The sequence below is a fragment of the Neofelis nebulosa genome, chromosome 13 (assembly GCF_028018385.1).
Source record: "Neofelis nebulosa isolate mNeoNeb1 chromosome 13, mNeoNeb1.pri, whole genome shotgun sequence".
In the NCBI taxonomy this organism is placed as follows: domain Eukaryota; kingdom Metazoa; phylum Chordata; class Mammalia; order Carnivora; family Felidae; genus Neofelis; species Neofelis nebulosa.
The window spans coordinates 24,205,222-24,259,268 of NC_080794.1; the positions used below are offsets into that span (position 1 = coordinate 24,205,222).

Genomic DNA, 54,047 nt, shown 5'->3' on the forward strand with positions numbered 1-54,047 from the left:
TCTGCGTTATTTGGAAAGACAAAATAAGGATAATGAAGGAAATAAAAATCCTGACATTCAAGGACAATCACAGCCTACACTATTTTTCTACATATAAGCATTATTTTCAGAGAGTGGAATCACAATGTGAGTTTGGCTTTTTTGTTGGGCAAACTGTTTTGTTTCTGTTTTTATTCTTGTTTTCATTTCAACTGGGTAAACCTTACTTCATATCTTTAAATATCCATTTACATTGGTTTTCAATTAAAAAAATTTTTTTTAATGTTTATTCATTTTTGAGACAAAGAGAGACAGGGCATGAATGGGGGAAGGTCAGAGAGAGATGGAGACACAGAATCTGAAACAGGCTCCAGGCTCTGAGCTGTCAGCACAGAGCCCGACACGGGGTTCAAACTCACGGACCACGAGATCATGACCTGACTGAAGTTGGCTGCTTAACCAACTGAGCCACCCAGGCGCCCCAGGTTTTCAATTTTTTTTACCCTACTCCTCCTAAGGAAAAATCTTCACCTGCTGTCAATGCCCTTAATAGTACACATAAATGAGAAAAAGTAGCCATAGAAGGAGGAGTGCTTGCTAAAGTTGCTTCTTTAAAAAGTCATAACAGAGTGGCTGCACCAGTTTGTATTGTGACCAGCAATGCAAGAGTGTTCCCCTTTCTCCAAATCTCACCAATTGTTTTTTCTTGTGTGGTTAATTGTAGCCATTCTAACAGGTGTGAGGTGGTCTCCCATCATGGTTTTGCTTTGCATTCCTTAATGCAGAGTGATGTTGAGCATCTTTCCATATGTCTGTTAACCATCAGGAAGTCTTCTTTGTGAAAGGGTCTATTCATGTCTTCTGCCCATTTCATAACTGGGTTTTTGGGGGGGGGTGCTGAGTTTGATAAGTTGCTTCTAGATTTTGGATCTTAACCCTTTATCAGATAAGTGTCTTGCAAATATCTTCCCCCATGCTGGGTGCTGCTTTTTTGTTCATTGTTTCCTTCACTGTGCAGGTTTTATATTGATGAGAATATTACTCAGCCATCAACTGAGAGTGCATAGCCATTTGCAACTATGTGGATGGAACTAGAATGTATTATGCTAAACTAAATGAGTTCAACTGAGAAAGACAAATATCACAATTTCACTAGCATGTGTAATTTAACATATGAGAAGGTGAGGAAGAGAAGAGAGGTAGACAAAAAATTTTTTTAATGTTTATTGCTGAGACAGAGAGAGACAGAGCATGAGCCAGGGAAGGGCGGAGGTGGGGGGGGACACAGAATTAGAAGCATGCTCCAGGCTCTGAGCTGTCAGCACACAGTGCGATGAAATATATATTTTTTAATGCTTATGTATTTTTGACAGAGAGAGAGAGAGAGAGAGAGAGAGCTTGAACAGGGAGAGGCAGAGAGAGAGGGAGACACAGAATCCAAAGCCAACTCCAGGCTCTGAGCTGTCAGCACAGAGCCTGACGCAGGGCTCGAACTCACAGACTGTGAGATCATGACCTGATCCGGAGTCAGACACTCAACCGACTGAGCCACACATGCACCTAGAAGAGAGGTAGACTTTTAATGCTAAAGAACAAACTGAGAGTTTATGGAGGGATGTGGGTGAGAGATGGGCTAGATGGGTGGTGGGCCCTAAGGAGGACACTCGTGATGAGCACTGAGTGTTGTAAGTGATGACTCACTGATTTCGACTTCTGAAACCAATATGTTAACTAAAATTTAAATTAAAATAAGAAACAGAAATCTAAACAGCCCACTCACTTGGTCATGGTCCATTAAATGGTTTTGACAACAGTGTGTGACATTCTGACACCATCATTCTAAATGCTGTATCATGGTCGTGTTGCCAGAGGAATCGGATCCTCTCTGAGAAGGTGTCCCATTCAGGGCTCTTAGAGAAAAAATAGAGATGACATATGCCTACATGAAAGTCTTTGTGCAAATCCCTAATCCCTGGCTTTGGTCTCCAGAAGCAGACCCTTCCCTTCCGGAATCAACGGTGATGGCAGCTGAAATCATGGCAACAATAACTCTCCAGTAACAGAGTTGAGGCCCCTCTCGCTACTGAAAAATGAGTGTCCTAATCTCAAATGCACAACAAGGGTCCTAATTTCAGGAGTGTGTGCACAACAAGGTGTCTAGTTTCAGGAGTGTGATGAGTTATTTTTCTAGTTTTGTGGATGAGATTTACACCAAACTCATCGTCCTATGTTCACTTTTCTAATGATGAGGCTGGAAGTTTATCACTTACTGCCATTTCCAAAATGTAGCCACTGTTCTCAGTTCTGGGTGAACATGATGAACACACTCTCCTGGACATCCCCCAGGGACACACACAGTGATCTGTTTCCAATCAGGAAACTTCACCCCTTGTGAAACCACTAAGCTGTTAGTGATGGGAGGTCAGTTTCAAGATTTCAGGACAGAAATTCTGTCACTTCTTGCTTTGTCCCGTGTTTGTTCCATCTCTATGTCTGTCTACTCCTCTTTCTCTCTCTTTCTTTGTCTCTCTTTCTTTTTTGTCTCTCTCTCTCTCTCTCTCTCTCTCTCTCTCTCTCTCTCTCTCTCTCCTCTCTGTCCTCATTTGCTCCCTATGCCTCTCTGCTAACCCTGGAAATGGGGAATCAAGCCTTGCATTAGGGGCTACCATATGAGAACATGATATAGGAGAGTAAGAAGCAAGTTTCCAAGTCAAAAGATTGAAATAGGCTCTCAGTTGCAACTGAGTTCTGACACTGTGTGAGTGAGCTTGGAAAGAAAGTATCACCCTTTTGAGTCTCCGTTCAGACCACAAACCTGGCTTCATAGAGACTTTGAGGCAGGGTCACACAGCTATGCTGTGACTGGATTCCTCTCCTACAAAAATTGTGATCTATTAAATATTTGTAGCTTTAAGGTTCAAAGTACCTAGGTAATGCTGTCAGAGAGGAATGGAAACCTAATAGTCTACCAGGTCCCAGCATCTGGTCTATGCTCTGGCTCCTCCCTGCCTCTCCTCTCCCAGGATCCCACAGCCACAGTTTCCACCTTTCTAATGTTTCTGGACAAACTCGATTTTGTCTCCTATTCTTGACCACAGCAATATCTTCTCCTGACACATTGCAGACATGGGCAGGGTGGTTCTGTCTTGTCATTCTGGCCCCAGCAAATGTCACTTCAGTGACATACTCTCCAGTGACTCCCCAGGCTGTCCTTAGAGCACACTTTTTTTTTCTCTACTACAGTCCTTGAACCCCTTCCCTTTTATTGGGACATCTTGTCTTTCATACCTTCGTTCATCTCCCCACCAGACTGTGAAGACCTGGCAGGCGGGGACTGCTTTGTCATTGTCAGCCTTTAAGTTAGGCCCACAAGATCCCCTAGCACAAAGTACATCCTTGGAGCAGTTACTGAATGAAGAAATTGAAGGACCGTGGAGCCCTCTCTCTAGATTTAATGGGCTTACTTTGTGAAGATAACTGCTGTAATGGGAATTCCTGTTTTATCAGAGGCTGGGGGATTCCAGAATGACCTCTACATGAACTTTCCCTTGTTCCGTTCCTCCAACAAGTCTCAGTGTGTACCCCTGACACAGGAGGCTGCCTGTACCCTTGTGTCAGGCGCTAGCACTGCAGCCACAGGCATGAAGACCACCAGACAGAATCAGCACTCTAACCCTAACTTAACCTAACCTAACCTAAACCTAAGCTAACGTAGCCCTTGAAGGTCCCTGAGTAAAGCTCATAACCTACACGCCCAAGAGCTGTGCTATGGATCTCAGATTTGTACCGTTCCCCTTTGTCCATCCCCAGTGTATACTTGTGACTAATGAGGCATCCTCCAGTCAGCCAGCAAAATAAATCCCCTGTTTCCAAATGAAGAGCCTGGGGACCCTGGCCTGTTATTGGACTTGGGCTCTGGACTCAGTGTACAGTGCTCTGACATGTCCTTCCTTATCCCAGCTCTCACCTCCCCAAGTCCCCAAAGCTCTCTAGTCTCTAAAGGCTTCAGCAAGTATCAAGTCCTTCTCTAGTATCTCAGAACACAGCGAAGCATTGATCGAGAACCAAAGCCAGTTGACACTTTATGATTTTACGGAACTCAGGAGAAACCCGCTGGTAACACAAATGATTATGGGAGAACACTGAAGACTTTTCTTCTTTAGTTATTGTCAAACTAACTGAAGTTAGTTCATCATAATTCCAGGTGTCCAGAGAGGTGGACTGTAGGACCCTAGTCCTTTCCTCTGGAGGCTGGGTCAAAGGTCGCCCTGGGTGTAGCAGAGATCTACGAACATCAAGAATTTCTTGCCCATGTTTGGGCCTTTGTGCATGCAGCTGTGAAAATGGATGCTGCTGCCCCATGGCAGAGCTCTCTCTAACCTGTTTCTTCTTTCTGTTTTGTCAATGCCCAGTGTCCAGCCTCTCTTGAACATATCATCAGTGTGTGTGTCCCAGTTCATATATGGAATTTGGATAGCAAGATGACCCTAAATGCACAGCAAGTGTTGGCATGATTTCTTCTATAATATTCATCTCTCATTTTTAAAACAAACATGATGGGAGAGGTTTAAGCTATTGCCAATTGCACCAAAATACTTTATGAGTTACATAGAAATTACCTTAATAGAGAGGTACAAAATCTGTACTCTGAAATCTTATGAAAGAAATGCAAGAGGACACAAAGAAAAGGGAAACCTCTCCATGCCCATGGTTTGGACTAAAAAATGGTTAAAAACTACGCCAAACAATCTACATGTTAATGCAATCCTTATCAAAATACCACCACCATCTTTCACAGAAAAAGGATCCTAAAATTTGTATGGAATTCCACGAGTCCCCAAATAAAGCAATCCTACAAACCAAAGAAAAACTGGAGGCATCATTGTGGACATATTACAAAGAGGACTGAAAACAAAAACAAACAAACAAAAAAAACCCAAAAGCCTAAAACAAAAAGCCTAAAAACAAAAAGATTTATTGTGACTGACTCACTTATTCCAGAAATATTTCTATTTAGTTTCTCTTTATTCTTATACCTCAGCAGGAATCGAATAAAATCTAATGTTTGCCACTCAGATATTTAGAATAAATGAAGGAAAATAAGACAGAAGAATGTGCTATAATGAACATTCAATGTTTATGACACTTTCTACTCACAAGTGTTTCTAAATATGCAAAATCCTCATTTCTAGATGATAGTAGAACGTGACCAAATGCAGGAACCACAACTGACAAAGACTGTCTTTCAAGGGAATTTAGATATTTCTATATTTCTGTCAGATATCAGTTTCCTGTTGGCAATCACAGAATTACAGCTAAACCATTGGGAGATTTCGCACTTTAGCAACATAGGTTGTTGTAAAGTCTATGTAGCCAGAGACATAAAAACGAACAGTGATGTGTCCCTGTGGGTTGAAAGCACTCCACAGACAGGTGTCATGCTGCAAAGCAATCAAGTTAGATGTTAAATAGAATAGAGAATATAATATGCTAAAGCAATTCAAAGCAGGTGGTGCTGGATAGAGCACACCTCTTCAAGGTCAAGAAGAGACTGGGATCAGGGGTCAGATTCAGGAGCAACTGTCTGTCCTCAGGCAAGAAGCTCTAGGGGAGCTCCCACTCGGTGGTGTGGTACCCTACAGCAATTCGTTTTTCATGTTGGTTTGGGAGGATACGATCTCATTTCTGGATCAAAGGCCTAGTCCCATGTTGAGGAGCTAGTCACTCAGTGCCCAGTCCTTCCTGGGGAGCCTGCACTCACACCATGTGTCATCACATAGCACTTAATTTCTGATATCGAAAAGGAAAGGTTGACCTCCTGCCAGTAAGAGCTCTGTGTTTGGCTGGTTTCCGTTGCCATGGGACCATTGCCCTGTTCTCTACCTACCCTTTTCAGGAAATCCTGAGCTACCTACCCCCTGAGACAAGGTTCGTGCGTGTAAAGTTCATTCACTGAGAAGGTTGGGGCACAATACGCCAAGACTAAAATACCTGAACCTGAAGATTGGCCAGGAGCAAGAGCCTACCTGTGAGTCACAAGGGCCTTTATATCCACAGATGGGAATGGCTTGAAACGTGGCCAGAGCTTGACACTTTGCTGACCATATTGACATTGGGGTGCATGACGTTGCTCACGGAACTCCCTGGTATAGCTAGTGGGTGTTCCATTTCTCTTCATGCCAACAAGTCTTTTTCACTCCTTGGAACCCAAACTTGCCCAGGGAGTTGTGCTAGTAACATTAGCTCCAGCTTCTTTCTGTTTTCATCTTAGATGAAGAGCCTTAGCCCTCAGTGTATCTTTCAATTTCCTTTCACTTATCCTGTGTGTTCATTGGGAGACATTCTGTGCTGGAGTCGGGCAGCCTTTGTCTCCAGTTTTATTGGTGGAGTCTTGCCATGTTCCCATCAATTTGGAATCGCTTGAGGAACTGGTGTTCTGGTGTCTTCCAGATGTACCTTGGGAAAAGGAGGTACTGGGGACATGAATGTGTGAAGCATAAGAGGCTTGCCTGTGGGTAAGAGCAGGTGATATTGGGAGACAGTTGGCCTCACTGCTGTGGCAAAACTGATAGAGATGGGGCATTTAAGGCCACATTCAGAAGTAAAGAAAAAAAATCACATAGGGCTGAAAAAAAATTATTCTTTTTTTCATAGTTTATTGATAAATTGGCTTCTTAAAACACCCAGTACTTATTCCAACTGCCCTTTTCAATGCCCATCATCCATTTTCTCTCCCCCCACCACCCATCAACACTCCATTTGTTGTCTCTATTTAAGAGTCTCTTATGGTTTGCCTCCAACCCTCTCTGTAACTATTTTTCCCCTTCCCTTCCCCCACATTCTTCTCTTAAGCTTCTCAAGAAGCACATGTGAGTGAAAACATATACCTATCCTTCTCTGACAGACTTATGTCGCTCAGCATACAACCTTCCCGTTCCATCTACATTGCTGCCAATGACTTGATTTCATTCTTTCTCATTACAGATAGGGCAGATTAACTCCCAGTGAGCACACATGAAGGTTGTTTTCAACCCTCCGAACAACTAATTTCCGATATCAATGAAAACATGTCCTCCTCAAAAAGTGGGGTGTTGAAGTCTCTTGTTGTGCAGGGACTATTTACTGTGTTATTTGCCCTGCCATAGACTGCCTCAACATGCTGCCTTCGGAGACTCTCAGGGATCATGCATGCCCAGTTGTTTCGCCAGCAGGTGAACATCAAAGAAATGACTCAAAAAACTAAGTAGAAACAAACCCAGTCCTACAGACTGGGGTATCAACTCCTATTGTGACTCTGCCCTCCAGATCACCACTGCTTTTACCCAAGGATAGGAAAAGCTGCAAAGCTGGCAAGTGCCCAACCCCTTACACTGATGTCAGATGTAGGGTTTCTTTTGCTACATTCAGGCTCCCAAGTGTAGCTAAAATATGTTCTTTGGTCTATACCCCCACAGGTTTTCCATAGTCATAGGACCCCAAGCTTCCCTGGGGAATCGTGCCAGTCACTTCATTCACAGATTTATTCCATTATCTGGGACAGGGTTTGGACCCAACTGCATCCCTTCTGACTCCCTTGATCCCTTTCTAAACAAGTATTCCAGTGAATGATTGAGATTCTTAGCCTGGAAATATGTCTCTACGATTTTAATTGTGGAGTCCTGCAACGTTGCCCTAGATACAGGGGAGCGCGGACAATGGGTTCTGCATGGGCTCACCTGTGACACCTCTCTTGGCAAGAGAAGGCAAAAATCTTCTGAAATGGGGCAAGTGTTACTGGGAGGGAGCCATCTTCACTCCTGTGAATGGGAAGTTGGAGATCAGAGGTCAGAGTCAGGAATCATGTGACTGTTACTCAGAGAGTGCCCAGCATTCACAAGCAGCTAACACATGGCGATTCCCAAGGAAACATTGCCCTCCCTAACTGAGACCTGTGTGCTTGTTAGCCTGCGGGCTGTTGTGACCCTGTCCCACAGGTTGCTGTGAGGTAACCACATGGTGAGAAGTCCAGTGTTGGAGCATGAGCATTGTTTACCCCAGGTGGTATGGCAGACCGTCCATTCAAGGACACGGGGACCAGAACCCAATTCCACAGACATGGCTGCCAGCCAGCACAAAGAAGCCAACATTGAGATAGGTCGCGAGTGCCTCTGCCCACTGGTTGTAAGTGGATGGCCAGAGCCAGAAGACTTCCTGCCCTACTTAGCTCAGGATGCAGTGCTCTTGTGACTAGTGCTTCCTTACATCCCAACCCCACAGATTTTCCTTCTTACTCTCAGGACAAATAGCTTGCCTGAGAAATGGTGCTCATGTTTGCAGTCCCAGCTTCATTCCATTCTCATCTGAGGTGAAAAACGTAGGCACTTAGTGTTTTTATTCTCACTTGTTATTATTGTGGTTATGATTATCATCATAATCATCATTTTTATTTATTGGCAAGTTCTTCCCTGTGGTGTTTGGTAGCAGGAGTCTGGAAGCCACCCTTCTGATTTTTAATTGTCAACTTTTTTATATCAGGTTCCCTGGATGTGGGAAAGCTTGGAAAATTAGTGCTTCATGGGCTTCCCTGGAAAACTTACACCGGCAACAGGAAGCAGGTACCCCAGTGCGTTGGAAAGCATTGAGCACAAGAGGTTTGCCTGCAGACAGAAGGCTGGGTGAAAAGCAGCCTGCCTTCCTTCTAGGGCAAAATGAATATATCAGCAGGAAGGAGTCAGGAGCAATGCAGCTGCCACCCAGACAGCAATATCCCAGCAGTTGGCAGCAAGCTCCCACACCTTTGTCCCACCTGGACAAATCTCTTTCTGATATCACTGAGGGAGCATTATCATCTTACTGAGAACCTGGTGCTTGGTAGGCTGTGGTAGGCATGCCAATGGTCACCTTGCTGACACCTTCCCCCTGCTGCCTGAAATGCCTGCACTCCTAATAGCTGAAGTGTTGCCTTTGCACATTGCAATCTCAGAGCTGGTCAGCCAAGAAAAGGATCAAAGTGGACAAGACCAGAGCCCGGTTCCACTCATGTAAGTGTTAGCTCAGAGCCAACACCATCACCTAATTACCCCTGCCTTTATACATTGAAGGAAAGAGCTGGAAGACAGGTGAAGGCCAAAAGACTCCTTGACCTGAGGTAAGAATGTACAGAGCTTGCAGAAAGGATCTCAGGTATAGCGTGATAAAATTTTGCGGGGTGATGGTGTGGTTTGTGTGGTTAAGAGCTGACGTCCCGGAAAGCATTCTTGAAGACTTCTTTGGTGCACAGAGGTGATTTTATTAAAGCAGTGGAATAGGACCTGTGGGCAGGAAGAGCTGCCTGCACTGGGCTTATGAAGTCTGGTTATATCCTAGGGGTTTGGGGAAGGTAAAGTCTAAAGGCAAGTTTCCAAGGAGACATTCATCAGCTAAAGACTCACAGATCAATGGAAGCCGAGCTTTTGTCAAACTAAGGTAATTTCTCCCTCTAGGAAAGCAATTAAGATAGGAAGATCTTGGAGAACAATTTTCCTCTGCCAGCTTCAAATAATTGTCAATTACTACAGATTACAAAAAAATTCAAATTTAATGTTTTGAATGTTTATTTCTTTTTTGAGAGAGAGACAGAGAGAGAGAGGAGGAGAGAATGAGTCTGGGAGGGACAGAGAGAGAGAGAGAGAGGGACAGCATCCGAAGCAGTCTTCAGGCTCTGAGGTGTTAGTACAGAACCCGACATGGGGCTGGAACTCAGGAACCCTGAGATCATGAGCTGGGCCAAAGTCAGAAGTTTAACCCACTGAGCCACCAAGGCACCCTAGGTAATCCTATTTGATCTGACATTTCCTTCTTGCCTTTATTCCCCCCCATCACTATGGAGAGGTGAGTGATACAGGCCCATCAGGAAATTGAGTAGTTTTCTGGAGATTAGACTGTTAACATTGCCTTTGTCTTGTAATTTCCTAAGATATTGATCAAGGTTGGGGCAGAAAGAGGGTGAGAGGATCCAAAGCAGGCTTCATGCCATGAGTTCAAAGCCAGATGCAGGGCTTCAATTCATGACCTTGAGATCATGACCTGACCTGAAATCAAGAGTCAGCTGCTTAACCCACTGAGCTACCCAGGCACCCCAAAACTTGCTGATTTTCTGTCTTTATTGGTTCCCACCAGGCACATTGGGCTTGTCCATAACTCAGTGTAAACCCAGGGAATGGTGGAGAGCTCCCATTCTGCTACCATGCTACCTGAAAGCAACCATTTGCTGATTTACAAAAAGATCCATTGACCCCCTTTCACTTATCACTTGGTGCTTAAAAGGCGGCAATTGACAGGGTAAGAGTTATGGAGCATGAGCCAGACTGAGAGTAAACCGCAAGTTAGCCGCCCCCTGCCAGCCCATGGGGGATCTGAGGAATATCCCTTGGACACCCCTGCTACCCAAGAACAGGGGCTTAAGCCCTTGCTGTACTAATGTCGGAAACAAAGGCACGGGAAAAATTAAATTCCTTAATGCCTTTAGGCCTTTGACAACACCTTGAAACCAGCACAGGGTCTTATGGGAACACTTTTGTGGGGATTGCTCTGGCTGCAATCCTCTAGGCTGTGGCGACTCTACGGGGAGGAGAAAGCCTGCCTTCTGGTTGGAAGTTAAGACCTTGGCCAGAATGGCAGTGAGATGCAGAAACTTGATGCCCTCTCTTTATTCCTTTCCATGTCTAAAGTTGTCTGTCTTGGGCAGTGGACAGCCACCTAAGTGACACCATGTCTGCCAATCTTAAGACTCCCGTGTGTGAGGATTCCTCCTCATTGATCGAATGTGACCCCCCTCCATATCTCTGGGGTAGCCTCTTCTGCATGCCAGATCTCCACTGAGAACTGACTGAAACCAGTACCTGACTGAATTAAAACCCAACAGGGCGCCATTTCCTAGGGAGGTTCACTATGAAGACTATGTGGGTTGGAATGTCACTTATATCATGATGGATTTCTCTTCTGTTTTCCCTCAATGTCCTCTACTAACTACTAAAAATTGGGTCATATCCCCTTGTCAAACTCTTCTAGTATTTCCATGGGTTGAAAATGGCAGTTCCTTCTCTGCCTTCTCAGCAAAGGAGACGCGGGTCTGTAAGTCAGGCACCCATCTGTTGTCTAGAATGCAATGGGGAAGCCGGTGGGGGTGGGGAGGCTAGCATCCCTCCTTCAGGAACCCTTCGCCACCTGGTTGGCAGTCATAGTGATTTTGTTCAAGGGATGTCTCGGGTCGCTTTGACACTTCGGGAACCCCTGACATATCCTGTGTGGGGGATGCTACTGGGGAGTCGGGATGGATTCTAGGGGTAATGGACCTTCTCTCTCCCCTTTTCTCTTGAGGTGGAACATGGGAGTTCCTCTTTGGTCCGCAAGGATTCTCCCTTAGGATGCCTTTTGAACCCACTGGAAACAGTTGGGTTTGCAAAATGTGGAAAGGACTGATCCTGTAACACTACATGGCTTTACTAAACAGGGCAAATGGATGGCTGTTGCCCTAGGTCCAGCCCTTGGTGGCTAATGGGACACAGGGGCTTCTTGCAGAATGTGTTTGGTCAGTAGCTAGGCAAGTGAGCTCCCCCTTGATATGTTGGATGAAAATTGTCTAAATAGGCCTCCTCCTGAGAGAACTCAGAACTCAGTCACTGAAGGTAAGAGAGGCAATCCTTGAAAGGGTAACACGGACGCTTCCTCTCTGCATGATAGATATGAGGGCCTCTCCCTCATTCCTTTCGTGGGTTAGGGGCTATAACTGGAGACAACTGTGCTTAGGTTACCTCAAGATGGAGACTTTTAAGGAAATTTCCCAGGCAGCTGCTGAAAATCCACTTATTTCGGGGAAATTCCCTGTCTTTTCCGGCCTGACTTGAACTGCCTTATTCCACTTTGGTGGAACAAAAGACATGGTGTCAGCTCTTCTGTCCCAGCTGACAAGATTAGACCCGGGAAATTTTCCTTCTCTGCCTTCTGCTGGCACCACAACTCTTCTGCCTTCCCCTCCCCTTCCTCCTGTTTCTGCACCAGCTTGTGTGGGGCCTATAGAACTGGTTCCCTTACCACCCTCAGTGCCTTAGGCACCATCGGCCCCTCTTCCCATGCTAAATATCAAGGGAAAAAGAGCATTCCCTTGCACCACACACTTCAGGTTCTTGGAGCCCACTGACATCTCTGGTAAAAACTGATAACAGTGGAACAAATGAGTGTAGGTCTTTTCTGTGGGTGTAGGTGAACCAATTCCGTGTTTCAGCTAAATGAAGTTTGCCGGTTTCATTAAGATAGACCTGTCTTTAGAGTTATCAGCATTCAGTGTGAAAATTTATTCTATCAATCTTTATGAAAGGTCAAATATGCTCAATGGATCTCGATTGCAATTTGTCACCAAATGAGGACTTGAAATAATGGTTAATTTCAACTGTCTTAAATGGTTAATTACTTGGGTAATTCTGAAGATAGCTTTCAAAGTCTTTGGAAACCTGAGACTTTAGACTTGTGCTTTTAAGTTTAAACGGTGAATGACAAGACGTTCATGGGACATCTATGTCCTTTCCAAAGAGATTGCAGGGGAAATCTTTCATCATTGGACATACAAGTGGTCTTTTAACTTCTTTCTTTTCTACTTTTTATGTTTATCCTTTTTGAAGAGAGAAAAGACAGAGAAACAGAGTGTGAGTGGGGAGGTGCAGAGTGAGAAGGAGACATAAAACCGAAGCAGTCTCCAGGCTCTGAGCAGTCGACACAGAGCCCGACGTAGGGCTTGAACCCATGAACGGCTAGATCGTGACCGAGCCGCAGTCGGACACTTAACGACTGAGTCACCCAGTCGCCTCTGTGATTTTAATGCACAGGAACTTATGCAGAGGAACTCCTTAATGCATAGGAACTAAGGCTATTTGGACCTATTTGAAAACATGCTTTGTGCTTAACTGACTCATGAATTAGCCATCTAAAGAATTCTGGTGCAAAGAGTTCTCAACTGCTTATTAAGTTTTCATTGGAGACTAAGGTTCTAAAAGTTAAAATTCTGCTAAGTGTTCTTAAGACTGATGGAAATAAGGAAAGCAGTTTTGTTGGAAAATAGGAGGTTGTAAGAAAGATACAAAGAATGGCAATACATTTTTTGTTGAGGGGAAAAGAAAGTAAATTTGTGTTAAATGGGTTGTTTGGAGAGAAATGACTTGGGACAAAACCTGAAGGCAAAGGAAAGTTGTACCAGGTTCATGAAGGGAAATCTTTGGAAAGGAATTTTATGGGTGGTAAATATGGACTAAGTTTGCCGTCTACGGATTTTACTACACTGATATAAGTTTAAAATCCTGTTTTCTTATGTTTTGGAAAGACAAAGTTTTCTTGGATTGTTGATCTGCTCTTCATAAGAAAATGTAAACAAAGTTTTGTTTTGTTTTTTTCTTTGTCTTTTGTATGCCAGGAAAACCAAAGCTTTGGATATGTTCTTTGTCAAGTCTGATGACTTAAACTGAAAACTTCTCAATGGTAAAGGAGTTAGGTTTTGCTAACAACTATAAAATGTTCCCTATTTGCCTTTGGAATCTCGTCTTGCCATCTCGGTTAAATATCAACTTAAATTTTATTTTTTATCATTTATTTTTGAAATACAGAGAGATAGAACATGAGCAGGGGAGGGGCAGATAGGGAGTCACAGAATCTGAAGCAGGCTCCAGGCTCCAAACTGTCAGCACAGAGTGTGACGTGGGCCTGGAGTTCACAAACCACGAGATTATGACCCGAGCTGCAGTCAGATGTCTAACCAACAGAGCCACCCCAATGCCCCAATAATTTAAAGTTTCACATCGGAAATGATCTGTAATTCTATCTAGGATGTGCTCTATCACTTCCTAAGGCTTGAACGAACTTTCCCAAGAATTCAATTGTAAATGAAGTCTTTTTGACCAATTAGGCTTTTTATGTGGCATGTATGCTAAGTTGCTTGAAGAAGCGTTGTCAATGGTAAACCTTAGGTTCTCTTGCTTGGGTTAATGCTGTAACTGCTCAAAGACAGGCAATGCTCAAGTTTTAATTGGTTCTGCTCTAAGGTCTTCACTTGATATTCTTTGTATCACAGTGTTATGTGCCACAGAAAGAACCGAATGCCCTTGTCAGTTGCGTCATCCTGAAGTCTCATCAGATCTTTAACACTATTTCTGAGACTTTAACACTTGGTATTGTTCTTCTCTCACAAAACCTTTTTGGTCTTGTAGGAAACTCACAAAAAAACACTTTTAGGAGAAATACAAGAATTTGAAAACTTTCTGGCCTGGATAGGCTACAAAAATTCAGTCTGGAGATACCTTAGAAGGGTTTCCAGCAAAATACACTTTCAAAGATCCTTAGGATCAATGAGTCTTCTTGCAGAGTTTATGGAAATAAATGAGGCCAAGTTTTTCAAGTGGTGTTTTGCAAATGAATTAGTCTGGATGGCTACTTTTGGGCAATGAGGGTTTTTAGAGAGAAAATCTACATTTCAGCAATGCACATTTACAGATGTTAAATCCTAGGTGTCTTTAAATGTTTGCCTAAACTACACGTGAAGTAACCTTGAGAGATCCTGTCACAATACCACAGGTATGGACAACCTTGTTGTTCTGTGGGCATAGTAATAAGACCCACCCTGGGTATAATCTTTAAACAGCTTGAAAATGGGATGGGTTTCCTCAACAACTGTATGCAAAGTCTTTTCTCACTGTATACCTATCAAGGGACAGTGCTCTAGTATTCACTTGTAGCTGAGTTAATTTGTAAATCTCTAAGTATGCAAACGATGTCCTCCCTACACCTGATCTGGCAGTTACTCGAAACTCACCCCATATAAACCCCCAAGACCTGGTTTTTTCAAAGGATGGAATCTCATGCAACGGGGGATTTAACTCTGAAATAAAAAGCCCTTAATGCATCATATTATGTCTTCCTACTGCAATCATTTAGAGGGGCAATCTTCATGGGCTCCCGTATAGAAACAAAACCTCTACCCACTTTACAGGAAGTCAGTGGGCAAACGAATGTGCCTTCTTATTCCGAGGAACCTGAACGAGACCTCAAACCTCTCTTAGGATGGTCCCACCTTTCTTTTTCACTTTCCTTTCTCAATTCATACTAACATTTCCTTCTTACAGATGGGCCATTCGAAGGATCACTGCAGACATTTGAGTTCCCAACTGGAAAGACCAATCGGATTCCTGCTGCCTGTTCCCACTTCCATCTGAGGATGCTTCAAACCTCACATCTAAAAACCTCACTGGCAGCACTGGTAAACACGGGGTTTGGAATCTGATCTGACAAAATATTGTGTATACATTCTAGATTACCACCAAGAGAATTCTGGATTTCTGACTGACATGAATACTTAAATTGATGATTTAAACAATGCCTCTCTTTCCTTTAGTGACTGGCTACACTCCTGGACTTGAGCATGTCTGTCAACTACCAAAGGACTTTGGGCTTCTCTCTTGTTTTTCTAACTACACTTTGCAGGGTTCTCCCATGGTTATCTGCCTGGTGCCGACTCCATCACTACAATTACTTGCCAAACGATGAGACTTTCTACTCAAGAAAGCCCACTTTGAATTCAGCTGCCGCTGCCTTTTGTAACTCTTTTACATGTTACTTAAGAAACCAATAAGGATCCATATAGGTTAGGACGACTTACGCCTCTACCCAGTACAACGAAGCTACAGAAGATGAAACCTTCTACCTTCATCAATCTTCAAGGTTTCAGGGTTGACGTTATTCAGTGAGGATATGATGAGGGAGCATAAGGCAGACTGAGGGATAAAGCACAAGCTAGCCCCTCTTCCCACCCTGGGGGGGATATTATTGTTTTTCTGTGGACACTCTTCACAACCCAAGTAGAGGGAAAAGGGGCTTAAGCACTTGCCATGGTAATGTGTGATACAGCAAATGCAAATGAAATTCCCTTACTGCCTATAGCCCACTGACAAGTCCCTGAAATGGACAGAGTGAGCTCCTTCTAGAAGCTCAGCTGCTCAATGATGGTGATGACACTTTGCTAGGGTCAAAAGACAACCTTAGCGTAACATTATCCCAACAACGAGGGCCCTGCAGGTCAACTTCTATTAATTCAAATGGCCCAAGATATAAGCTGGCAGTCTTACTCCAAGCTTAAGCACCCCCGATATATATTCAATGCATCTCATGACTTGGGTTTTATTAAGTGGCATTTCCCTAGCCACACTTAGCCCCTCAAGGTGCTGAAAACTTGCTTCCAACACTGCTTAGCGACTTACCCTATCCCTGATGCCCTGCCATCCTGATGGTGTGTAATAATGAGTTATCCTTCAGGACCCCAGTGCAGTTCTTCCTGCATGTGGGTTCTGTCCCCATCATTTAATAAAATCACCTTCTTTTTATGAAAGGTGTCTTAAGGAAATCTTTCTTGGTCTTGGGCTATGGACCACCTCCACCATCACTGCCATTCTTCATCAGTTTGACAACAGAACACCAACCATTGGTGGCTACAGATGCCTTCACCATGCAGAGCAGACACTTCATCCATTGGCAATATTCTTCAGGATGTGCCACATGCCAGACACCGCCCACTAAAGCACTGCTACAGCAGAGCCACTCTCCAAATACCTGAGGGCTAACCACAAGCCAGAAGCTGGTAACTAGGTGTCACAACTGGCTTCAAAGGACAGGGCAACAAAAGCCAGTGCCAGAAAATTTCCACCCCTGTCTGAAGAAACAGTGCAGGAAGTCTCCCTTGGTACTAGCCCATACATGGTTCTTACTCCTGAGGCAACCATTCTGTCAGGATACTGTTCTCGTTCGTTGCTTCATTGCTCTATCGCATTCTCTCGTGTTAAGAAAGAACTTTGGTCTTCTCTGTATCCTCCATCCTTTTGCTCTTTTCCAAAAAAGTTCTCCCTGGTGTCCACTCAAGACAGTGTCTCAGAACCATTTTTTCTACTTTTAACTGGAGTGTCAGGCTATATTCTTGTCACTGCGGGATCCCTTCGGCCACAGGATCCCTCAACAATTGACTTTCTGCACTGTGTGGACAAAGTTAAGCCCAGGGCATTTCAAATTGCCCAGGAGGAATGCCTATGTGGAGTCAGGGTCACCGATATTAGGAGGGAGCTATCCTCTCTTCTGGGATAAGAAGCATGTGGAGGTAGATATTTCCGTCTCAGCTTGATTCCATAATGTGGTGAACTGAAACACTTTTGCTCTGTTTCTAGCCATTCTGCTTATCCTGACCATAGGGATAACCCTGTATTGGGTCTCAGGCAAGGACAATGAGGCTGTCCCCCACATAGTGTGTGCTGGCCACTCCTAACCAGCTCTGAATCTGGTCTGTGCTAAACAAGAGCAATCAGTTTCTGAGATCCCAAAGGAAGGATTGCCTTCCTGAGAGTACATGGTGTTTAGTTGGCTGGTATAAGAAATAATGGCTAGCCAACTTGTTTCCCTCCCTGGCCATTAAAGATAATTTCATTCTGAAGACCAGTTGGTTCACCATGGGCAGGATTCTCGAGGACTTGCTTAGCACAGAAAGAGACCTTTCAAGAATTACAGCACCTCAGCCCTGTTCCAAACATTTGAGCATTCGCCTGCAACACAAGCCTGTTACCTTGGAATCACTGTCATCTCTATCCACTGACAGGATGGCAAGGGAAAACAGTGAACTCCAGAAGCTTTCCCTCTCTTTCTGAAGTAAGAACTCGGGCATCTTGCTATTGGGTTCCCACTGTAGACGACAGAAGCTTTCCTTTGCCCCACTCTTTTTTGTTTCTTATCTATCTGTATCTTATTCCTGGGATGATCATCTTTCCAGGGAGTTGTCCTAGTCATTTTACCTCATTTTCTGGACCACATTCTTCCCTGGGGAACACCACCAGATAGCTAAAGCAGAGTTAATACCTATCCTACTCAATGTGTTCTAAAGAATAGAAATGAAAGGAAAACTTCCAGACTCATTCTACGAAGACAGCTTTACCTTGACTCCGAAACCAGAGACCAAGAAAAAAAAGACTACAGGACAATATGCCTGATGAATAAGGATGCAAAAATTCTCAAGAAGATACTGGCAAATCAAACACACAGCATATGAAAATAATTATTCACCATGGTCAAATGGGATTCCTTCCTGGGCTATAGGGCTGGTTCAATATTTGCAAATCAATCAATATGATATATCACATTACTAAAAAAACAAGAACCACATGATTCTGTCAAAACAGGCAGAAAAAGCATTTGACAAAACACAGCAAACTTTCTTAATTAACACCTTCACGAAAGTTGGAATAGAAGGAACATACATAAGTACACATGATAAAAGCCATTTATGATACAAGCCCGCAGCTAGTATCATCCTCCTGGGGAAAAAATGAAAGTTTTCCCCCTGAGATCAGGAACATGACAAAGATGTCCACTCTCACCACTGTTGTTGAACGTAGTTTTGGAATTCCCGAAACCAGAATTCACACAACAAAATGAAATAAATGGCATCAAAATGGCAAAGATGAAGTCGAACTTTCACTCTTCACAGACCACATAATACTCTACATGGAAAACCTCACAGACCACACCAAAAATCTCCTAGAACTGAAACATGAATTCAGCAAAGTCACGGGGTACAAAATCAATGTACAGAAACCCGTTGCATTTTCATACACGAATAATGAAAAACAGAGAGATATCAAGAAATTGATCACATTCACAATTGCGCCAGCACCATAAAATATGTATAATCTAAATAACAAAGACACCTATCCAAAGATATAAAAAAATTATGCTGAAAACTATAGAATGGTTATGAAGGAAATTGAAGAAGACACAAAGAAATGGGAAAATCTTCCATGTTCGTGGATTAGAAGGATAAATATTGTTAAAATGTCAATACTACCCAAAGCAATCGGCATATTCACTGCAATCCACATCAACATTGTGTCAGCATTATTTTAAAGCTAGAACAAACAATCCTAACATTTATATGGAATCACAAAAGACCCCGAATATCCAAAGTATTATTGAAGTCTAAAACCAAAACACGATGCATAACAATCTCAGAATTTAGCTTCTGCTACAAACCTGTAATTAAGACAGTACGGTATGGGCACACAGACACACAGGCCAATGGAATAAAATATAGAACCCAGAATCAGACCCAAATATATATGGCTCACTAATCTTCCACAAAGCAGGAAAGTGTATCCAATGGGAAAAAAACAGATTCTTTAACAAATGTTGTTGGGAGAACTGGTAACAACATGTAGAAAAAAGAAGCTAGACCAATTCCTTAGAGATACCTCAAAATAAACTTAAAAAGGATAAAGACCTGAATGTGAGACAGGAATCTGTAAAAACTCTAGAAGAGAAAAGACAGACCCTCTCTGACCTCATCTGCGGCAATTTCTTACATGACACATCTCCAAAGGTAAGAGAATTAAAAGCAAAAATGAACTATAGGGACCTCATAAAGATAAAAACCTTCTGCACTCCAAAGAAAACAATAAACACAAAAAAGGCAACAGATGAAATGGGTGTATTTGCAAATGACTTATCAGACAAGGGCTACTATCCAAAAACCTATAAAGAACTCACCAAACTCCACATCTGAAAACAATCCAGTCATGAATTGGGCAGAAGATATGAATAAGCACTCTTCTAAAGAAGACCTACAGATCGCCAAGAGACACCTGACAAGAGGCTCCTCATCTTGCTCTCAACACCACTACTCTTCACGGAAATACAAATCAAAACCACACTGAGATTGCACTTCACATCAGACTGGGGGAAATGAAAAAATCAGGATACTATAGATGCTGAAGAGGATGGGGAGAAACAAGAAACCTTTTGCATTGTTGGTGGGAAAGAAAACTGGTGAGGGTGCTCTGGAAAACTGTGGAGATTCCTCACAAAATTAAAAATAGATGTACCCTATGACTCAGCAAAAGCACTGCTAGAATACAGGGGACTCAGGAGTGCTGGTGCATAAGGGACTGGCACACCAATGTTTATAGCAGCATTTTCAACAGTAGACAAATGATGGAAAGAACCTAAATAGCCTTCAACTGATGAATGGATGAAGAAATGGTCGTTTACAAACATAATTGACTAATACGTGGCAATAAAAATAAAATTTGTAGCAAAGTGGATGGAACTGGATGGTGTTCTGCCACGTGAAATAAGACAGAGAAAGATACCATATGTTTTCATTCATATTTGGATGCTGAGAAACTTAGACCAGGGGAAAGGGGAAAGGGGGAACAAATTTACAGAGAGGGAAGGAGTCTTACCGTAAGAGAGTCTTAAATACTGAGAAAAAGCTGAGGCTTGATGGGGGGTGGGGGAGAGGGGAAAGCGGGTGATGGCCATTGAGGAGAGGACGTGTGGGGATGAGAACTGGGTGTTGAATGGAAACCAATTTGACAATAAATTATATTGAATACAAGAAAAAGGAAAAGATGCTCAAAGTCACTCTTCATCAGAGGACTACAATTAAAATCCACACTGAGGTGACCCCTCACATGGGTCAGAGTGTGCCTCTGTGTGGGCAGTCAGCACTGCTGCTTTGCTTGGGACACAGTGTGTCTTCCAAAAACGACAAAGGGCGGGGGGGGAACTCGCACTTTGGGAAACATGGACAGTCAGGAACAATGAGGCTCCACCATAGCCCAGGGTGTCCCGAACCTGGCCCATCAGTAACATCGGGGCTCGTACATGCTCTGGAGCCCCTCTCGGTGGCCAAGAAGGGGGGTGAGGGAGAGGCTTGGAAAGAGCACATATGTGGGTTATGATTGCATGGAAACCCACCCATGCATCTTTTGGGGGGGGTGTTTGGCCTCTTGGCTAGTTTTTTAGACAGTTTTAACAAACGTGAGAGGAAGCTCCAGAGATGTCACACACATTCCTGCCCTCACTGCTGCAAAGTCTCTCCCAGGAGCAGGTATTCGTACAGCCCTCTGAGGCGAGGCCTTTGTTAAAACCCAAAAACTTTGCTGACGTGTGTCCATGCCCAAGGAGCACAGCTGAGATCAGGTTCTCTTCTGACGTTGTACCAGAGTGCGTGCGGGCGGGTGTCTGTTGATGAGTCTCCGTCGTTGCAACTTACCACTGGATGGTCTTCCTGCCCTGAGGCAGCTGATTCTGTGTGTGCTGGCCCCACAGCACATTTGCCAGGCGGAGAGGTGGGCGGGAGGAGAGTGGGCTCCTGAAGGCAGTAGGAAGGCTCGCGAAGGCTCCTGAAGGCTGTAGAAGGCGAGAGAAGTGCTCCCTGAACGTCCCTCTTCTCGCTTGCTAGATAACTTCCAACTACGAGGATGTCACCTTGGGGCCCCTGCTTCTCAGAAGGCGTCCCCATCGAGGCAGGTGAGTTCTGCAGAACACCTCGACACAAGGACTCCCACAGGGGTCACAGTGCCAGCCATGAGAAGCCGGGTGGCTCAGGGCCCCCTGGTTCTACTCATGCTGGGACAGCATTTGGCCACCCTCGGGAGAAAGTACGGACTGTCCATGTGGATGCCCACAGGCTCCCATCAGTTGTGGTGGCCGCTTTCTGGTGGCGGGTTCGGTGTGTGGGGCGCTCGGGGGACCGTAAGGGCCCTTCTCACTGCAAGAGGCTGCTTCTGGGAGGTTCTCCCGGTGCCTGCCTCAGCTGCTACTGTGGTGTGAGAAGTGTGCCGCCTGCCCACACCAAGGCTGTCGGAGACCGTCCCGCCTTGTCTGTTACTTGGCCCCGCACAGGCTGCACATGTCCTGTCCCCCGAGGCGGCTTTCACCAAAAAAAGTCGCCTTAGGCCCTCCAGTCCTGTGGGCCAGGCCTTAGAGAGTTTGGTGAGCTGGGGAAACCCTATAGAAATTGGGAAGTTGACGAGAAGGGGAGAGTGCCCTTTTTTCCCTGGGTCAGTGTTTCTCAGACTCGGTGGTGTCGGGACATTTGGACATCAGGGGATTATTGAGGGCCCCAGAGAGCCTTTGAGTGTGGGGGTTGTGTCTCTTGATCTCTACTGTGGTGAGGTTAAACCGAGAATTGAAGCGGGCACCTGGGTGGCTCTCTGTGTTAAGGGTCCGACTCTGGCTCAGGTGGTGATCTCACAGTTGATGGTTTAGAGCCCCATGTGGGGCTCTGTGCTGCCAGCTGCCAGCCTGGACTTGTCTCAGATTCTCTGTGTCCCTCTCCCTCTGCCCCTCCCCTTCACGTGCCCTGCGTCTCTCTCTCAAAAACAAACATTAAGGAAACCAAACCAAATCCGAGCATCTCAGATGTGATGAATTCACTTAAAGACAATAAATCAGTACTTATTTACGTACTCATACCTTTCATGGAAAAAATATGTACATTTTCAGAACAACACTGTGTAGAAGCGTGGCATTTGCTTAGTGCAAGATCTTTATTCTTCCAGCTGCTTCTGCATTCAGTGTCTTGTGGCCAATTATGTTTAGGAAGGTGATGTGGACTCCCCCAGATGAACAGCTGGAGGCGAGTAGGGTGTGGCGGTAGCTCCTCTGGCGTCTGGATGCTCTTTCCTGATTCCGCACTCAAATGGGTGGGGCTTCCTTGCTTCTCTTGGGGGTTAGCTGCCCCCACAGAGCGGCCTAGTTGTGTGGCACGCGGTGGACGTTTGGAACATCCTAGGCCACTACTTTCAGCTGATCTTCCATATTTTTCACTCAGCGAACACATTCTTGGAACCACCACCTGGATGAAGAAATGGAAACTTACCGTGCTTCCTACCTCCTACTGACTCCCACCGAACGTCCCCCAAAGGTAACCACGGTCTTGACTTTCACCGGCAATTGCTTTGGCTTGTTCTTCGCTTCATGCTGAGCTAACCCTTGAGCGCTGTGTGTGCGCAATGCACCTGCTTTCCTTGTGTGGCTCTGCTCGTCCTCCCTTGCTGTCAAAGTCCTAGTGTGTGAGCACAGAACGGTTTATTCTTTCTCCGGTGGGTGTTCCGGTTTGTGCAGAGGCTGCCTGCAGATCCACATGCATCGTATTGGGTTGCCTTGGAAGAGCAGGTCATGAATGGTGGCACGTGTGTCTTTTCCCCACGAGCAACAGAGTGAGGGAGCTCCCCGGTGGCTCATCCCTGGTATTGCCTTTTCTCTTGTGTTTCCTCTTTGCTGGGGCTCAGGTGTTGGGAGGTGTGGAGTATTCATGCTGCTCCCGTGGGACCCAGGAAGCAAGTGCTTCTAGGCCACTTGCATATTTCTTTTGTCAAATATTTGCCTTTTGCAAGCCACTTTGTGATTGTTTTGTGTGTTTTGTGTTTTGTCAAAAGAGGTCTTTCTATGAGTGTGGAATATATCTGTGAATGGCAGAATTTTTCATATTCTTGTGTATGTCTGCCTTTCATTCTCCCAGTGTTGCCTTTTGTAAGTTTCTTTTGTTTCTTTCCAGTAGTATGACCATTTTCACTTTTCTTGCCTTGAACCAGCTAGGGCCTCCAGTACAGTGTTAAAAGGAAGTGGTGAGAGTAGGTGTCCTTGTCTCCTTCCAGATAGTAGAGAGAAGGTTTTCATTATTTTTGTATATATTTTCTAAAGTTTGTTTATTTATTTATTTATTTAGAGCACATGCATGGGAAGGAGACTGAGGGGGGAAAGAGAGGATTCCCAAGAAGAGTCCACACTCTCACCTGAGAGTCTGATGCAGGGCTCAAACCCATGAACCGTGAGATCATGGCCTGAGCTGAATCAAGAGCTGGAAGCTTCACCAACTATAGGCCACTCAGGAACCCAAAGAGTTCAGTATTTTACCACTACATATGACACCAGTGGCGTTACTGGTAGAGTGGTCTATCAAAATTTGAAAATTCTCTATTTTTAATTTTCTAAGATTTAAAAATCATCAATGAAATAATGACTAAATTTTCTGAGAAGTGTTTTGTGCATCTTTTGCAAAAAGAGATTTTCTTTTTAATGTTTTGGCTTAACGTAAAACAACTCTTGACCTTCTAGAATAAGCAGAACCTGTTGTCTCTTTTCATTGGATTCCATTCTCTTTTCATTGGATTCCATTTGTAACTATTGTGCTTCGGATTCTTGCATCTGTATTTGAGAGTAGTGGGTGTTCACTTGCACCCAATTGTGCTGTCTTTCCTGGGGTTTGAGGTTAAGGTCCTGCTGGCCTCCTAAAATGACGTAGGTAGGAGCACTCCTTGTGCTTTCCCAGAAGAATTTTTTTGTATGTTCTTTATTTTTGGGAAAAAGTGATAGGCAAACCTGCTGGTGTTAGGTTTTCCTTGAGAGAAGGGATTTCATAACAGATTGCTTTTTTAAGTGGAAACAAGATTTTTCCGATTTCCCATATCTTCTTTTTTCTAGATAAGGCATTTTGTTTTCGAAGAATTTGCTCAGACTTCCCAAACTTACCAAGAAATAAGTGCAAACTGGTTTATAATATCCTTCTTATCTGCAGCATATGTTTTGATATTTACTTTAGCAATCCTTGATAGAGGTAAATCGTGCTTTGTCCCTTTCTCAGACAACCAACTTTGACTTTTTTGATTTCTGACATCTACTCTTTGTTTTCTGTTGCATGGATTTCTGCCTTTTATTGTTCCATCTATGTGGTGATTTCTGTCCTTTCTTGTAGTTCTAGAAAGAAATCCTTCATTTGATTTTTAGCCTTTGTTCTTTTCCAGTATGTGTATTGTATTTGCTTATTGGTGTGTTGATTCATTTTAGAATGAGAGCATGAGCAGGGCAGAGGGGCAGAGGGAGAGAGAGACAGAGACAGAGACAGAGAGAGAATCTCAAGCAGGCTCCTCACTCAGTGAGGAACCTTGCTCGGGGCTCGATCTTGTGGCCATGGGATCAGGCCCTGAGCCAAAATCAATAGTTGGTTGCCGAGGGACTGAGCTATCCCTATGAGATATGTATTCTAAAGCTATGAGTCTCCCTTTAAGCACAGCTTTCCTGATCTCACAAGTTTTGATAAGCCAAATGTTTATCTTTTATGTGAAACTATTTTCTAACTTTCATTGTGGCATTTTTTTTCTTAATTCATCACAATGTTTAGTAGCATAACACCTTGATGTTTTGGGATATTTTCTCGTTCTCTTTGTGCGGATTTCTAGCTTAATTCCATGAAGTTATCTGTCTCAGTGTTTTGGTGTGGTTATAACAAAATACCATAGACTGGCTGCCTAATAAGCAGAAGAAGCTTCTTTCTTATAGTTGAGGAGACTGGGAAGTTCTCAAGGTCAAGGCGTCTGCAGATTCAGAGTCAGGTGAGAATCAGCTTCCTGTTCATCAACAGCTTGCTTCTCCATGTCCTCCTGTGGTGGCAAGGGTGACAGTGCTCTCTCAGCCGCCCATGACTGGTCATCACCGGAAGTCTCCCTGTCTTCATACCATCACTTTGGAAGTGATGAATTTTGGGGGGAAAATGAACTCTTCATTGAATGCAAGCCCTAAATATGCCCTGCAGTATTTCAGTCCTTTGAGATGAGATGACTTTCCTAGTGGCCTAGCATATATGAGTTTTCATGAACTGTTCTTTGGTCACGTGAAAAAAATATTTATCAGTAAGATATGCAGTATTTCTATATTTATAGGTTAGATGAAGTTTGTTAATGACAGAATTCAGATTTTAGTAACAACTTTAAATCAAGTAATAGACGAGAATGAGTTTAATACTACTAACAATCATATCACAGTGTTTAGCTACTGTGAGAAAAAACTAATGAAAGATTTTGCATTCTCTTTTATGTTGTCTTTAAAATGTGGTGTGCATTTTATACTTTCTATACATCGCAGTTTGGAGGAGCCTCATTTCAAGTACTTATAATAAAGTACGTGACCGCATTTTGGACAGCCCCATCCCACTCCCTTGATTTTTCTGTTGTTGTCAGTTCTGTCCGATACTGAGAGATGTTATTTCGAGTCTCCCATCGTGCTTATGGATGTGGCCCTTTTCTATATTTGTCAATTTTTCTATAGTTTGACATTGCATTATCAGTTATATGCAAGTTAGTCTTGTTTTCTTGGAAGATGGAATTTTAATCGCAAATTGTTCCTCTTTTTCTCTAGTAGAGCTTTTTGCTATAGAGGTTATTTTATTGGAGGGTCCCAGTGGCCACATCAGTTTTCTGTTCGGTAGGGTTTGCCTGGGGATCTTTTACTTCCACCTGTCTGTGATCTTACGTTTTAAGGTGTACCTTTGTGACCAGCGTAGGCTTAGTTTCCTTTTAATGAATTTGATAGTCAATCTTTTGCTTGGAGTATTTGAGTACGTGTGACTGATATGTTGGTTTACACCTACCATATTACTAGTTTCTTCCTGGTCCCACCTGTTATTTGTTCTTTTGGCCTCTGACCTTCCATTAGAAATATAAGGGATTTTTATCAACTGATGAATGGATAAAGAAATTGTGGTTTATATACACAATGGAATACTACGTGGCAATCAGAAAAAATGAAATATGGCCTTTTTAGCAACGTGGATGGAACTGGAGAGTGTGATGCTAAGTGAAATAAGCCATACAGAGAAAGACAGATACCATATGGTTTCACTCTTATGTGGATCCTGAGAAACGTAACAGAAGCCCATGGGGGAGGGAAAGGAAAAAAAAAAGGTTAGAGTGGGGGAGAAAGCCAAAGCATAAGAGACTGTTAAAAACTGAGAACAAACAGAGGGTTGATGGGGGGTGGGAGGGAGGGGAGGGTGGGTGATGGGTATTGATGAGGGCACCTTTTGGGATGAGCACAGGGTGTTGTATGGAAATCAATTTGACAATAAATTTCATATATTAAAAAAAAGAAATATGAGGGATTTTTGAAATGTACACGTATCTGGTAGGTAATTGGAATATATTTCTAGAGGCAGGTGCATTTTAAACTGACGCCCGCCTGATTCAGGACTTGGACTGCTTCCTTGACACTGCCTTCTCATTTTTCTTTTCTTTGTTTTAATATTTATTGGTTTTTTGAGAGAGACATAATAAAAGTGGGGGAGGGGCTAGAGAAATGGAGACACAGAATCTGAAGCAGGCTCCAGGCTCTGAACCATCAGCACAGAACCTGACACGGGGTTCCAACTCACAAACCGTGAGATCGTGACCTGAGCCAAAGTCGGACATTCAACTGACTGAGTTAACCAGGTGCCCCTGCTGTTTCCTTTGATATTTGAACCACAGTGAACTCTCTTTCACCTTTTTTTCGGTAAAATTTTAAAGTTTTAGATGGATTTTGGCATAGTTGTCATTGTTTTGTGTCTTTAATGATTGTTAAGATTTGTTTTCATAGTTAGCCTTTCTGTTGGGACGCTGTTCTGGAAACCTTGATTTTTCCTATATCTGTCAGAGACTAGGTTTCTTTTCTTTAACGACGTGTTTTAATATTGTTTTTAGTTCGTTTGTGTAGTTGATTCCTAATCTTAGTTTTTTGTTTGTTTTTTCTCTTTTTGCTTTTGTTTTGCCTGGAAAATATCTTTACCTTGTCTTCACTTTGAAGGTTTTTATTAGGTAAAGACTTCCAGGTTGGTGGTTATTTTCATTCAACATTTTCTAGATGACAATCCATCATCTGGCTTCATTTGCTTTCTGGAAACGTGAGCTGGTAGTCTTGTCCCATGGAAGGCGGTATCTTTTACCTCTCATGACTGTTAACATCTTTTTGCCTCAGGCATTCTTTGTGGAGTCATTGTCATGGTTCTTTTATGAGTTTTGGAAAGTTTTCATTCTTTGTAGGGATCTGGTAACCCCCATTCTGTGTTTTCTCTACTTTGAAGGTTCTCATTGGACACTTCAACCATATTTTGTGTGTCTTTTGGGTTTCTCTATTGATTTTTTCTCTGTGTATAGTCTAGATAAATTTTTACATACTTATCTTCCAGTTCACTGTGGCTCTCTTCACTTGTGGTTAGTCTGATATTAAGCCCACATAGTTCTTAACCTTACTAAAAAAATTTTTTACTCTTATTTATGTTGGAGAGACAGAATTTGAGCAAGGGAAGAACAAAGAGCTAGACACAAATACCGAAGCAAGTTCTAGGCTCTGAGCACTCAGCACAGAGCCCAACGCGGGGCTCAAACTCCCGAATCACGAGATCACGACCTGACCTGAAGTCAGATGCTTAACCAAATGAGCCATCCAGGTGCCTAGAGTTCTTAGTTTTAGCTCTGATAATTTTTAGGTTTAGAATCTGTTTTGATTCTCTGAAAATTTCCCATTTGTCAAGTAGGCTTGTTGGACAGTTGACCTTTGCATCCCGTATTTCCAGTCGGTGTGTCTCCCCTTGATCTCTTTCTGTTCTTTCTTCTTTTGGTCTATATGATGTAAAACCTGGCTTTTTAAAATGTTTATTTATTTATTTATTTTTCAGAAAGAGAGAGTACACGTCGGGGTAGAGGATGGGAGGGGAGCGTAGAGACTCTTGAGAGGCTCCATTCTATCAGTAGAGAGACCAACACAGGGCTCACACTCACAAACCTGAGTCGAAACCAAATTTTGGTCACCTAAACGAGTAACCTGAGCTATCCTTGTGCCTTTCCCGGTTTTTTTTTCTTTTTTATTAAAATAATTTTTTTAATATTATTTATTTTGAGAGAGAGGTAGAGACAAATCTTGAGCATGGGAGATGGAGACAAACAGGGAGACACAGAATCCAAAGCAGTCTCCATGCTTTTCAATGTCAGCACAGAGTCCGACACAGGACTCAAACCATAAAACCGTGAAATCATGACCTGAACCAAAGTGGGATGATTAACCGACTGAGCCACCCAGGCATCCCTTTTCTTTTTTTTCTTTCTTTTGTTTCTTTTTTTCATTTCTTTTCATTTATTCTTTTTCTTTTCTTAATTTCTTTTTTAAATTTTGTGTTGGACATTATGGAGAAGCATAGAGGCTCTTCGTGTGCTTGCTTTTCTTCAGCCTTTCATCCCACACACACTGAGTGTGATGGTTATTGAGCTCAGTCAGGCCTGAATGACTTGTCACCGGGCCTCTGTCTTTGTAAGGTTCAGTGTGAGCGGGGCTCAAAATGTTCACCACCCCCGTGTAGTCCTCCAGGATGTCCATCTCGAGGCCTGGAGTGTCTTCCAGGACCCCTCTTTGGGGCTTGGTCCAAAAGCCCAGGTATTTTCTCCGCAGCACAATGAGATTATTGAAGGCTCAGCTTCTCAGGCAGTGTTTGCCGAGTGCCGGGGTAATTTTCTGTGCCTCCCTGTGCTGTACAGTGTTGGTTATCAGTGATTTTCTGCTTGTCTGTTTTGTTTCCTTTCCTGCTCATTGGTATATTGCCTCAAATCCCTGAAGAAATTCAGAATCCTCAAATTCCTTGAGGGAGAGAGAGGACTCTGAACATTAGAGTTGGCTCAGCGGGCTTCCCTTTTGTTGGGGTCTCAATCCTTCCAGTTGTGACTGCCTCAGTGTCTCCTTGATACCCTCAAACATGCTTCAAATTGAAATCATCTTTCCTAGTTCATGATAGGTTGACTAACAGACTATTCACAAGTATAAGAGCAGGCGGGGAAGAAAGAGAAGTCATAGTCAACATTTTGCTCAACAGCATTTGTTGCAGGAGAAAAAGAAACCCTGTAGTCCTTGCCTAGTACCCGTCGTTCTAAAATGGCCAGTTTGCTCATCCTCAGCCAGCGTCCATTGAGTGGTGATGTTGTGTCTCAGGCCCCCCCATGCCACCGCCGCTGCCCTCCTCCCCTTTCATGTGCTTGCCCAGGGCAAGCATTGCAGTGACGGGCTGGATGTGGCAAAGCAGGACAAGGAGGTGGATGGGGTGACACTTATTCTGTGAGTGTTTGATCAGTTTTGGCTTTTTAAAAAATTTTTTTGTAATATTTATTTACTTTTGAGAGAGAGAAAGTACGGACAGAAGGGCAGAGGAAGGGAGACCCAGAAACTGAAGCAGAATCGGGGTGATTTGCCCCTCAACTGTACAGTGCAATCCCGACAACAAGGGTTTCTGGGTTGGTGCACCTGCATCATCTGCACAGACACAACTAGGCACCCTTGTTGAGCCCCTTTGTGACCCTGCACCATTGTGGTAGTTGGGATCTGGCATCTGTGTTCCTCGGAGTCGAAGGTGGAGGCACATCTGAGCTTATCTGAAAGAATGATGCAGTTAGGAGGAATTTCTTGCGCACTGCCGTTCAGGAAAGGCTTTTTCTGGAGAGGTCCATCAGTATCTGAGTCTAACAGAACATTCTCCAAGCAGTCTCACTCTGGGGCCAAAGGCCAGAATCAAGGAGAAACGTGGCTTTGTTTTAAGCTATGGAAGCGGAAGTGGAGTCAAGTGAGGCACCATGCCGTTGGTGTTGGGCAGAAACTTCCCTGTAAGGAATTTGGTATTCAGAGAAGGGCCTTGGGTCATTGTGTCCTCAGGGGAAAGGACTGACATGATGTTAAAAATTTTAAAAGCTGGTGCTGTTACTGTGTGGATAGTGTGTTGGGGGGTGACACGACTGGAAGCAGGGTAGACGCCATTGGGTAGAGTGGCTCCTATTGTGTGGGTTGAGCTATAAGATTTGTGCTTTAGGCAACAGGTACACCCGCCTCATATCACCCATCACATAAAGCACAGGACAGTTTGTGTCTTTATACCCTACACAGAACTACGTAATATTGAAAAGCAGTGTGTGTAATAGTTACCTGGGTGAGTACAAGGTGTACACTAAAGTATTCACCTGTTTATTGAGTGCATGGCAGGTACTGTTCTAAGTGCTGAACACTATGTGCTGCAGGTACCTCACCCAAAGACGTATGTGGTTTTACAGAGAGCAATAGAAGGGCATGGGAGTGTGTGGTTTGGTGGAACAGGGGGAACGTGTGCACAGTGCTGCTGCAGGATGGCTGATTTTGTCACGAGTCTGAGTCACTCAGAATTGGGGAGGAGATTCTTCTTGGGAGGTTCGGCTGCCCTGAATTCTTCTTCATCCACCCCCCTCTGTCTCTTGGACACCTTTCCGACCACCTCATAGTGAAGCTCCATCTGGGTGGGTTGTCGGCTCTTTGAGTTCCACATGGGCCACAAATCTGCAAACATCTCTGCCTCCTCTTGTGAACGTAGCAGCTTGTTACCTGGTCCGGTGGTCAGAAGCCAGGGAGATGGCTTTGCCTCTTTCCTGCTCTTCCCTCTCCCTGCTGGTCCCTGGGTACTGTGTCATGGAGCTTGCATGTCTCAGAGGCCATGTGTGAGGTCCCTGGAGATCTGTACCCTGTCTTCACTTGGGTGGACTCGTGGAGGGACCGAGTCCTGCAGTCCTCCCTGCACCTGCCCCACTCGCCTCTCAGCAGCTTGGCTGTGCTGGGAGCGCCTCCCGCTGTGCAGAGATGCCGACATCTTGCCCCATCCATGTACAATACGCCACGATCTCTGAGAAGACGGCCTTTCTTCTGAAACTGTGTCCTGCCTGTTGGCCCTTTGTGCTGGCTTTTGCTGAGCAACTTAGTAACTAATTCTTTTGGGGAAACAGGTTTGCTTTGTGTACAAGGAACCTCCAAATTACTCCTATTCTGTTCCTGGGTGGCTCAGTCGATAAAACGGCCAACTTCAGCTCGGGTCATGAACTTTGTGTTGGCGAGGTAACCCCCGAGTCTGGCTCTGTGCTAACAACACAGAGTCTGGAGTCTGCTTTGAATTCCTTGTCTCCTTCTCACTCCGCCCCTCCCTTGCTGCTCTTTGTCTCTGTCTCTAAGAAATAAAGAATAACATTTAAAAAATTAAAATAAAAAAATTCTATTTTACTTTTTTCTGTTGACAATGGTAGTGCTTTCTCCATTTTTCCCCACGGATGACTACAACTGATCCTAGAAAAACTTGGTTCTTGGTTTTAAATCCTGCCCACAATTGAAAATCCATGTATAACTTCCTCACCAGAAATCTTAAGTGTTCAAACTCTCCTGTTGTCCAGAAACCTTAGTAGAAACACAAAAATTCCATTAGCACTTGTATGTTTTATGTCATATATACCATATTCTCCGAGTCAAGGAAGCTATGGAAACAGTTACATAGAAAACAGGTTCACAGCTCTGTGCTGTATTCATACCTAAGTTTTTTCTCCATTTTGTTTCTAGGATAAATTTTCTACCAGAACTCGCATCAGTGTTGACTTAGGTTACACACTAAGCTGTTTTTAAGTGTATCTCCAGAACTAGTCATCAGAAATGGAGGAATTAGAAAGATTCCTGTATATTTACATTGTTACATGCGTAACCATGCATTAACATTGAAGAGTGAATACTTCATGATTGCTTAATGTAATCAGTACACTTGCTACCTCATGGCCTAGGAGATACAGGGGTGAATGAATTGTTATAAAGCTTTTCTAGCCTGCATTTTACAGCCATATTCCTAATAGAGTCTGAACACATTGTTGTATTACAAAAAAGGCCTGTGAGAGTAGGCTGAGAGGCATTTTCTCCAGGCAGGTACAGAGACAGGCATGCTACAAGGTAATGTCATTTTTTGAAAGACTACTTATGGAAAACACATTATTCGTTTTATATCAGATCTTATGTCCCTTATGTCCGTGTGTGGGTAGGTTGTCCAAGTGTGCAAAAGTCTCACACATGATGTTCCTGCTGATAAACCCTTAGGTGGTAGTGACACACATGCGTCTCGGGTGGACTGGCTGCATGCTCCCTCGATTTTCACGCACAGACGTGTGCATGGCAGGTGAAGAGATTCACTGAGCTCCTTGGTAAGGATTTGCTGTCTGGAAAGTGAGGGTGGGTCTCACAAATGTCCTGATGTGCAGACCTGCATGGGGTGGGGAGGACCCGCTGGATGGGGCAATTTTGGGTCTCAGGGCCTGGCTGTATGTGGTGGATGCGGGCAATGTCTTTGCAACTTTTCAGGAGGGCCTTCCTGGCTCAAGTCTCCATAGATGGCTGGCTGGCTTTAGTCCCAGCGCCCTTGTCATGGAATTGTCCATGTGGTAGAGTAGCTGAGACTCTGCCGGATCACAACTGGTGGCAGCAGGCTTTCCAGCGATGCCACTTCCATTCAGCTTTCCTCGACATCTGGGGTTTTTCACCAGATCTCCTCTCTGTGCTGTCTTCTGTGACACCCTCTGGGTTTTTCTCTGCACTCTTGACCTTCTTTAGGATACACATTTTGAATCTCTGCATCCCCCAAACCTTTTTCGTATTTTTTTTTTTTACCATAATCAGAGTCTCATTCTTGAGTTTCCAGATAGGCTGTGACATAGGTCCTGTGACCACGTCATTTGGACAGTTTTCTGTAGCAGGGATTTCTTTATTGTGTTGGCCTTGACGTAGTTTATAAAAACATCCCTCGGAATCTTCCTTTCATATATTTCATCTGAGGTTGTTCTCTTTGGTAGCAATGACCGTCCTTCTTGTAAATGGCATTTGTCATGAGCTTCAGATGTCCTCGTGGCCCCTTCTCCGCTGGTTTACTTAGACTTGCTGCCCTCCAGAGCGAGTGAGCTGCCAAGACACGTTTGATGGTGACCCGTGGGGTTCTGGGTGGCCAGGACATTGTCCAGTGTCAGTGGAAATTTAGAGGACAGTCCCTTGTTTTCAGCCTACTTCTTCAGTTGAGGGACAGAGCCAGGATGGAACTGGTCCAGGGAAAGGGCTCTGGATGTGCAGCCAGACCACTGGCCACTGGCACTTGCCTTAAGGACCCTGGGGTGAGCTTCCTACACAGGGCCAGTCGCCCTGATCATACCCAGCCTGTGTCCGCTCAGACGGTAGCTGCTTCACCCCTTCCTACCCAACATCATTGTGCTCACTTGTCTTTTTCGTGAATAAATGTCCTTTGTGGCAATTTCCCCCCGACAGGGCACCTCCTTCTGCATGAAAAACCTGTGCAGTCAGCCATGGTCTCCTCAACTGATTTTCTTGGGTTTTTCACTTTTGTGTTGGAGTGGTTGACATGCGGTGGATTGTAGTTCCTTCTCTGCAGTCATCTCTGGGGCGTCTGGGAAACCGTGTACTTCCTCTTCGTGGTAGAAGCTGCTCTTCCTATCCATCTTGACCATTCTAAAAGCCAAACCCCTTTCTAAAATCACCAAGCTATCCTGTGCCTGCATTGAAATATTCCAGTTTTTGATCATTCCCTTCCTTCTGCCTTAACTTGTGATGTCAGGACTTGTCTTTCCGTTTGAGTCGAGATTGTAGGTGTGCCCGTCTCATAACATTAGTACCTCCATAGAGATACCACATCTTCAACACGAGACAAAAAGATGTCTCACAAAAAGCCCCAGGTTTTTCAGGTGCTGGGATAGCCGCAGCGAGAGCTTCGAGAATTTCCCTTTCTTTCACGCTGGCCGGCTGGCAGCTGCAGCTGTGGGCCTCAGTACATGTCAGGCCATTCAGCCTTTTCTTGTCATAACATGATTCTTCTCTGCATCTCGGGAGCACGTCCAGCATCCTTACGGACACATCAGACGGGTCCCAGGGTGTAATCCATGGTTCATGGTATTACGCTTAACACGGTGACAATTACCCAGGAACCATGAGATATCACGTTTCCTGTGGTGCTTGATTTACTGGAGAAATGAAGGGCTTACCAAGAGCTGATTAGCAGATTCGTCCAACACTTGAGGTGACCTCAATAATAACAGGAGGTGGTGCACACTTTCCCCAGAGGACAGCGTCTGCTACAGCTCATTTTATGCGATTAGGACTTAATCCTGAATTTCCACATTTGTTTGCCTTTCTCTTGACTGCAAATGGCATCTTGTGGGTATTGTCTGTTTCAATGCACAAGTTTTGGTAAGTTTTATCTTGTTAGTTTTTTATATGTTTTCAGGTATGAAATGCTATAATAGCCTAGTATCTGCATATATTTCATGGATTCAGACCTCCCTTTTAGTTACTATTTTTTGTTATTTCGAAGCTGCTCAGCTCATCTGCCACCCTTTCCAAATGTCACACATCTCCAGAAAAGTTTCCAATGAATTTATTGGAACAATATCTCCACATGGAAATGGGTTTGCACAGTTCTACATCAAGGATCAGAAAGGCTTCTGTGGGTTCACCTTGTCAAGTCAGATTTCAAGGAGTGTGTTCAGTTCTGTGGCAAAATTCCCATTGATTTGTAAAGGGTTAATTTATGAAGGACCTTGAAGAACGTCACCTGTTTATACACAGATTTTCTAGAATTGCCGAAGTCAACCACTCTTTATTTGGAATTTCAGTTAAGTGAAACTTTATTCCATTTGTCCTATAGCGAAAAAAACCTCTGGGGCGCCTGGGTGGCTCAGGAAGTTAAGCGTCTGACTCTTGGTTTCAGCTCAGGTCATGATGTCATGGCTCACGGATTGAGCCTTGCATCAGTCTCTGCGCTCGATTGACTGGAGAGTGTGCGTACACCTCCTTGGAGCCCACATGTACGCCATGTCCTGGGTGGGCGCACAGTATTGACGGAAGAAAAACCCCACGCGGTGTTGTAGGCCCTGGCATCTCTCAGAAATCCTTCTGCCAGAAAGTTTCCTGCTTGACTAAGGAAATAAGTCTTAAACTCTTCCTTTCGTCGAGTCGTACCATCATTTTTGAAGAGTCCATTCTGTATGGTTGACTTTGAGCCAGTTATTCAGGCTGTCAGCAGCTTTTGAGTCCCATTGTCTTTCCCCATTGCCGCTCCACAAACCTGCTTGCCAGACGAGGCCAGAGGCTGGGAGTGGGCAACAGCCTTCTCGGCCTGTTCCTGAGTCAGCAGATTTCCTCTGTCATAGACCTGCAAGGCACCTGAAAATATCTCTGTCCCATTGAGTCTCAGTTCCTACAAAAATCCCTGGAACTCCTGTGATTGGTAAGGAAGGGACTTATGTGTGTGTGCTACTTGAAGGTTGTGGGTGATTGGAGTAGGGTGAGTGGACTCTGGAGAACCACGGAAGCCCGGTGCGCTCTGGCTAACGACCCTCTCTGTTTCTCCATTTTTATCCCGTTTCCAACCCCAGGAGTTTGCAGGACTCACTGATGAGCTCACCATCTGCAAGGAGGAGCTCTTACAGAGAGAGGAAACCACAGAAATGAAGGCAGAGAGAAATAAGACCAGGGTCAGTAGGCGCCCTGCCAGTGTATTTACACACAGGACACCATTCTCTCCCCTGGTCCACATGTCCCAGTGGAGTTGGATGGGACCCATTTTTCTCAGACCTTGTTTGATCTGTGAGGAAAAGTAAGGCTATTTTAACATAATTGCTTGGGCAGCTCCCTACCTCGGAATTGAATTTAAGGGATTCAGACTTGGTTTTGCATTTGGTGAACTTGAGGCCCGGAATTGAAGGTGTTCTTGAAACACGGATTCTTTTTGCCTCTCCCGCTAGCTGCTGCTGGAACATTTGGAGTTCCTTGTCTCCAGGCATGAGAGATCTCTCCGGATGACGGTGGTGAGGCAACAGGCGAAGTCTCAGGCTGGCGTGTCCAGTGAGTCGGAGATGCTCATGGCCCTGAATTCTATGTTCAAGAGCCACAAAACGGAGGAAGAAATGGTGTGACTAGCCACAGCGGTTCTTGACTTGTGCACATAATGTGTGTGATCAGGCACACATTGCGTGTTTGTGTAACTGGAGTTTCCTTTTAAGCTTCTTGAATTCTTGTAAGAAGTCAGACCTCTATGGTTAAAAAACAGCGGTTGGTGGAAATGTGTGTATCGATTGGCTGGTACAAATTTCATAGTGTACTTTTTTCTGGGGAAGTTTTCTCTCCAATGTAAAATTGAAAGCTGTTAACAAGCAAATGTGTGAAAAAAAGCAACCGAGAAAGAGCTTACCAGTATTCCCTCATGTTCTATGAGGTGAAGGGGACCTTAGGGTAACTCTACAGTAAAGACTAACGAAAGTCCTCTGAGAACAAACTCAATCCCTTTGTTTCCAAGCGAGAGAGCAGTTACATGTGGTACAGAGGGGTATAGTTTCGTTGAAGATATAAGGGCTACATTCAGAGTTCAGCTCCAGACGTCATCACAGGATTTGATTGGAGGGGTTTCTTTTTTTCCCTTGTTTTTTAAACAAGACTAGCGGTGGGGCCCGTCCCTTGTTTCCCTTTCTGGCTTTCAAAGGTGCAGAGCTAGAGGAAAGAGCGCCTGGCTCTCCTCTCCAGTCTCGTGGTCAAGCTGGAAGAGGACCTAGACACCTCAGGGAAAGACCTCTTCATTTCTGAAGAAAAGAACACCAAGTTGCAGCGAGATGTCCGTGAAGTCAGTGGCATTTGAAATGGCCACGCCGTCGTCGAGCCAAACGTGGGGTGTTTTGTTCGGTCTTTGCCCAGTGTGTCCTTCATTTCCCACGGGTTTGAACTTGTGGAGTTTGATAGAAGTAGCAGCAGAATGGAACGTTACTCCGGGGCCTGGGCGGGCCGTCTCTCTATCTGCGTGGTTGAATCTGTCCTCCCTGGGCTCTCTCTTGCTGAGGTCTGGGGGGCAGGTGGCGGAGTGCCATCGGGTGTGGAGTGTGGGCCATCTGAGCTTGGCCCATGCCGTGCTCTCGGTCCGTGTTGGGAACACACTCGGCACGTAGGAACCAGCGTGTTGGTCTCAACTCGCTTCCGGGGGCACGACCGTGCGAGGGCGGCTCTGCCGATGGGCCATCACGGCCGCCTCTGCCCTCCTGCCCTCTGCCGTCCTGCCCTCCTCCCAGGGGTTCCATGCTCCTGGTCGTGGCGGTCAGAGTGAGCGAGGGGCAGCCCGCTGGTCCTGGTGTAAGGTCATGGAGGAGTGCGGCCGCTTCTGCACGTGTGGTCGTCGATGGGAATCTGATCATTGTCACAGAAACTAGTAAGGGTAGGATGGTTTCTCTGTGCCTCCTCCTGTCCCTGTGAGCTGCCCTTTGTGGACAGTCCCCGCACACCCCACCCCCAGCCCAGCAATGCCAACTCAGGAAGACCGTCTCAGACCCTCGTGTATGTACACATGCAGTCTGTTTAGTACCTTAGTGTAGGTGAGGTCATGTAAGAATTTAAAACAAAAGTATTTGCAGAAATTATATAACCCTTTCAGTAGAGTTGTTTGGCCAAGATGGGTGGAAACCCCGCAGCTGAGTTCAATATGCGGAGAATTCAATCATTTCTTAGGACTCATCACTTTCACTCTTGAGACTGCTGACATAAATTGCTTAGTAAACACAGAGGGCTGGAAGAGGAATCTCTCGGGTGGTGGACAAGAAAGGCAGGGCAGACGGTCTGGTTCCATTTGCAGTGTCAGATACCATGGGATACAATGTTGTTACAGGGTTAGGCTATAGAAGATGACTTCCAGTTATATGCAAGGTGGAGTTTGGCTTCCTTTTGTTAACACTGCTGCTTCATCTTTGTGGTAATTGGGTGAGATTTCATCCACCCTTTTCCCGGAAAAATGATGGTTGTCTTCTGGTGTGTGCCTCCACATGGAAGGCCCTGTACTGTGGAAAGCTCACTTGTGTCCGGAGGCAACCGAGGGAGGAGATTTTATGTCCGGGAGATTTTTTCCGGGAGATTATATTATCCGTTTGTCTTTGAACACATCGGAAAGAATAAGCCTGGGTAACTGAGTGGTCAAAATCCCAAGCAGCTTCCGCATTGTCGGTGCTGAGCCTGACACGGGGCCCCAACTCACAAAGCGTCACCGGCTGAGCCACCCAGGTGCCTCGAGGATGCTACTTTTCTCTTTGGAAATTAAGATTTCACCCTGTTTTTCTGTCTGGAGTATATTAATGTGTCATACACTAATTCTTTCCCTGTTTTTCCTCTGAAATACCTGCTGTAGGCCATGGCCCAGAAGGAAGACATGCAAGAGAGGATCACTACCTTTGAGAAGCACTGTCTCAGGGCACAGCATGAAGCCACCTGCCTGCACGACCTGAAGGATAAACTTGAAAACGAGATCGCAAAGAAACGCTCTCTGCATCATCGTTGGTTGCATTGAACTTCATTCCTCTTTTATTAATTACAAATGAAGTTAAGGACCTAGTCTCAGTGTAAAATTTTCAGGATGTTAAAATCTTGTGTTGAAAAACGGGGTTACTGGGGCACCTGGGTGGCGCAGTCGGTTAAGCGTCTGACTTCAGCCAGGTCACGATCTTGCGGTCCGTGAGTTCGAGCCCCGCGTCAGGCTCTGGCCTGATGGCTCGGAGCCTGGAGCCTGTTTCCGATTCTGTGTCTCCCTCTCTCTCTGCCCCTCCCCCGTTCATGCTATGTCTCTCTCTGTCCCAAAAATAAATAAAAAACGTTGAAAAAAAAATTTAAAAAAAAAAAAAAAAAAAGAAAAACGGGGTTACTTCAACGTCATGGGAATCTTTCAGATGTTATGTAAGCATGTTATGTTGCTACCCTCATTGATTCCTTCTTATGTGTTAACTGCACGTTACACTTTTGCTTGTTAGCACTCTTTCCAAAAGAGTGGTGAGGGGCCAGGAATTTGTAGGCAGCCGACCGTTTTGGTTAGTACTTGAGATCGGGGAGAATATCAGGTGCAGAAGCATAGTCTGGCTTGAGGATGCAAGACCCTGTCTTTTGGGAAGCCGCACGTCTCTTCCTTGGTTGTCTCAGGTCATCTGGCAGTAAAAAGGAAAACCTCATCCAGCTTCTTGGAAACAAAGTTTGCCTGGTGTGTTTATAAAATGTGTCAGTAGACACAAAATGACAATAAAAGTGAAATATTAGGAAGCCATTAAAATGACATTCAGGAATGCTGTTTGAGAGCACGTAAGGTGTTCCAAATCATGACTGTAAAAGGCAGATCGTGAAATACGATGTATACAGCAAGTAATTTATTTATTTGAGGGTTTTAAGGCATGATATCCGGTGAGTATACACACACAAAGCTAAACTCAAACAGAAGGAAGAATTTTGTGGGATTAAATGTTAACCTTGCAAGAACCTCACCTTATACATAATTTTTAAAAGGACTTTAGATATTTTTAATGCTTATTTATTTTTGAGAGAGGGAGCGACCGAGCGAGAGCATGATCAGGGGAGGCCAGAGAAGGAGGGAGGGAGACACAGAATCCAAAACGTACTCGAGGTTCTGAGCTGTCAACACAGAGCCCGAGGCGGGGCTTGAACCCATGAGCTATGAGATTATAACCTAGGCCGAAGGTGAACGCTTAACTGACTGAGCCACCTCAGAGTCCCTAAAAGTCCTTTAACAAAAAATCTCTTGTCTAAGTTTTCCAGGTTGAATTATTTTTCAAGAGTGAGAGTATTTTTGTAGAATAACCATACACTTGCAAAAATAACTCCTCTGGCATCAGGCATGCTCTCCGAACCTCTGTGCTGGCCGTTATGCCCACCTCAGAATGCCCTATGTAGTGAGCCCTAAGACAAGAGTCTATAATTATGTAAGACCGAACCTTTCTCTCGTTAACTTGTCAGGAAGAACAAGAAAGCTCCTCCAGAAGATGGGTTTTCTTTAATTTGTGGGAATTTTGTCTTTTATTTTTTTTTTTTTTTTAAAAATTTTTTTTTCAACGTTTTTTATTTATTTTTGGGACAGAGAGAGACATAGCATGAACGGGGGAGGGGCAGAGAGAGAGGGAGACACAGAACCGGAAACAGGCTCCAGGCTCCGAGCCATCAGCCCAGAGCCGGACGCGGGGCTCGAACTCACGGACCGCGAGATCGTGACCTGGCTGAAGTCGGACGCTTAACCGACTGCGCCACCCAGGCGCCCCAGGAAATTTTGTCTTTTAAAAGACTTCTCTGAAGATACTGAAGCAGAGCAAATACTTTGGCAAGACATGTTTTGCACAGTGAAATGAGGCCCAAGGCAATGGGTGACTCCTTGTAGAAAGGAAATGTTTACTCTGAAACACCTACCAAAAACATTGGCTTCAGTCAGAACTTACAGTAGATCTTTGCATTGAGATTTTGTTTCACTTTATTCAAAATGGAAAAGGAGAGAGAACTTGCTACATTTTGATGCTTTGTTTTCATTTCCTAGACTGCAGATCAAAACCGCCAGTTGCAAGAGAGCCTGGAGGTGGTGGAGCAGAAGCTGCAACAGACCCTGAGGAAGGCTAAGACGCTGCGGGAGGTGGAAGCCAAGCGGGTCCAGAGGGTAGCCGCCCTCTGCAATGTGGGGCCCGCCTTTCCTCCTGGGTTCCATGATGGGAATGTCATTTTCATGGCGGTTACTTTTTGTATCTTGATTATAACCGGTAACATCGCCGAAACAAAATCCGTTAACAAGGTGAGATCTCTTTTCGGTATTATTTTGAGATTGGAATGCTTTTCAAAAGGCAGGCATCATCCCCATTTTTTTCACCTCCCGTTTTTTTCCGATGTGTGCTGCTTGCAGTTGGCTGCAAGTAAGACTCACTGCTTTTCAGAGTTAAGTCAACGACTTAAATCTCAAGATATTAGACTTGGATAAGAGAAGGACAGGGGTGCTTGGCGGGTTCAATCGGTGGAGCTTGGGACTCGATCTCATGGTCACAAGTTTGAGCCCCACGTTGGGTATAGAGCTTACAAAAAATAAATAAATGAAAACATGGACTATTTCCCAGAAATGATATATTGTTCTGATTTTCTTTTAATATGAAATTTATTGTCAAATTTCGTTCCATACAACACCCAGTGCTCAACCCAACACATGCCCTCCTGAATACCCATTGCCTACCCTCCCCTCCCTCCCACCCCCCATCCACCCTGTTATTTTTCAGTTTGTAAGAGTCTCATGCTTTGGCTCTGTCCCACTCCTACCTCTTTTTTTATCCTATGCTTTCTTCATGGGTCCCTTTTAAGTTTCTCCGGATTCACATAAGAGTGAACACATATCGTATCTGTCTTTCACTTACCATAACACTCTCCAGTTCCATCCACATTGCTACCATGGTCCATATTTTATTCTCATTGCCAAGTAGTACTCCATTGTGTATGTAAACCACAGTTTCTTTATCAATTGATCAGTTGGACATTCAGGCTCTTTCCACAATTTGGCTATTGAGAGTGGTGCTATTAATATTGGGGTACAGGGGTCCCTATGCATCAGTACTCCTGTATCCCTTGGCTAAATTCCTAGCAGTGCTACTGCTGTGTCATAGTTCAGATCTATTTTTAATTTTTGAGGAAACTCGACAATGTTTTCCAGAGTTGTTGCAGCAGTTTGCATTCCCACCAACGGTGCACGAGGGCTCCTGTTTCACCAAATCCTCGCCAGCATCTATAGTCTCCTGAATTGTTCATTTTAGCCACTCCAACAGACGGAGGTGATATCCGAGTGTCGTTTTTATTTGTATTTCCCTGATGAGGAGCAACGTTAAGCATCTTTTCATGTGCCTGCTGGCCATCAGGATTTCTTCGTTAGAGAAATGTCTATTCATGTTTTGTGCCCAATTCTACACTGGATTATTTGCTTCTCGAAGCGAAATTTGGTGAGCTCTTTATAGATTTTGGATAGCAGCCCTTTGTCCGATATGTCATTTGCAAATATCTTTTCCGATTCCGTTGGTTGCCTTTTATTTGCTGTGAAGTTTTTATCTTCATGAGGTCCCAATAGTTCATTTTTGCTTTTAAATCCCTTGCCTTTGGGGATGTGTCAAGTAAGAAATTGTTGCAGCTGAAGTCAGAATGGTCTTTTCCTGTTTTCTTTGCTAGGGTTGCCATGATTTCCTGTCCAACATTCAGGTCTTTTTTCCATTTTGAATTTCTTTTTGTGAATGTTTTGAGAAAGTGGTCTAGTTCCTACCTTCTGCATCTTACTGCCCTGTTCGCGCTGCCACATTTGTTAAACAGACTGTATTTTTCCTTGGATATTCCTTCCTCCTTTGTTAAAGATGAATTGGCCATATTTTTGTGGGTTTCAATTCTATTCCTTTGGTGTATGGGTCTCTTTTTTGGCAACACTAGGCTGTCTTGATGATTACAGTTTTGTAGTAGAGGCTAAAGACTGCGATTGTGATGCCTCCTGCTTTGGACTTCTTCGAAATTACTTTGGCTATTCGGGGCTTTATTGGTTCCATATGAATTTTAGAATTGCTTGTTCTAACTTCGAGAAGAATTCTGGTGCAATTTTGATTGGGATTGCTTTGAATGTGTAGATAGCTTTGGGTAGTATTGACATTTTGAAAATATTCTTCCGACCCATGAGCACGGAATGTTTTTCCATTTCTTTGTATCTTCTTCCCTTTCCTTCATAAGCTTTCTATAGTTTTCAGCATACAGATCTTTTACATCTTTGGTTAGGTTTATTCCTAGGTATTTTATGCTTCTTCGTTCAATTGTGAATGGGATCAGTTTTTTTGTCTTTTGTTGCTTCATTATTATTGCTTAGGAATACAACTGCTTTCTGTACATAGATTTTGTATCCTGCAACTTTGCTGAATTCATTTACCGTTCTGGTAGACTTTTGGTGGAGTCTATTGGAATTTCCATGTATAATATCATGTCATCTGGAAAAATTGAAAGCTTACCTTCATCTTTGCCAATTTTGATGCCTTTGATTTCCTTTTGTTGTCTGATTGATGTTGCTTGGACTTCCGACACTATGTTAAATGACAGCGGTGAGAGTGGACATCCCTGTCGTGTTCCGGATCTCAGGGAAAAAGCTCTCAGTTTTTCCCCCATTGAGGATGATGTTAACTGTGGGCTTTTCATAAATGGCGTTTATGATTTTTAAGTATGTTCTTTCTATCCCGCATTTCTCGAGGGTTTTTATTAAGAAACGATGCTGAGGGGCACCTGGGTGGCTTAGTGGTTGGGCGACCGCCTTCGGCTCAGGTCATGATCTCACAATTCGTGAGTTCGAGCCCCGCATCGGGCTCTGTGCTGCCAGCTCGGAGCCTGGAGCCTGCTTCGGATTCTGTGTCTCCCTCTCTCTCTCTGCCTCTCCCCCACTCGCACTCTGTCTCTCAGAAATGAATAAACATTTAAAAAAAATTAAAAAAAAAAAGAAATGATGCTGAATTTTGTCAAATGCTTTTTCTGCATCGATTGATAGGATCATATGGTTCTTATCTTTTCTTTCATTAACGTGATGTATCACTTTGATTTGTGAATGTTGAACCCGACCTGCATCCCAGGAATGAATCCCACTTGATCATGGTGAATCATTCTTTTTATATGCTCTTGAATTCGATTTGCTAGTATCCTATTGAGAATTTTTGGATCCATAGTCATAAGGGTTATTGGCCTGTTGTTCTCTTTTTTTACTGGGTCTCTGTCAAAGTAATACTGGCTTCATAGAATGAGTCTGGAAGTTTTCTTTCCCTTTCTATTTTGTGGAATAGCTTGAGAAGGATAGGTATTATCTCTGCTTTCAACCCTTGGTAGAATTCCCCTGGGAAGCCATCTGGTCTTGGACTCTTATTGGGAGATTTTTGATGACTGATTTAATTTCTTCACTGGTTAAGGGTCTGTTCAAGTTTTCTATTTCTTTCTGAGTTTTGAAAGTGTGTGGGTGTCTAGGAATTTGTCCATTTCTTCTGGGTTGTCCAGTTTGTTGGCATATAATTTTTCATATGATTCCCTGATAATTGCTTGTATTTCTGAAGGATTGGTTGTAATAATTCCATTTTCATTCATAATTTTATCTACTTGGGTCATCTCCCTTTTCTTTTTGGGAAGCCTGGCTAGAGGTTTGTCAATGTTGTTTGTTTTTTTTCAAAAAAACAACTCGTGTTAAGTGATATGCTCTACATTTTTTAAATTCTATATTGTTAATTGTCTATATTGTTTATTTCTGCTCTGATCTTTATTTCTCTTTTTCTGCTGGGTTTACGCTGTCTTTGCTGTTCTGCCTGTATTTTATTTAGGTGTTCTGTTAGATTTTCTATTTGGGATTTTCTTTATTCTTGAGATAGTCCTGGTTTGCAATGTATTTCCTCTCAGGAGTGTCTTCTCTGCATCCCAAAGTGTTTGGATTGTTGTGTTTTTGTTTTCATTTGTTTTCATATATTTTTAAATACTTCTCTACGTGGTTGACCCATTCTTTCTTTAGTAGGGTGTTCTTTAACCTCCATGCTTTTGGAGGTTTTCCAGATTTCCTGTTGTTGATTTCAAGCTTCATAGCATTGTGTTCTGAAAATATGCATGGTGTGATCGCAATTCTTTTATACTTAAGAAGGACTCTTTTGTGACCAAGAATGTGATCTATCTTGGAGAATATTCCATGTGCACTCGAGAAGAAAGTATATTCTGTTGCTTTGGGATGCAGAGTTCTAAATATATCTGTCAAATCCGTCTGATCCAATGTATCATTCATGGCCCTTGTTTCTTTATTGACCGTGTGTCTAGATGATCTATCCACTTCTGCAAGTGGGGTATTAAAGTCCTTTGCAATTACTACTTTCTATCAGTAAGGTTGCTTATGTTTGTAATTGTTTTATATATTTGGGGGCTCCCGTATTCGGCGCATAGACATTTATAATTGTTAGCTCTTCCTGATGGATAGACCCTGTAATTATTATAAAATTTCCTTCTTTAGTTACAGCCTTTAATTTAGAGTCCAGTTTGCCTAAGTATGGTTACTCCAGCTTTCTTTTGACTTCCAGTAGCATGATAGTTTTTCATCCTTTCACTTTCAATCTGAAGGTGTCCTCATGTCTAAAATGAGTCTCTTGTAAACAGCAAATAATTGGGTCTCGTTTTTCTATCCATTCTGATACCTTATGTCTTTTGGTTGGCACTTTTAGTCCATTTACATTCAGTGTTGTAGAAAGATATGAGTGTAGAGTCATTGTGATGTCTGTAGGTTTCGTGCTTGTAGCAATGTCTCTGGTACTTTGTCTCACAGGATCCCCCTTAGGATCTTTTGTAGGACTGGTTTAGTGATGATGAATTCCTTCCGTTTTGTTTGGAAAGAACTTTCTCTCTCCCATTCTAAATCACAGATTTCCTGGATAAAGGATTCTTGGCTGGATATTTTTTTCTGTTCATCACGTTGAAGATTTCCTGCCAATCTTTTCTGGCCTGCCATGTTTCAGTAGAGGGATCCATCACGAGTCTTATCGGTGTCCCTTTATATGTTAGGGCACGTTTATCCCCAGCGGCCTTCAGAATTTTCTCTTTATCCTTGTTATTTTGCCAGTTTCATTATATGTTGTGCAGATGGATTCAAGTTACGTCTGAAGGGAGTTCTCTGTGCCTCTTGGATTTCAATGCCTTTTTCCTTCCCCAGATCTGGGAAGTTCTCAACTAATATTTTAAGTACACTTTCATCACCTTTCCTTCTCTCTTCTCCTCTGGAATACCACTTATGTGTAGATTATTTCTCTTCAGTGCATCAGTTCTCTAATTTTCGCCCCATACCCCTGGATTCTTTTTATCTCTTTTTTCTCTGCTTCCTCTTTTTCCATAAATTTTTCTTCCAGTTCACCTATTCTCTCCTCTGCATCTTCAATCCGAGTTGTGGTTTTCTCCATTTTATTTTTCAGCTCGTTTATAACATTTTTTAGGTCCTCCAGTATGTTCCTTAGTCCCTTGATCTCTGTAACAGTAGACTCTCTGCTGTCTTGTATACTGTTTATAAGCCCAGCGATTAGTTTTATGACTATTATTCTAATTTCAGTTTCTGTTATATTGTTTAAATCCTTTATGATCAGTTCATGAACTGTCGTTATTTCCTTGAGATTCTTTGAGAGGAACTCTTCCGTTTGGTCATTTTGGATAGTCCTTGGAGTTGTGCGGAACTACGGGGCACTTCTGTGCTGTCATGAATAATTTGCGTTGGTGGGCGGGGCCACAGTCAGACGTCTGCTGATGTCTGCCCCCAGCCCACCTCTGACCAGCCCACAGACTGGTATGTACATTCTGTTCCCCTCTCCTAGTGGTGGGATTCACTGTGGGGTGAGGTGGCCAGTCTGGGCTACTTGCACACTTCCAGTTTTCTAGTGCTGGGGATCTGCCGTATTAGCTGAGGTGGATCAGAAAGGTGCACAGGGTCAGGATGGGCAGGCTCAACTCACTTTTCCTTCAGTGAGCCGCTTCAGGAGGGGCCCTGCGGCACCGTGAGTGAGTCTGACCCGCCGCCAGAGGGATGGGGACACAGAAGCACAGCATTGGTTGCTTGCACGGTGAAATTTCCCTGATAAGAACTGGTTCCCTTTGAGGTTTTGGCTGGAGGGTTGGGCGAGGGAGATGGCATTGGCGAGCATATTTTTTTCCCCACTAAGCTGAGTTCTGTCGTCTGTGGCTCAAGTCTCCCTCCCGTTGTCCTCCAGCCCTCCTGCTCTCTGAGCAGAGCTAGTAGCTTAAAACTTTCCAGATAAGTCCCGCTTGCTCTCCGAACACACTCCATCCGGTCCCTCCGTTTTTGCAAGCCAGACTCGGGGGCTCTGCTTTGCCGGTGGGCTGCCACTCTGCCCCTGTCCCTCCCGCCAGTCCGTTTAGCATGCACGGCCTCTCTGCCATTCCTACCCTCTTCTGTGAGCCTGTCGTTTACGCTTGGCTTCGGAGAATCTGTTCTGCTTATCTTCTGGTGGTTTTCTGGGTTATTTAAGAAGGTATGGGTGGAATCTAAGTGATTAGCAGTACACGGTGAGCCCAGCGTCCTCCTCTGCCACCATCTTCCTGAAGGCTCCTCAATCTTATTCTCTTTTAAACGTAGTCATTTTTTATTAAAAAATTATTAAAAGTTCATTTATTTTGAAATTCACAGAGAGAGAATGGGCACATGCATGAGTAAGGAGGGGGTAGAAACAGAGAGAATCCCAAGTAGACTCCATGCTGTCAGCACAGAGCCTGACACAGGGGTCGAACTCACAAACCTTCAGCTGAATCCAAGAATCAGACACCCAACTGAGCCACCCAGACACATTTGTAATAAAACATTTTTAAGTAAATCACTCCAAGGTTCAACAATAGAGGAAAGGCATGTGCCAGACAAATTCCCTGACCTCATAGCTCTCACAGCCCTCACCACCCATGGGGGGATCCAACAGCTGAAGATGTAATTTCCAGACATGAAGTCGGTGCGGGATCGAGTGGGCCACACAGGATGAGGAAGCACGTGACTGGGCAGTCAGTCCATCCTTCCGAAGCCTGGGCTGAGGGAGCCTGTAGCAGGGAACATGTCACTGCTTCTGTATCACCGATTCCAGTGCAGTAAGGGTCCCAGTGGGAAGGGGGTGGTGTTGTTATGGTTTGCTGACCCAGAAGGCTGCCATCAGATGGGGCAGGCAGTAATGGGAACCCTCAGGCCGACAGCTCCAACTGAGCCCCTCCTCTTTGTGATCTGCATGTCAAGTCTTCATTTCTTCTGTCCCCTGTCCTCTCTCCTGTCCCTGGTTGACCCTGTAACATGACGGTTTGTCTTTGGACACTGTTGCTGAGGAAGCTAAACTGTTGGAACTCACGTCCCAGCTCAGGAAGACAACACGCCTGCTTGCTCTCTCCGGCTTGTTGTTTCCTGCTCTCTGTGCTGAGTGGCCATGGGTGTCTGCTGAGGGACGAGGCACCTTCCAAGTATCCGGGGCCCGGGGTTAAGACGGGACAATTAGCTAGACCCTGTCACCACCATGGAACCCTACAGCTACCCACAGGCATGCATGAGGCTACCCACAGGCACGCATGAGGCTGGTAAGGACTGTGAGCAGGTTCACAGGATGTCGTGTGTACGCACAGCGTGAGGTGTGGGGCAGCCAGCTCTTCTGACCCCGCAGTCGCCCAAAGGCCGAAGAGAGGCATGGCAACATCGAATAAAGGCTGCGTCAGTTGGATGCCCACCTGGAGGAAAAGAACCAAGAACAGCAGAGGATATGTGTCCAGGGGAGCTGCCGTGCACCTGGCAGTGGTTGAGGATGAGGCCCAGCCTGGGGGTGTGGGGATGAGTGGTGCCTTGTTTCCACTTCTCCAAATGTGGACGGCAGGCCCCTTCTCAATCCCATCAGGGGTACAGTGGACTCTTGTACGAGTCAAGGTGCCACCTTATGCCCCGGGATTTACACGTGAACTCACCCACCCTTTGGGAATTCTACGCCCTGGGTTAGTTTAAGGTGTGCATCAATGTTTAAGTGTCCATGTGGTTTGATACTGGTGGAAGACTGGTGATGCATTCATGAGAGTTTACTGTACATCTTCCTTTGGCATTTGTGTAGAAGTTTCTAGAATAGAAAACATTAGTGGTTGTTTAGGGATCCCCTCCGTGCAATAGATGGTCTCAGCCTGGAATGACTGCTCCCTGTTCCTCAATTTGGAAGTAATTGGCTACTAACCCGGGTTTGAAATTTGAGCTGCCCCGGCAGCAGAGACACATCTCCTATCACAAACCAGCGTGCAAGTGCCGATTCCATCTTGATCCTGCTTTCACATTTTGATTCCTGTGACATCAGGATGCGTCCTACAAGTGGTGACTTGCTGAAAATTGGCCTATGATGACATCAAAGTCGCGATGGGAGGTAGGTGCTTCGCTACTACTCCCTTTGAGAGGTGGAGTCTAAGGCCTCCCCTTGAGCCTGGGCCGGGCTCAGTGACGTGCTTGACCAAACTGATGTGAGGATGGGATGCCGGAGACCCTGTTGTTCTTGTGTGTGACAGAGTGACTCTTGGATATAAGTGGCATATGCTTGAGACTGGATTGTTTCTAAGGAAAGAGGGCACTTTATTTCTCTGCTCTGTAATGTCTAACCATGTGGTGCCAGTCGAGGCTGCTGTATCATTTCTGGGAGTTGGTGAGGAGTCAGTGGCTTGACGGATTGTTGTCTTGATCTCTGGGCAGTAACCATTACTGTTCATTAGAATTGCAGCCGGCTTCTCCCTTTGCTCCCAGAAGCTCCATGCTTTTCATGCAGACAGCATTCCGTGTGCTGTGTTTGTCTCCCAGCTGAAAAACGGTCCCTTCAGAGAGATTTCCTTGGGTTATGTAATTGTTTGATTTATTTATTAATATTTGTTCCTTTTTGAGAGAGGAAGACAGGGTGTGAACAAAGGAGGAGCAGAGAGAAAGGGAGACAGAATCGGAAATAGGATCCAGGCTCCTAGCTTACAGCACAGAGCTGGACGAAGGGTTCGAATTCACAAACCTCAAGATCATGACCTGAGTCGAAGTCAGATGCTTAACCTACTGCGCCACCCTGCTGGCCCATTTTTTTGTGTGTGCCTGTGTGTTTCTGTGTGTGTTTGCCTGTTAGAGTGTATGTTTAACTCACAGTAATAGAATTTTAACACTTGTAGCAAAGTCCTCATTTACAAGGAAAAAACACTGTAGGCCATGAGATGTATGCTGGCAGGTTGCAGCAATGATTTCTGTTTGCACGAAGAGAAAACTTTATGCAGCTACAAATCTTTGGAAACTTGTTATTTTCTGTATTTCTCAATGTTCTGAAAACGGTTGAGCTATTTGGTTAGTCAAATGCACTTCCTACTTCCCTCCTTTGCATTTCTTCACAGAGCCGTGTAAAGTGTGGATTTCCTGGATTCCTGAAAAGGTCTGCACGCCTGACGACTTGCTCTGGCGGCAGACGTCCTCCTGACGTTTTCCTCTTCATCGTGTTATACATGGATCCCTCCACATGCCTGGGATTTCCTCAGTGGATCGCTTGTTTTCAGAGAGACCTGTGAACAGCCTCTCACCTTCCACCAGGAAAAAAAGTCTGTGCCTTGTTAAAATGAATGAAATCTTGCCATGTGTAGTAACATGCATGGAACTGCATAAGATATTATGCTAAGTGAAATTAGTCAGAGAACGACAAAAATCAAATGACTTCACTCATACGAGGACTTCAAGAGACAAAAGGGATGAACATAAGGGAAGGGAAACAAAAATAATATAAAAACAGGGCGGGGGACAAAAAAGAAGAGACTAATAAATATGAAGAACAAACTGAGGCATACTGGAGGGGTTGTGAGACGGGGGGATGGGCGAAATGGGTAAAGAGCAATAAGGAATCTACTCCTGAAATCATTTTTGCCGTATAGGCTAAGTAATTTGGAGGTAAATTTTGAAAAAATAAAAAAAATAAAATTGTAACAAAAAAGAAAAAAGAAAGGTATGTCCCTTGTCACCATTGTGTTCCCTCCACTTTGAACACACGAGTGAGTCCCTGAGCAAGGAAAGGGAGGGGATTCTCCCTTTGGGTGTGCGGAGATCAGATCAGGACAGAAACTTTCTCGGAGGGTATATTGTTGTTTGAAAGGTATAATCAAGAGGGTGCCTGGCTGGCTTTGTTTGAACAGCCTTGACTCTTGATCTCGGGGTCATTGGGTCATGAGTTTGAGCCCCACGTTAGGTGTAGAGATTACGTACAAATTTAATAAATAAATAAAACAAATAATTAATTAATTATATAACATTTAAAAAACCCAGCCTGGTTTCCAGTGATGTCTATAGTTTCCAAAGAGAACTCTGGAGCTGGGAGGCAGGAATCATGTGGACGGTGGGCAGAGCTGCCAGGCAGGATGTGAGGAAGGAGGCACAGGTGTTCCCCCTGTCCATTCGTGTGACCGTTTCCTCTGGCCCAAACTGCAGGTGGCTGAATTCCTGCAGTTGGGTGGCCTCTGTCCAGCTCAGGGCCATGGGACCCACTTGACTGGAGAGGCAGAGACTGTGGGCAAATCACACAACTTTTGGTTAGCCGTTCTTTCATTTGTGAATGGGCTCCTTGGTACGAAACCATCTGGGTTCCCCTCCCAGGGCTGAGAGTTGAGTCTGCTGTCTAAAAGGCGGCAAGAGCAGATTACATCTGGGAAATTCTTGCTGGTCTTGGGGCACCTAGACAGAGTGGAGCTTTGAAGTGGTGGCTTTGAAGGGACAGTGTGGATCCTGCCTTACCTGCTGGCAAACTGTTGCCCGTTCAGGGGACAGTGACAGAGGTCCCATCTGGACACTTGACAGCTGAGCCCTGATTTGCCTCTCGCTGCCATCCCGGATTTGGACTTGAATCCCAGTGGAACTGGAGGGTGTGGGTCCAGACGGGCTATTGTTCTGGCTGAATTCAAACTACAAGAGCACAGGTGTGGCACCCCAGAAAGCACCTACTGGTTTCCCCGGTTCAGACACGTGGGTGGAGCTTCAGCCTGATCGACTTCAAATAGACTTTCAGTTGCTTCCTGGTCCCGGTGAAATTTTACCAGGACTGGTGTGGAAGACGAGTCGGTTCTTATACATAGGCTTCTCTTGAAACCCTTAAAAGTTCGATATTACATTTGCGCGTGGGAAAAGTCTTGTCCTGTTTAGGTATGAGGTGGCTGTCCCTTGTCTCTGTGCTAGATGGACCCTTCCAGCTCTGATGTGCTGGAGGAAGAGCAGACAGATCATCCTATGAGCTACCCAGTAAGAGAAAAGTCCGCATTCTACGAGCCAGATATTTCCCCAGAGAGGTGTTGAAGCAGCCCTCCAATACATCACTTGAAACAGTGGAGGTGTCAGAGCCCGAGTTATGGATGTCACTATTACCCTTCCAGGAAGTACTTGAAATCAAAATGGGTCCTGTTGTTTCTCTGAAGTGAGAAAGTTCATGTAATTTGGCATTCCTTCATGTTGTTGGGCTCCTTCCTGTTTGGATAACACTGTTGTTAGGACATAGTGAAGGCATGTATTCTTTCGTGCTTGCTTGCTTTCTTGCTTTCTTCCTTGCTTTCTTCTTTGCTGATTTCTTGCTTTCCTTTTTTTTTGAATATTTATTTTTGAAAGAGAGACAGAGAGAGAGAGAGCGCCACCCGGTGGAGAGGCAGAGAGAGAGCGAGACAGAGGCTCTGAAGTGGGTTCTGCACTGATAGCACAGAGGCTGATGGAGGCCTAGGACTCACAATTGGCGAGATAATGACCTTAGCCCAAGTTGGACGCTTAACAGACTAAGTCCCACTGGATCCCCTGGAGGGACGTATTCTTAATGGATGACTTAAATGCACGGGTGACTCTTTGTTTTCCAGAACATTTTCCCGCTCGAATTGAAGCCGGAATGTTTCTGATGGTCTCAGATGCCCTTTGAGAGCAGTATTAGAAATGCCACATGATGTTGCTTTTGTGTCTGATGTAGTCATTCCTGCACGGGGTTGTGGGTGGGCATTTGCTGGCCCGGCTGCCCAGCCCCCCGAGCTTAGAGCTGACAAGCTGTGGCCAGAGAGCTTGTTGGCTGGCCTCTGAGAGCCATTCTCCCAGGCGTCCATGACCCTGGGCCCTGCTCATGCTCCAACACTGGAATTCTCACCATGTGGTTACCTCACAGCGGCCTCTGGGATCAGTCGACCATCACCCCTCAGGCTAACAAGCACACAGGTCTCAGTAAGGGAGGGCAATGTGTCCTTGGCAATTGCCATGTGTTAGCTGCTTGTAAATGCTGGGCACTCTCTGAGTAACAGTTACATGGTTCCTGACTCTGACCTCTGATCTCCAACTCCCTCTGCACACTTGCCCTATTCCAGAAGACTTTTGCCTTCTCTTGGCAAAAAGAGGTATCACAGGTGAGCCCAGGCAGAACCCATGGTCCACGTTCCTCTGGATCTAAGGCCACTTAGCAGGACTCCACAATTAAATCAGAAAGTCACAGGTCCAGGCTAAGAATCTCAATCCTTCCTTGGAAAATCTGTTTAGAAAGAGATCAAGAGAATAGGAAGGGATAAATTTAGATCCCAACTGTCAGTCCCAGATGATAATAAGATAAATCTGTGAAAGAAGTGACTGGCACGATTCCCCAAGGAAGTTTTGTGCCCTATCACTATGGAAACATGTGGGTTATAGAGAAATGGAATATATTTTAGTTACACCTGGGAAACTGAATGTAGCAAAAGAAACCCAACATCTGACATCAAACAGTGTAGGGAATTGGAGAACTTGCCAGCTTTGCAGCTTTTCCTATCCGTGTGTAAAAGGCAGAGTCTCAATACAAGCTGATGCCCAAATCTGTAGGACTGGGTTCTGATTCTGTTTAGGTTTTTTTTTTTTTAGTGTTTTCTTTGATGTTCAACTGCTGGTGCAAAGACTGGGCAAGCAAGATCCCTGAGAGTCTCCAAAGCATGATGTTGAAGCATTCTATGGCAGGGGGCAAAGAGCACAGTAATAGTCATTGCACAAACAAGAGAATTCAACGCCCAAAGTTTTGAGGAAGACAACATGTTTTCGTTGATATCAGAAATGAGTTGTTCAGGGGGTTGAAAACAACCTTCATGTGTGCTCACTGGGAGTTAATCGGCCCTGGTTGTAATGAGGAAGAATGAAATCATGTCATCGGCAGCAATGTGGATGGACGTGAATGTTGTTTGTGGAGCGACATGTCAGGGAAAGATACATACCGTATGCTTTCACTGACATGTGC

General features: G+C 44.5%; 1 long non-coding RNA gene across 1 annotated transcript; it reads left to right on the top strand.

Moving 5' to 3' along the window:
- The first annotated feature begins 13,153 nt into the window (after positions 1-13,153).
- Positions 13,154-41,129, top strand: LOC131492672 (uncharacterized). Its single transcript, XR_009252232.1, has 3 exons — positions 13,154-13,352; positions 22,625-22,717; positions 40,802-41,129. It is a non-coding gene; the product is annotated as an uncharacterized LOC131492672 (long non-coding RNA).
- Positions 41,130-54,047: the final 12,918 nt, after the last annotated feature.